Consider the following 71,701-nt stretch of genomic DNA (forward strand, 5'->3'; position numbering starts at 1 on the left):
CCCAGGTTACTGCTAGTCAGCATCATAATATCTGGACTGCCTTCCTTAAAAGCATGAATGTTCCTAGCTTTTTTTCCTTTCCTGTGGTCCAGTAATGATTCAGGATAAAGCACAAGGATTACATGAGCACATATAATGAGAATGTTCCTATTCTGAAATCTCTGGGAAGAGGAGGCAAAGCTGTCAGGATGCAGCTGCAGCTGAAGAGGATGTGAAAGCATGGCAACTGCATAGCAAGGAGATGTGGTTTTCATCTCAGTTGCACAGTGGGAAGCACTTCATTGAATAAGTTTTCTGTTCTCTTTAGAAACTTTCGAACCTACAGGCTTTTGGGGTAAAGGTGCTTGGAGAACACTCATTACTTACAAGTAAATAAAAAACAACTAAACACAACTAAAAGGACTAAGTTCTTTCTGAATAAAGTAAGATGCTGAAATGCATCTTACAGTTAGAGACCATCAAGAGACAAAATCAAGCAATCTGGCTGTAAAAGTCCTACTTGGCTGTTGTATTTTTCAGGTGTTTGTGAGAGGATTTCATGCTTTCCAGTTTGTTCCTACTAAGGGGCATTCAAAAGGAACAGTGTTTGGGAAGTGTATCTTTCTCTGATAGTGCAGACAGAGACTATTTGTAAGACATAAGACAAAAGTTTTTGAGAGGAGGGAAGTGCCTGAGTGGCAAGGAGTGATGTATTTGGTCTTTCAGTCTCCTGCATGGAGTTGTAAGAATACCAATGTCAAGAACCTTCGACATTTCCTGAGGAATAGTTTGTCCTTCCAAGCAGAACAAAAACAGTATTTTGTCTCTGTGTAAGACAGTAAAAAGATCAGAAGAAAAAGAGCTTTCACAAATATATGGTGGTGATTTATCTACTTCCTAACAGATAGGGTGAGGAAGAGACAGCACTGACATTTAACGTGGACTGTGGCACCTGCTACAACCGAGCACCGTAAAGCATTTTTTCCCTTGATCCTCAACACAACATGTTTCAGGAGACTTATTTGTTCTTTTCCTTTGTCATTTACTTAAACAAATTCTCATCAGCTTCTGTGACTCATTTTCCCCCAAGAGCCTGGCTATGCTGCCAACAAAAGAAGATTCAAAGATTAACAAACTAGCTGTCTCGCTTAGAGAAAATCCCACTGGTATTTTCCCTGCCATTGCTTTGTTTGAGGACACCTACTTAAATGTCTGATAGATACAGTAATTGAGTTTTATTTCTGGTTGTAGCCAGTTTCCACAAGCAGAGCATTTCTTTCCCCCTTGCACACCTGAGTGGTCTGTTGTGCATTCTGGGTGGTCCTGCAGGGATTTCAGAGGCGTATATGAGAAGATTAATCTAGTACTCCCACAAACCCCTTAGCGCTATGCCACAGCCCAGTAATGAGCTGCAAAGTTAGTCTGGTGCCGTGGAGTACTGATGGAGTACTAGTTGGGATGCCTTCGGTCTCTAATTTTAGTAGGTGAGCTTTTCTGGGAGGTCCACCTGCCTTCCTACTGTTGACCCTCTGCAAACAGCCTGCATCTCTGCTCAACTCTGTTTTCCACCCAGTCCCCTTCTGCTTTTGGGTGGCCTGGTTTTTGCTATGGAAAAAGGGGAGCCAGGGAAGTACGGAACCTTCTGCTCTGGAAATCTGTCAGTATTCTTTTAGAGCTATGCACCATTATTCTGGTGAGCAGTGACATGGGAGAAAAATGACAACAGTAATTTGGAAGCTGAGAGAGGCAACTGCATGCAGGCATTGGCAAGATGTAAGTATCTTTAACTCGGATAAGGCTACAGCAAAATGAGTTCAGTGAAGCTGAAGGAGATGTTGCCAGCAGGAGGAGGAATGGAATTGGGAAAATAGATGTTGTGCTGTGATTATTATTTACTCTGTGAGGAAGCATGAAAAATACTACATATAACAGATGCAAGAAGATGCCAAAAAGATAGTTATTTCCTGGTGGTTATGTTAAAAAAATTAAAGGTAGAAACAGATGAAGAGTGGAGAAACTTGACATCCTTACTTGGATGTAGGCCTTAGAAAATACTATTATAACAGAGCATCAGAGTGAAATTGAAGGAATTCCTTAGAACATTAAAGAATGAAATGCTATTTAGCTGAAGTACAGCAGCAAGCTATTTTGAATATGGTCCGTCATATGTTTGGAGGTGGACTTAAGTTTTAATTTATATGGACCTAAATGGACTTAAATTTTGATTTGTAATGTCAGTCCTAAGCCTGCTGGGGTAGTCCCTTGTCTTTCAAATATACTTAGAGAACACCCTGTGCTAGCACAGTGGGCAGCCCTTAACTTTTGAACTCAGTCTTCTCCTCAGCCTCTAATACCTTAAGTGTAGTATAGAAAAAACAAAGGTGAAAACATAATGGTAACTGCTACATATATAAAGAATGGTGTAATTTTATTATTTTTAGATAGCTATGTTTGAGTTATGGCCACCAGACCAATGGATAATGATCAGCTGATTTTCTGTCTGACAGATGTTCTAGATTTGTCTCTGCACACTTCTTTAATCAAGTGCATAAATCAAAATTCACATACATGAAAGCATGTCACACTGTGTCCTTCATCATCTTCCTGGGTTGTCTAGTATTATGCAATGAAGGGACATTACATCAGGGGAGAAAGAGGTAAGCTGGAGAGGAAGGGAGGGATTTGAAACAAGTGCACAAGGTGGGTAAGATGAAACTCTGCTACAGAAGAGAGTAGTTTCATATAACATGAGTTGTAGAGCAGATTTTCTCCATTTAAAAAGTAACCATTTAGGGACCAAAACATCCATGCAGGAGAGAAAAGAGAAAAAAACAAGTCCACAAGACAGGTTTGAGAAAGTCTTTGGTGTGTTTTGATGTTAATGACGTTCTGTAGATCCTTATGTGAACAGCAGTCAGCTCACAACAGTATTATTGTCTCACCAACTAAATGGCTCAAATGAAATGGGCAGGAACTACAGCAACACTAGTATTTTGGCATTGGGAACAAATTTTAACAGCTTTACTAAGCAAAAGGAGATCCTGAGTATTTTCTGTTCTGAAGTGTAATTTACAGTCTCTACTTGCTCTGGTGAGCATGTGGAGAAATGTATTTAGGACACCTACAGTTAAGTAAATACGAACACCCACAAATAGCCATGAGACTGTGTCTGTAAATATGGATTCATTCTCCTTATTTTGATATTTCTTGTCAAGTGCTGACCTCACCCATTTTAATGAATACCTAGTGTAATGCTATATCTAACTGAGATGTCGATACACATACTTTGTATATTTTCTCCAAGTTGCACTCTTGAATGTCCATGTATAGTTTTTATATTTTTGCTACTTATGGAAAAGATTCATTTTGACTTGACCTGACTGTTTTCATGCAAGACAGGAACTTTCTGCTAAATCTCCAGGACAGAACTTTCAGTTACTGACTTTGGTTAAAGAAAGTGGTTTATTTGCATGTTCAAGTTGTCTTTCAGACTTGCATATTTTACTCATGCCTTCGTTTCTTGCCAAGAAGGATTAATTTCTTTATTACAAAGTATAGAGATACAAAGAAGATTAAGAATATTTATTCTTGTTGTTGGAGTGACACGCTGAAAGGCACTTTGAGGGAGAAAAGGAAAATGTTCTTTGTGGTGGAAACGCCAGGTCAGCATCAGTAATCAAATTTCTGCCCCTCCGTTCCTGCACAACAGAGCAGGTCATGTTTGATCTCTATTTGCCTCGGTTTTTCTGTCCATGAAATGAGAGCACTGATATTTCCCAAGCTTAGCAGAATTTTAGAAAGGGGACTATGATCCTTTGCTTCTTATATGAACAACACTAAAATGATTGAGACTTTCCTTATCCAATTCTTATTCTAAATACAGCCAGTTGTCAACCGAAAGCTGACAGCCTTCCATCAGATTGGTCTCCAGCCCCATCTGTATTTCTTCCCACACAAAACACTGACCATATTTACACAAAGACACAACATTCCTGTTCCCACATTGCACACACAACTGCATTCATATAGAGCAAGTAAATATTGTTTTTAATTGAACAATTAATGTCTAATTATTAGAAATTACTCTGTTAATTATCAGAAATTATTGTGTACAATTCTGGTATGATAGTCTTTTGTGATTCTTAATAATACAGTTGCCAATGGCAGTTTTCACACACTATCCCTGTGTGCCACTTGCAGCTAAGTATCACCTCCTTCTGCTCCAGGTGTTCTCACTTAAGCTGGTGCCCTGGGGTGTGATCCTGCAAACACCTCTATGCCTGGTCCAAAGCCCATTTTGGTCAGCAAAGTTTTCCCATTCAATTCAACAGGCTTTGAGACAGGGATCAAGGGAGCAGACCACCGTTGGTTCTGTTATTTCCAGGATTCAATTATTTATTAGATAAAAGTCACATGCACAAGCTGAGGTTAAACCAAGCTAACAAGGAGCAGAGGAAAACAAATGGTTTGATATCTGCAGGATAAAGAAATTTTATGAAGAGTTTTAGTTTGGTTTTTGAGAGGTCTTTTTTATATAATTTGCTCCTCTGTGAAAGGAGTTTGTTCTAACAAGATTCTAAATAAGAATCTAAACAAGATTCATAATAAAGAAAACATGCTTTGCTTCATAGAGACAGTATGACAAAACAGAGTTTCAGTTCCCTTCCGAGTGGTTGCATGGTAAAACCACTTAAGAAGAGGGATCCGGTCATAAGAAGACATACAAGCAGCTGGCAGAAAGCGCTGTTGCTGACCCGCTCCACAGGTTTCTTGTAGGTACGGAGCTGTTCATTGTGCTAGTCTGATGTGCAAATGGCAACGTAAGGAAATGCAGGGAGATTCTTTTATCTTCTTCTGGGGCACAAATAAAGCTTAAGCACTCAGTATTGAAATATATGGCTTTTAATAACAAAAGACCCATTGGGCAAAGCCTACGGCTATTGTATTGTTGAGCAGGTGATTAACATCCATCTGGGCTACAGCTGTTTTCTTCTTGTGTTTGTTCCATATGCAGATGTTGCTATGAGGAAAGGAGTCAGCAATGACTGATGTGGAGCCTGTGGTCACAGATTTTGCAGCATCAGGACGGGCAGGCCGCCGGAATGCCTTACCAGATATTCTGGGCTCTCCTGCTGGTGCTGGGACTTCAGACCTGCCACACAAACTGGCTGAGCTCTCCGTTTCAGAAGGTAATGGCTGCACATTCAAGAAACGGACATTTTTATGCAGTTGTCCTTTGCTTTCTCCTTAAGACTTCTGCCACCATGGAGTTTTGATGTCAATACTAATATTTCTTTCCTCATTTGGGATTATATTCAACCTTCCAAAGCAGCTGCCACTTGTACCTCCTGATGAGACAAGTTAATTTTAACCCAGACTAAGTCTGCCATATCCACCCACAGATTCAGTGTTCAGCAGCCTGGGGAAAGGTGTGGGAACTGAATTCTGGTTCCCCTGAGGAAGAGCAAACACAGTTGCGCTGCTGGGCAGCTTGGAAAACCATCACTCCAGCTATAAACTAGGGTCTGCTCCTGCACTGAGATAACTTAGCACAAGACAACAAGCTTCGCTGTTAGTCCAATTACAGGTATCCTAACTCGGGCATATACATTAAGAGTAGGGTTTACAGTGATTTACTCCTGCTAGTAGGCTTTCAACTTTGCTGTCTGAGACCAGTGTCCTATTTGGCATGTCCTTTAATTTGGTAAGGTACTCTGTTGATTTAGCACAGGTCTAATCAACACCAGCTTTATATTTGAGTTCTTTTTACTTTGAGGGGGATTTCAGGGGCATTTTCAGGTTCAGAAAAATCTGGTTTCTAATGCCAATGAATTGAGAATTATAGGTTGGCCCTGAGCATGGGTTACCCCTACTTTTTTAGGTTCTGATTTGGAAGTAACTTTTTCTTCTCATGCCCATCACTGTTGCTGCTGTGACAAATGCCACCACAACTGCTGGTCCCACATCCAAGAGCAGCAGTGGTGTGGGTGGAGCACAGCGAAAGGCAGGCCTGTGCTGAAGAGTGGAGGGTCCATGAATCTGAACTGAAGTAGATTATAGGAGGGATCCCCAGGCTCTGAGGATGCATGTCCTGCTTGTACATTTCCCGAAGCAATTACAAGATGTTGAGTTTACAGACTTCTAAAGCACCATAAAGGCTGGGGGGGGAATTCCTTTGATTACAAGTTGTTCTTGCTTTGGTGATTTAATTTATATTCATGTATTTGGGGTTCTGTAATCGAAACCCAACATGGGCCCATTGAAGGACTGCTGGGCAGGTAGAAAGAACATTTCCAGGAAGAGTGAGAAGGGACCGAATGACCACATCCTGGCTTGAACCTGGGAAAGAGAAGAAAATAAGAATCTGAATTGGTGCTGGAAAGAGGCATTACTTTTGCAAAAAGAAAGTGCAAGGATTTATGAAGGAGACAGGGTGGACATAAAGAAAAAAAGGGAAAGACAACAAGGTCAGATACCCTCAGGCTGCAGGGCAGTAGTGAGGGGAACAGGGAGAATCTGGAAGAGGAGGTGGGAAGGACGGCAGGCCCTGTGTCAGAGTACATTCAAAGTAAAGCTGGGAGCCCTGTGAGTCCAGTTAAAACTCCTTTGTTTCTAGGAGAGATTTTTCCCTAGGAATATGAAAGTATGTCCCTACAGATTTTCTCCTTCTGCTGTGTGTGACTGGAGCACTGGAAATCCATTCCAAAGTACAGTCACTTAACATTTAATGCTTTGGTTTTCAAATATTATGGGGGGGGGGGTTATTCCAAATAGCTCTTCTGCCTGGCACAGTTCGTGTACCATGACCAGGGGTCAGGCTCCAGTGGGAGAGAACTGTTTCCCTTATCAAAGGAGAGGCAGATGGGAATTTATATTGTTATTAGTGTCAGGAGCTGTGGAAGTGAAGTGACCAGTCCAACCCACTGAAATATTCATTGCTACATTATGTGTAACTAACCGTTGTATTGTTTAGAGCAGTGAACCTTGAGAGAGATGCACCATGTAAAAAAAGTGCAAAAGAACACAACAGCTATAGATAAGTTCCTCGTTTGTTTCATTTTGGCCTCTGGAAAGTTTAGTAGTTGGAAAGAATATACTTTTTAAAGCATGCAAAATTTCTCTTTTTGATCTTTTTTTTCCCCTGGATAAAAATAAACATGAAAGAGTGAAAGTCTTGTTAAAAGAAATGTTACAGCACAGCATAAAATAAGTACTTAGCCCTCCAGACAGAATAATCCTCCTCTCCTGGTGCCCATTCAATGCATGAAGAAGAAGAAATGAAACACAGCTACATTAGTTTTAGCAAAATGTACTGATGCTTTCTTACAAATACAAGGACCAGCACTGCCAGGATTTGAAGAACAATTAAGAGCATGGAATTATCCTTTGCTTTTGTCATTGACATATAGCTGTGCCAGAGCGTGCCTGGAAGGAGCAGTTTCTGTTATCAGCAGTTTGCAGTAGTGATAATAGGAAATGAATACAGGATACAGTTAGGTCCACGCTGACTGCTTGGATGCTTTTTGGGGTTTGGAATTCCACAAGTATCAGATGGGAATTACAGCCTCATTGTGTTGTCAGTTAAACTTCTGATGAGACAGCAAGCAAAACGAGGAGAAGTCATCAAAATGGAAAGAAAGTTTGGAAGTTCAAATGCTGTGACAGGGAAACAGTTTGTGAAACATTTGGGGCTCTAACAGGCATCTCTTTTTACCTGTTTCTGGTTTTAACAATAAGTTGTTAAAAAAATGAAAGCCATTTCCAGCTCAGAACAAAGAAGTTGGATAAATGAGAAAAGTGGAGAAGATGGAGCACGTGGCTATATAAAGTGTGCCCTATTTTTTTTCTACTCTGAAAGATTCAGTGAAGATTATGGGAAATGGTGACTAGGACTCCCTCCATCTTGCTTCAAATTTAGCTAATGCTCATTGGATCATACATTTCCTCTCTTTCTAAAATGCTGTCGGCTGCTGTCATAGTGAAAGGATGTGCTAATACCTTTTGTCTAGCTTAGAAGATAAAAGAGACTTTGCTTTATTCTTTATGAATATACAAGGATCATAGCTGCGTGATATAAATTTCCATGTGCTCTGCAAGCCACACCAAATTAATGTTCTCATGAGATGGACAGGAGAGATTTTGGCACCAGCTGTTTATCTCAGAGCCTAACTCTGAAATGAAGACCATCTGTATCCTGTCTGATCATCCTCTGATGGTGTGTAAGTTTTGGAGGGCTGAGACTTTCAGGAGGCCATACTGGAACCATGTTAAACAGTTGATTGGTGTCACTGGTGATCCAAAGGTTGAAGAGGAGTCTGCGAGAAGTTTGAGAGCAAAGAGGCTATAATCGTCTCTCACATTTGGTAATCTGCGTTAGGGCACCATTCTGCCAATAACCTTTATTGTTTGCTGAATTTTTTCTAGGTGACTGTGTATAACTATCTTGATACACTCAGCAGCTTAGCGCCTGTTGCATACCTAAGTGCTACCAACTATAAGATTAGATTTCCTCTAACAAACTGTTTTCCTCTACCCTGTCTGCAAGACTCCACTAATATTAGACATCCAACCCCACACGGAAACAGACAATAGAGGAGATTGTTCTGTCTCCCTTTCCTCAACAGTGCTGTGCTACATAATGCTGAAGAGTGTCAGATAACTCAGTTCTTAATTTACCAGTATAAAACTCCAAAGCCTCCAAACCTCTGAGCAGACTTACAACATCAAGTGCTTTCTGCCAAGAGCTTTAGGTGATGAATTGTGTACAGCAGTATATATTTGCTGTGATATGTAGAGACCAAGATATGTAACTCTTTTGGCTGTTTGAGCTATTTTACGGCAAGTCTCCAGGGCAAATAGCTGAAAATGTACCCCTTAGATTACAGCTATTAAAGTGGAAGACGGTACAGCCAGATATGCTCATCAGACCTCTCCTTGCCCCCAAAAGCTATGGGCTGTCTTAGATTTGGGTATACAAACTGTTCTGTTAGCACTGGTAATGCCATGTGGGACTTGAAGGTATTGTGAAAATGATTACGCTTTGCAAGGAAATCGGGGCAAGAGGAGTTCCTGTTTCTCAGTGAGATAATTTGAGCATCAAAAGCGACAGTGTGGAACTCTCCATTTAATGACCACGCATGCTCAGGAGCTTTTACTTATATTAGTCATGTAAGTATCCAACTCTAACCTATGGAAGAGTGAACTTCTAAATCAGAATAACAATCCCCTCATCTTGTGAAGACAGGGTGAATTCTCCTAGGTATTTCTTGGCAAAAAAGATCAGCCAGATAACTGGAATGTTCATAAACTGTAATGTTATCTACCTGAAACCAAGCAATGCTCAGAGGAATGCAATATTTTAACTTGACTTTGGAAATGACCCAGAAAAAAAGAATACCAATAATAAAAAGTTATCTCCAATCTGTTTCGTACAACCAAATGCACATTGATCAGCATGTGCAAGGAGCAGGCAAATCAACACCAATAGGCAATCGGTTTTGGAAGATGCCTCTGCAAGTTCTTTATCTTTCGAGTTAATCTCTCTTTCTAAAGCACCCAGGAATGTGGTAATAAAGAGCCAATCCAAACAGAGATCATCAGTGAACCCAAATATTTGGCTGGATTAAAAAAGCTGTGAGAATGTGTGTGGTATAAATATTTAATTCTGTCTTTTTTTAGATGAAGGAGCAGAGGGTGGAGAAGTGCCATCATCCAAAGCCTTGCTGGAAAGTCAAGAGGCGGAAGGAAAAAGCAATGATTCCTAACACCTAAGGACTGCTGGATTAATGAAACCCACGACAGACTTTCCAGTTTCCCTGTGTCACCCCTTCTGAAGCGTGGTAGCAACTTTAGCAGCACAGACAAGATTTTGCAACACACTTGTACCTAGATGACATTAACGTGGAACTACTGTTTTTTCTACTGTCGTCCTTCAAAACCAATGTTCTAGACATCCAAATGGGAAGAGAACTAAAGAATGTATCTCGTTTTGGGTTTTCTCATGGTTATAATATTCATCCTAACTAATCTTCTTTGACAGTTTCAATTAATATACCTAGCAGATGTACCACCAATTAATGATTGCTTCAAAATAAAAATCCTGTTTCTTAATTTCCCAAAATAGTTTCTTTCTCTCTGACACAGAGGTGTATTCACTCTCCCCACCTTAAGATGATATTAAGTATATATTAGATTACAGACATTATCTGTAATTTATCTCCGGAGATTTTTGTTCTCATTAGGCATATGTAGATGGATATGAGAAATAAAAACGAAACAATTTTTTTCTGTCCTTCTCCTGTCTCCAAAAGGTTTTGTAAACTACTTAAACACCAGTGCTTGTTTTCAAACTCTCTTTAAGCTCTATTTGATTATGGCAGATCATCTCAGTTCTCCCACTCTTAGCAGTCTTGCCACTTCTGTCATTTCTGTTTTCAGGCTGAATATTGTAGCTGTTCATGTGTATCTAAAATAAAGTAGCCATGTTTGTAAGTGATTTAAAATTGTTTAATCTCACTGTGGAAATTAAATAGCTGTCATCTCTTCTGTCTTCTGTTGATTCCTTGATGTTTCTCCTGTATGACAAGACTTAAAACCCCATAATATATATTTCTTTTACTTCATCTGGTTTTTGCTTTATTGTTTGCTAACAATGAAGATGTTTCAATCATTGTGATTTTTACAAAGATTTTTAAGCAAAGGTTTTTCTCTGCTGAAAGGAATTGTTTTGTTATGGAGGTCATGCTCTTGAAAATACTTAGCATTCATTCCCTTATTGTAGGAGACCTAAGATTCAGGTACAGACATGCACCTTTACTGCATCCCAGGGCAGCAGCCATTTATGTACTTCTTGAAACCTAACCAACACTGACAATCGAATGCTTTTATTTGCCCACACAATTTCTCTGCTGGGCTGTAGCCAGATGGAGGAAGCATCTCTGATGGGTACATTCCACATTTGACCGGTATTCCATCTATAAAATATTTGTGTATTTTATAGCTGGCAGAGAGCTCGTAAGAGGACTCTCTGCACACCTACCATTCCTACTGTGCATTTACGCACGCACTCTTTTGGGGACCATTCAGTAAAGGATTCAGTTTCATCCAACTGAACTGACAGTTCCCTCCATTTACCTGTATTCATTTAACAAGTGCAACATCCCAGAATTACTTTCAGGTTTGGAAAGGTAAAGTAACTTACTCCACTGGAGCAAAACAGGTGGCTTAAGAAAGTCTGAGAGACTGAACTAGCTGACACTGGAGGACCAGAGTTGAAAACCACAGTGGAGAGGGACTCGGAGCTAACTACATTTGTGGTACACACTCTTGTTCTGGGTTGCAGTCCCATTTTCATATACCAGCCTCCTTTACAGCATCACAGTACATAAAATTGTTCAATTTTAAGAAGTTAATATGATCCCATGGAAATCAAGTAGCTAAGTATTACTGAAACAGAATTCCTTATATGCTTTAAGTGGAGCATATGCTAAAGTGCTCTTTTGGGTCATGGCCTATATTGAATTCTCTTCTTTCACAGTTGCAGCACTGGATATATTTAGATTCTTCTCTTACAGAATACAGACACTGAAATTTGGGTTACAGGAATAGATACTTTAAGTATTTTGCTAGCCTAAGATGCTTTGAAGTTTTTTACTATTAAAACACCAATTATGAACCAGCTGGATTTAGCAAATTATTCACATGCTAAACTCTGATAAAAACCATTCCACAGCTATACACATACATGGAGTTAACTGCTCACAGGCATACAGCTTAGAACTAGTCATAGTGCTCAACACTGGAAAATTGGTGCCTACTTTGTACTTGAGCTGTATGAACTTGTCATTGAGAAAATGCTGCATAGAAAGAAGAATTTTAACAGAAAATTAGAAAAACTGCATAAGAAGTAAAGACTCACTGGAAGATTTAAAATGCAACTCAATTAAAAGCAGGATGAACATATTTGATCTATAATATGTGGGTCACATATTATACAGTCCTTATTTGCCTGTGTATTACCTAGTTGCAGATTAACCAAGTTACAGATGCAGAGATACTTCTTTGCCACATGCATGTACAGTTTGTGTCTAAACAATTACTAGCCTAGGCTGCAATGAGAGAGCTCTCTTGTAGTCAGTTCGGATATAGAAGATGAGCATCTAGTTATGCCCTGGATTTTGTCAAATAAAACTTTCCCGTTCTGAGCCAGCTGCGTATTTCTGAGCAGTATACACGGAACCACAAACACCGGTTGGTGTAGGAGATATTGTGCCATATAAACTTTGGTTCAGAAGAATTTATTAGTTCTGTATTACACTTGACTGAGCCAGACAGGAGCTAGCCCCTTTAGAGCTGTCTGGGGGTCTCTATGCCATGCTGTCCAGTAGTCTGAGGTTTAGGCAGAGTTACTATCTTAAGCACAGCTAAACTTGGAAAGCTCTAGTTCATTTGCTTGTTAGTATCTTGAAGATAGGTAATAGTCCTACTAAACTTTGGCTGAGCCTGTAAAGAGCAAATTAAGTGCTTCTGAATACATTTCTCACTGAGCCAGTTTATCCAGTTTCAACCATTATCCAGGCTATACCACCCTCCCATTAGCTCAGCTAATGGGTAATTGATGACAGTGCATTCCCTTAATCCACAGGGTAACAAAGTTATGGCCCTGAATCAGCAGAGTATTTTAAATCATGCTTACCTTTAAATGCAGACTAGTCTCACAGAAGTCAATAGAACTACTTAGTGCCTAAAATTAGGTACATACTTAATTGCCTTGATAAATTACAGCAGCAAACTTCTATTAAGGCTAATCTGGTATTATAATGCATTAATCCCAATTTCCATTCCAGCAAGTGTGGCACAGGTAATAGCATCTTTTTCATCAGCTTACAGCACTATCCTGAGCTTTTATAGAGCAAAGAAATTCATTTTAGTACCAAGTAAAAAAGGTAACTTTGTTGTCTCCAAATTTTAGAACTTAATGAAACAATTATTCATTCTTAGCCACTGTGCATATTAAAATAAATAAAAAAAAAAAGCAGGAAATATCCTTGTAACTTCATTGTGTATATATAAAACAATTTAGGTACTTTGAATACACAGAAAATTGGCCTCAATCTTTTCCAGATGTCATTAAGAAGGTAATTTTCATTGGGTCAGCCCTTCATCAGAAGCTTCATGTAAGAGGTAGATGAACATGCTGAGGCGCATCTTTTGTTGCTATAAAACAGGAAAGTTCAATTTGTTATCTGGAAGGCAATAAAGGAGTAAATAGGTTTTGAGGTAGGGAACTGATTATTAGAATGTTCTCATTTAGAGAGATTAAGAGAAGTAATTAAGCATTTTTTAAAATTAAGCTTATTTGCTATGATTCCTCATACAGCTATCTCCACCTGTGCCGTATACCATCATTCTGGTATAATACTGCATAGGCTGAGCTTGGATGGATGAAATGAGTGGCAAAGCAGTTCACAAGGTGGTATATTTTAAAAGAAATTTCCAAATCATTGTACAGCAATGTACAGGCCAGATCTAGTTGTCACTGAAGACAAAGATCGGTTTTATACTAACTACAGTGTGAATTAGATCTAACTTTAGTTTTAAGTTATGACTTACTAATCATACAGAAAATTCCTCCCAACTCAGAAAGTCCATGAACACAAATGCTTGGAGGCAAAGAGGCTGATCAGTGGAAACGTCATATATGTTTGCACTATCCAAGACATCGTATTTAGTTATATGGACTTATGGTCTGACCCACAGCAGCCACTTCTCTTTTGTGCAGCTTTCATACAGTGGTGATCATACAAAATAACTGCATTAGTTAAAAATGGCAATAGAGCAGTGGCTAGAAGAGGTTTAAACTATGCTTTACTGTCAGTATTCTAAATATCCTTTATGTATCACACATACAAAGATAAATACTTCAAGATTTAGCAAATTACTTATGACTAGTTCATACTCCTCTCTTCTGTCTGCTGGTGCTCTATGTGTGATAAAGCCCATGAAAAGGAATTGAACAGAGATTTCTCCATGGATTTCGCCACCGGTTTGGCACAGGCTATATTTGCTGTGCTCAGCGAGCCTAAGCCCCAGACCCACCATGGTGTGTGTGGGTTCCCCAGGGTCCACACAGCACAGGTCAGTGGGGCTGAGCCCACCGAGGTCCCGGGGCACTTGCTCCGAAGTGGTTTGGGTAGAAATAGCAAGGGCTTAAACTGTCCTGCCATCTAGTGGGATCCTCAGCCTGCCAAGTAGTTTGTGCAAATAATGGGAGTGAGACAGTTTAAAAGACCTCAAAACGAGCTGGGAGGCAGCTGCTTGAGCGCAAAAGTGCAAAGAGGGTGCGAGCTGGCCTGGTGAGAGGTAGACTGTCTCCAGCTAATCTGAGACGTTCACTTCAAGGGTTTCACTAAGGGCCCAGTACCTTGATGTTTCTGTGTATTCAGAAAAGTTGGGTGATTGCAAACAGATGTCTCGCGTTGCTGAGAACACTGCTCCAATGGCTTACGTAAGCTTGGGAAAGTAATGCCAGCTGAAGCTTCCCCACTCCACAGGGCTGCCATTCGGAGATGTGCGGCACTCCTTCCCACTGCCTCTCGTACCTTACTTCCTCGCCCAGTCAGCAGCAGCGCGTTGCCTCCAGCTCGGAGGCCCAGACCTCTCAGTGGAAACTCACTCACACTGCCTGGGCAAAGGAGAGCTGCTGGGCTTGAGCACCGAGGGGTGAACTACCCAAAAGCATTTTCAACCTGTAAACTCTGTCGTAAAACAGGTGTCTAATTCTGGCTTGCAGCCTACCCAGCTTTAGATGCCTGCTCCATGATTTGGGCTAGGGTGCCAATACCGCCACAGGTGACTGGTTTTGACCTCTTCTAGGAAGAACTCAGTTTCATCTTCCCCACCTGAAGCTGTTCTACTTTGGATACTAATTCACAATAAATGCTGAGCGCTGTTATTTTATTTTATTTTCATTTATTTCCCTGTTCAGCCCGGTGAGGACCAGTTCATATCCTAAGATGGCTGGGAGCGACAGGAGGCCTGAAGGCTGTCACTCCACCCTGTCCTGTGCCACGACCTAGCGCCAGATCTCTGGGTTTTAATGCAAGACTTAACGTTTGATGGAAAATGGTTTTTTTGGCTGTTGATACAAAGCCTGGGTGCTGTGGGCTTTTCTGGATTGAACATATATTCAGCAATTGCCTGCAATGTAAAGGGCCCTGATGTGAGGGTTTAGACAATCCTTACAAGTGCTTTATTCCTGGGACTCTGCTGTGCAGTGACTGATGCTGTACATCCAGTGCTTATCATACAATGTACAGAAACGCTAATCTGTGAGACAGTGGTTTAACTTTCTTACATATTTTTTTTCCCAGATCCCTTAGGCATGTTTGTAAATGATACATCAGCAGGATAAACAAAAAGAAGGAGCAGGTAAACAGCTTTTAACCCCCAGCAGTATTCCAGAAGTAGTTTTCTAATAATGCACCTAGTTTCCTAAGGGGACAGGAGCACCTTTTGCCCGAAGGCTCCGCAGCCGTCAGGCTGACAAACAGCCGGCCCGTCCCCGGGGCGTGCCGGCGGCAGCCGCGCACTTCCCGCCCGCCCGGCACAAGATGGCGCCCGAGCCCGCGCCACGCGCACGGCCGAGTCTTCGCCTTCCTCGCAGCCTCGCCCCTCTCCGCCCGCCGGCTCGCAGCCCCTCGGAAATGGCAGCGTTTGGGCCTCCTTCGGTATGAACCGTAACGTGAGAAAGAGGGGGAGCTGTGGCAACGCCCCGGCCGCCCGGCGCCGGTGGGACGAAGGACGGGGCTCCCCGGGGCGCCGGGCGGTGCCGGGAGAGGGCGCCCCTGCCCTGGGCAGGCCTCGGCGGCTTCAGCGGCTGCATCCCACCGCTCCCGCCCCGACGCTGCCGATTGAACCGCCCCGGCGGGTCGTCCTCCAAACGGCTCGTCGACGCCCGAAGCCCCTCCGTCTTCAAAAGCATGGGGGAAACGGGTTTGAAATGTGCCATCCGTTCCGCCCCCCCAGACCCTCCCTCGAGCAGCTCCTGCTGAGCTGCGGCAGCCGGCGGAGGGCAGGTGAACTCCCCTCAGAGGCATCTGCCACACGGACCGCACCGGTATCCATCTGGCCAGCTAAATAAGTAGTTTATTCACAATAACGTTACTTGCTCTCCAGCATAGCAGCACCTCCATGGCCCAGCAGCCACCTGCACACAGCTGCCCAGTGTGCCAGGGAGCTTTACCGGCAGCCACCTTGGGCACCTCCAGCTTCCAGCAGGCAGCAGGGGCTGAGCAATGGTATCCTGTGCACCATGGAAGAAAAGCGCCCTTTAAGTGAAAAACAGGAAAACTGCCATACATGCATTCGCAGGAGAGCTACAGGTTTTGAACGTGCTTGTTCCACCAGTTTTGTAGACATCTACTGTAATTGCTCAACAATCCCATCCCATTCCTTCCATCCCTCTGAATTTCTTGCCTAACTCCGTTCAAAGCTCACATCCATCTAGTCACTTCCTTTCTTCAGTGCTCACCCCTTGCTTCGCTCACTTACACCTCCTTATGCCCAACATCAACTGTTAGTACTTTAAACACCCAATATAAGAAACTGATCTCTTTAATTGCCTCCATATTCAGTAAAATGAGATGGTAGAATGACAACTCATTGCTATTCCTCCCAGCAAGTACTGGGTAGAGATCTTATATATCAGACAGACTCATTAAAGAGCCTTGAGCCAGTCCCTGAATAGTCTTTGTATTGAGCACTGAGAGAGGGAAAGCTTCTCTAGAAAAAAAATAGCATGTGATTATGCAAATAGACATGGTGTTGCAATATAAGAAAGTGCTGAAATAAGTTTCTTTAAGACATGTTCTTTCAGACAGCCTTTGAACTCTTGACTTTGCATCGTGGTTTGTTTTTTTTTTAACATGGGCTGTTATGAGTGGAAATTTCTAGGTAAATTTATAAAGGATAAAATGAAATGCTGACATGTAAGAAGGAGTATATTTAAGGGTGGGGGAGACAAATGGCAATGAGATGGAGTTACAGGCGTGAAAGTTGTGCCATGTTTCCTCTCTGTAGTCCTTCTTTTAGCAGAACAGCTGGGCCAGTCGTGTGAGCAAGTCAGCCTGCTCCTGCACCCTCCGCTGGCTCTGGACTCTGGATGTTCTGAGCTCTGGCTGCAGCGCTGATCAGCTGCTCAAGAAAGTTTCAAAGGTCTGGAGGAAGATGCTATCAGAAGCCTTTTTTAACTATTACAAGATTAGTTAAGGATTTTGTGATACATAGAGGGTCTGGGTTATGTTTACCACTGCCATACTGATGGGGAAATCTTTTGAAACATGTACACATGGATGTGTAGAATTAAAGGAACAGTGGATTCCTTCCCGACTGTCACTTGCTGCAGTACAGTCCAGAAAGTGAGTCCCATGATTATCCAGGCAGGGGCTACATGCCTATTTTCCTTTCTGTGCATATCAGCATCTTTTCCCATAGTAGACTCTGGATTTGGCAAAGTACGAACCCACACGCAGCAAGTGAGATGTGTTTTCAAGTTTCCTGGTTTAGACTTGCCCATTGTGACCATCTTGTGATTTCTTGCATAATCCAGGATATGGAACTTCTCTGAATTACTTCCTGCATCGTGTCTAATAGCTGTGGTTATTAGCATAGTTTACAACTTGCAGGGATGAAAAGTCTAGTAAGGCAGTTTGAAAGTTGGTCAAGGGGTTAAGTCTCCTCACAGCTAATATGCACTTCATTTTTAATATAAATTTCTCTAGGCTTAACTCCCAGTGACTGGAGTTTTGTATACCAGACTGAAGAGACCACTGTTATTTCTGTTTCTCTGGGATTGTCTCCAAACAACTAGGATGACCAGTTTTGCCCAAGTTTGTCTTGGTACTAGTGCCTACTTAAAGCTAGTAATAAGCTATCTTAACCCTGCAATGCTTCAAGTTGCTCTAGAATTTTGTGTTCCAGGAAGTTTACGTATTTAGGCTCATGAAAACTCAGAAATTACTCAACACTTGGTCACAAACCGATATGTAAAGCAGGGATATAGTTGCACTCTTGAATGAATCAAGTTGGGTGCGTAATTCTATCCAGGTCACCCAGCATGAGGTTTCATTTCAAAAGCACTTCTGCCTGATCTGTGTCAGGCATTTTTTTCATCAACAACAGGCCCATAAATTGATAACCTAATTAAATTATTTATCAGGACTGTGGAATTCAGACATTTCTCGGGGGTGCATTAACACTCCCTGTAACCCACTGCTAGTTTAGAACTTTGGAGGAAATGGCTTGCTCCAGGTGAGAGATTCCGATTTAGGGGGGACAAACTCAGAAGAGTGTGGCTCCAGCAGGCTGTGACTCTATCCTGTCAGTCCATAGCTGAGTGGAACAGAGGAGGACCCTGGGAATATCCAAATGCAGGTAGTTAATGAGCTGAGTTACTACTTTGCATCTGTTTTCCAAATGCAGTAGTTATTTTCTTAAATTTGTAATTCAGTCAAATAAAACTGATTTTACTTTTTGTCTAAATCTCATCTGGTATTGAGAGTGATTTCAGAGTACTGCAGCAAATGGAGTGCTTCAGTATGGACAAAGAGAAAGAAGGTACATTGAGCTATTCCGAAAGTTTCTTAAATCCAGCCCTGCAGACTGCAAAGTTGTCTTTTGTTATGCTGCAAGGATTTAGCTTAAGATGATTATACTGAATTCCAAATAGTCGCACTTATTAAGTGTTAGACAGCCTCCATGGCATATACTACGGCTACAGAAAGAGAATACAACATTTAGTACCTTTAATACTGTAAAATTTGTATTGATGATGATAAAAATAATTCCCTACCTTTGTTATAATACAGAATCCTTGGACCTTAATACAGAGTGTGTTTCTGCTCCACTAGTATTCTCACTGGGCTGCTCTGAACACCAAAGCTACACAAGTGTTCCAGAATCAGTTGCAACAAGTCAAATGCAAGTCATCTAATCTCCTTAAACCTATGTGCTATTTTTCCATTTGTGTACATAAGGATTATTTTAACTTAGTGTGTTCAGCTTATTCCTATGCCTTCTAAATTTCTCTGAATCATTATTACCCTTGAAATAGTCAGTTGCTTATTTGAAATACAGAAAGACTGTATTTCTTTCTTCCTCAGTGTATGAGGAAGAAAGAAAACATTTGGCCATGCTGAAATTCTAAGTCTGGAAAGCTGATTTCTTGTATTGATTTTACAATAACTAGACAACTATTGTAAGTGACACCCAGTATCAGACATTTCTGTTACATTTTAGAGGCTTTTAAATAGCTTTTCTACTCTTAAACACAAAAGAAAGCAAAGACAAATATTAAAATAACCAAAGGCCTAATGGTACAAAGTTAAAATAACTGCATCTTCAATAAATAGAACTGAGAGCCAGGAAGGTGTCTGGCTTTAGCACAGGCTAATTCTTTGAGGAGAGCCTCTGACTCGAGATGGTAGATATAGTAATATTAGACAACGGATAACAACCCTCCAAATTTAAGAAGCAGAGAAGACCCTGGAGATGTTTAGCAGTATTTGCTTCTGTCTTTAAACCATTGCAGACCAGCTGCCCTCTCAGCTTAAACCAATCCGAATAAATGTCTAATAGTTCATAACGAGGTATTAGTGGGTATTTACTTTCCAGGACTCTCCTAATCTCATGTCACACCAATTTGTAACCTAAGAGAGAGTCTACAAGAATGAAATGCATGATCACAGACCACTTCATTTTCACCAATTAGCAAGAGACACCAGAATTAGACCTTAACATGACTTGTGCTCTCATGTTAGCCTGTCCTGGCATTATTTTGGCTGAGCTTTTACAGTGGCAGGAAGCCTGCTGAACATGCTCCTAAGCTTTTCCTAAGGTATGCCATGCTCTTAGAAGGGATACGGTATAAACACGTCTTCCCTGCTCCTTATGCTGCTAACGCCTGCGTTACCTTGCACCTTGCCTATCATCTGGTCTGCAGTTCCAGCAAAGCCCTTCCCCTGGCATTTACGCAGCACAAGACTATTCATACAGCTGCTTTGTACCTGGGGCCATTCTGTGACCACTCACTTGTGCAGCTTCGTAATTGGGCGTCTTCTCCATAAGGCATTTATCTCTTTTGTTTAAACTGGCATTTCTAAAGAGCTGCCCATCAACCGAGTAAACCTAGTGATTTTCTGTGACTCACCAACAGCACTGAGATAGTTTATTTTTATTAGGGGGATCAGCAGATCTCTTAGCTAGAGGACATATGAGATAATTTTAGTCAAGGACATTCTACTGCCCTGCTTGACATTAGGTTTTTCTGCAGCACCAAAAATCAAATCACGCTCAGCCCTGAAGCAACATCATCCCATCTGACACAATAGCTACTAAAATGTGGTCATTTCTCTATTACACTGAGATCAAAGCTGCAGAGAGATTCACAGCAGGGCTTCAAACGAGGTTAAAATGTGCTGAGAATACCCTAGTCCTCTGTCCATAAATGGAGGAAATATCTTCTACTTGCAGCTACACATTATTTTGAATTTCCTTAATTCACAAGTAGCTCCCTATATGTTTCAGAATGCTAAGAGATTACAAAAATGCCTAAGTGAGTTAGGACCCTGAAGCATGTTGGCTTTCAATGGGATTCAATACCTAAAAGGCCTTTGAGTGCCTATATGTGCTTTCGTACCAGGGGAGTTAGGCCCTGGTGTTGCTACCCTTTCTTGCACAAATGGGTACAAGATGCTCTGCAGTTCCAGGGTCTTCATTGCCCTGAACACAGAAATGTTTGAATAATGCAGTCATCACTAAATTATCTGAAGGTCTTGTAACATAGTATCCCCTTAACTACTGATCAAACTCTACAGAGTAATGCGTTATTCCTGGCTATTGTGCTGCAAGGATGGTAAAAGGATAGGTTTAATGGAATTGGTGTAGCAAGAATGCCCCTCCTGTGTTAGATCCACAGAGGGACACAGCAGAAGAATAGATAAACCTGACTCCAAACATTAGCTGCACCAATTTCACTACATTTCCATAACCAGAGTAGTAAGCCCTTAGTGACTGGCTACAGTGATTAGATGCTCAGCAGTTCCTGACATGAATTATGAGGAATCCACACATGAGAGAACCTCTCGGTCAGACTTTTCTACCACAGGAGCCTGGTGGCCATCCTGTGGTGCCCTTTTTTTTTTTTTCTGAACAAGTGAATTTTTTTTTCAAGGACTGAATGAAGGCTGAATGAGGCTGAGCGCCTCATTCTCTGAATGCCTAAGGGCATGCGAAGCGGGGATGTAACAGGGGAGAAAGGTAGCCAAAAGCAATTTTTGTGTCCTGTATTCAAAGGCTGAAGGCTAGACCAGTCCCACATTCACCCTGAATGGCCTTTGGAAGCAAGGATTACTTATTACACAGGGATGTCTTGCCACAGCATTTTCATCTTTCAAGCGTGCCTTGTACAGAGAATGCAAATGTGCCTACTTACGCTGCTCAGGTGGTGTAAAGAGTTTAGTGTAAACGAGAATGAGTCCCTGGGTGTTGAGAGGAATCTCCAGAGACATCTTTCATCACAGGCCTTTTACAGGGGACTATGCAGTGTGCTAAAACCTTAAAACTCTGCTGACAGTGTAAAAGAAACTCCAAGCTGGTCTCTTGTGCAGCAACCTAAAATGCACACCCAGTCAGTGTATTTCACCTGCTATCTCTGTTCCAGCCGTAGCAAAGCATTTATATAGATCAGGATGACTTGTACTAGCTGTTGACATTAACACAACTCTCACATAAGGATCCACAAGCAAATATAGGGCATAAGATGCCATGGAAAACATTTTTGGCTGTGGCTTGTCACCCCACAAGGTGTCAATAATGTAACATTTCCTACTGTTGATTTATCCTGCTCCCAAATCATCACTAACACAGACAGGTGGGATCTCACCATCATAAAACCTAGTGTGATGACTTTGGCAATCTATCTAACCAGCAGAAGGAATGTGAACATTTTAGCAGACCCTGTTTTACATCTGAAGCACGGTGCAAAGTGTTAAGGAATATATTTTTAAGACTAGGTACTTGTCTTAGCTAAGTATGTTGAGAAATCCTGGTAGAACACAGCCATCAGTGTAGGTATGATTGCTTAAATTATGAAGGATCCGGAAGTAGCTACCTCCCAAGGGCCAGGTTGCAGTGCCGTCTGGAAGAAAGTGCAAGGCAGAAGTGTCCTTGAGGAGTCCAGCTATCGGCAGTGGTACTGAATCACTTTCAGGAGTTTTATATCACACAAAGTCCATGAGGCTGGTTCTACACAACAAACCCTGGTGAGCATAGAGAGCAAGGAGCTCTCCCAGGGCTCTGTTCACACACCTGCACCAGAAGGATCAGCAGGGGCTCCAGGGCTTCTGCAAACAGAATCTATATGAGCAGATAACTGTCTTGTCAGCACTGGGAGAGGAAGCACTGTCAGTTCATGAAGATATTGGTAAAAATCATTTAGGATTTGATATGATGCATCTCAGAGAGGTGAAGTAGGGGAGTGGCAAGGTCAGTGTGCATGTACTTGCATGTCAGCTGCCTGGGTGCCAGTGATGAAGCTTTGTGTGACCATGGCTGCAGAGTTTAGCTATGGGTGGTGAACACTACTAAATAGTTGATAATGTTACTGTATTGAGGAAACACAATTCCCAAACTGAACTGGAGCCACGGATGATACCCATGCACAATACAAACCCCATGTGCCCCATGCCATGACAGTGCCAATGACAAACCATATTCCTCATTCATTATAGAGGGTTTGACTGACTACAGACATTAGGTTAGTGGACATCCATATGCAATGCACCAGTAAGGCTGGTATTCTGTGCAAATGCTGGAGACACAGCATTATTCAACTTCGACAAAAAAAAAGGGACTTGATTCCTTTCAGTCTTGTGAACAACAATTGGTGGTCTGTTATTTCAAGTGATGCTCTTACTCTCCCTGGCTTTCTGAGCACTAGCTGAAAAGTCTCAGAAGTGCGGGTCAGAAGAGGAAGTCAGACGTAAACTGAGCAGCTGCAGGAGGGCACTTTGTGTCTCTCTCTCTACTTCAAAGTAAGTGGACAGAAGGTTAAAGAGAAATAGATGCACTAGTTCATACCCTTAGGTTATCAAGACTGATGAAAATTGTGTTGTGTGGGAAAAGGAATTAGGATTATATGCCTGGGGTTAATTCAGAGAGGGGTTAATTCTTTCTGAGGGCAAGTGAAAAAGTGGCAAATTAAATTAAAATACCATCAGAAGCATCACTTGCCCTACACCCAAAGAATGTGCTGCACTACAAGAGCCTGAAAGAAATGCAAATGACAGTCAAAAACTAGTTTAAAAATATTAGGAAAATATTCATAATTAATTATATTTCATAGGGCTGGACCAGGTAGAAAATTGTTGAGATTTTGTTCCTAAATCACAGAAAGTCTCTTTCACTTAGTCTCTGAGCTTTGTTACAAGAGTTGAAGAGCTAGATTCACGACTCTGGAATCCACCCAAGCCATAGGTCTGGAAAAGCCGACACGGTGGCTTGTCCCATGCAGACAGGCTGCTTTCTGAAAAATACTCAAGAGACAAGATGACTACCCTACTGCCTTCAATGAATTTCAAAGAGGAACTAGAAGGAAAACATTCCCTCTCTAGCAGAAAAAAATCATATTAGGCGAAACAGTTTTAAGCTCTTTTCCTTCTTTCTTCATTCTTAGTTTCCAGTCGTGGAGGCGAGATGCTGTTCCCAGCCAGCAAACGCCAGTTTCAGACAGCATCCGTACAGACGCCATGTGATGGTGGGGGAAAGGGACCTGTACTCGGCCAATACCAAACCGGGCTAGAAAATCTTCACGGGAAAGCTTTTAGAGAAAGCGTTCCGCGGTAGCGTTGCGATCCTCTATTTTTATTCGGTAGAGTACTTCACGCTTCCCTTTTCCCCCGTGTTACTTTCACAGGGACAACAACGCGGGCGGAGGGTGGGAGCCCCCGGGGCGGCTCAGCTGAGGAGAGGTGCCGCACACGCTGCCGTGCCGTAGGCGGCGCCTGCCCCCTCCCTTCCGCCCTCAATGTCCCGCTGTGTGCCCGGGCCGGGGGGGCGGCCCTGGCCGGGGGCCCCCCCGCGCCCCTTCCTTCCCCGCCGGCGGCGGCCGGGAGCGCCCTCCCCCGGCGGGGCGGGGAGGCTCCATCCCGCCGCTGCCGTCCCGGCCGGCGGGGGCGGACCGCGGCTGCCCCCCGCCTCCCGGCCCCCCGCCGGGCGCCGGCTTTAAATGCGGGGCGGCGCGGCGGCAGCGGCGCTCCCCGCCACCGCCCGGCACCGCTCTCGGCACCCGCAGGCGGCCGCCATGGTCGAGGCTTTCTGCGCCACCTGGAAGCTGGTGGACAGCCACAACTTCGACGAGTACATGAAGGCGCTGGGTAGGTACGGCCGGCCGGCAGCGGCACGTTTAGGAGACCTGGAGTTTTGCACCATCCTAAAAAAAAAAGCATTTAAAAAGCCCCCCCCGCCCCGCCCCGGGCAGAGGTGTAGGTAAGGCGTTCGCAGAGGCGGGGGAGGTTTGGGCGGCTGTGCCTCTATCAACAGAGTTAATTTGATGCGGGTCATTCAGCCGGGGGGGCCGGGGCGTGTTTGCGTGAGAGCCGTCCTGCTGCGGAGAGTCTCCGGGGGGTGCCCCCCGGGTTAGGGAACGCGTATGAAAGAAGGGCAAAGGCTGCCTGCAGATAAGCTGGAAGCAAACAAACAAAAAATAAATCCTTATGCTGGAACGATAAGGAACTGAAATCCACAGCGGCAGAAGCGGTTGTCGCCCGTTCGGCGGCGCTGCTCGGGCACGCCGCCCTGCTGGCTTAGGCTCCTTGTCACCGTGCTCGGAGGTAAGGCAGGATGCAGAGCTACATCTGGGGGGGGAGAGTACCTATGGATACTTCAGGTATAAGGGCACAAGCGAAGCAGAAAGTAGCATTTCACTGTGATAGCTTAAAGCTGTAGAGCGGGGGAAGAGATTTCTCTACCTCGATGTGTGGCAAAAAAGATGTAAAAAACCGAATGTCTGATGGATTCCTCTTTTCCCCTGATGGTCTAGGAGTGGGGTTTGCAACACGGCAGGTGGGGAATGTGACTAAACCCACTGTGATTATCAGCAGCGAGGGGGACAAAGTAGTCATCAGGACTCAGAGCACTTTCAAAAACACAGAAATCAGCTTTAAACTTGGAGAGGAATTTGATGAAACTACCCCTGATGACAGAAACTGCAAAGTAAGTAAACTCTCGGGCTGCAGCGGCTTCTTTTTTCTCTTCCTCCCCACCCCCGAGGCTGTATCTCTGGTAGGGTCAAAGGAAAAAAATGTAACTTCTGCTACTGCCAGTTGTAGCACTGTGAAGGACAGGGGAAAAAGACAAGATGGCATGTTACTTGCCCACTTATGCCACATCTTGTGTGAAGCAGTGTGTTGTCGCCAGCCCCCTGTCTACCTTCCAGTGTCGAAGAATTGTGCCAGCTGCCTGCTTTTCTTTCAGTCCAAGTATCATTTGGCATAACTTTTTCCAGTGGAAATGGGGAAATGCCTTCTTCCCTGCATCTTTGGGGGCTTAACATAAATGTTATCCCAAAGCACATCTGAAACTGGTTCTTGTGAGACTGGAACTCAAAGGAAACAATGTTTTTCATCCTTTGACACAAACAAGAATTGTATGGAGTTCATGCTTAAAACGAGGATGATTCATGGGCTTGGCTTTAAAATGGCTGGCACTACTTTATCATTCTAGATCCACATCCATCTATTGAAGAGAATTCAATAGAATAGCGCATGCTGAATGTGTGAGCAGAATCCCAAATACCCCAAATAAATGAATGTCTTTGTGTTTCTTGGTATCTCACAGTCAGTTGTGACCCTGGATGGAGACAAGCTAGTGCATGTACAGAAGTGGGACGGCAAGGAGACAAATTTTGTAAGAGAAATAAAGGATGGCAAAATGGTAATGGTAAGTATAAAGCTCACTGAGCATTTACATACACCACTAACACTCTTCACTTACATTTATCTCAAGCTTTATGAACAGATAGTGTTACTTATACACAAACCCTTAAATTGGTGGGGAAAGCTAGCAGAGATTTTCCAAATATTTATTTTGTTTTGTTTTGCATCTTGTTTTATGGACAACTGAAAAATTGCTAATGGTTTTAGGCAGGCCAGCCAGTGGATTTCCAGTGTACCTTCTCTCTAGAACTTGTGTAAATGCCCAAGCAAAAAAAAAGTCCTAGTGAGCTGGAAAAGACAGAAAGTTCTTGATTATATATGCAATGATCTGTTGCCAGTGCTAATTTAGATTTCTTTAAAAATTTGTTTTATATATGCGTGCATAAATAATAATTACACAGAACAAGTATTTCTGTAGGAAAATAAAATTACAATATTGCAGGAGGTAATTGCATTTTCATATTTAATAATAAAGGATTTATTCTTCCTGTCTTGTTAAAAGCTATGATAAACAGCAATTGTGTGAAGAAAAGTCTTGTTTTAAATTCACATTCTTTTCCTGACTTTTCAAGAACAGGAGTATGGGGTGAATAAATGGTGTTAAGTTACTATATCTCATGTCCAGGGTGGCACTTCTCATGCATATTTCTGGCACAGAGATGTAACTTTTAAAAATAAAACCTCTTCAGCTATACTAATCTGTGTGACTTGGCTGTTGGAGAAAACCAGTTAGCTTGTTTTCTAAATACTTCAGTGAGTATCTGTATGGATGGAGACTTCCAAATAATTAAACCCTTAAAGCATACGGTCAGTGTAACACAAAGTGACAAGTGATTCAAGGGAAAATACATGCTTTGTTTTTGGAAACAGCTACATGCATATACAGAAAACCTTTTCCTTTGGAATTTGAACATGGTGAGATGCCCTGTTCCACTTCAGGAAACACCTCCAAAGCTCACACACTGTAGTTAGTGTTCTGTGCAACTGCAGTAACTAAAATGTTTGGTAGTTCCAGCTACGTAACTGCACAGAATGCATTTATTTTAATACAAGGTTCTCATTAAGTATATGCTTATGCATAATAGTATAGAATATGGGTATAGAGGATTTGGATTTTAGATTGCACATTTTGCAATGTGATCAGCTTTGGGAAAATAAGTGTTTAAAAATCTGTATTAAAACAATGCTATATTTAAGAGATTACATTCACAAAATTAGAAAAATTAAACGGTCATTTCTAGTCTCACTTTAGTTGCCTTGTACATGTGCATTATGTGCTTCTTGGGTTTGAAAGTAGCAAGGAGAAAGTTATGTTTATTATGGGATCCATAACTTTGAGGTTTTGACTCTTGTTCATTTAAAATATCAGTAACCTAGACCAACTAGATATAAATTACATAATGTAAAACAGCCTTGCTCTAGCATGGACTTCTTAATATGTTAAGTCATTACAGAAAAAGGTCCGGCATCTAATGTGTCTGTCTTTTCCTTGGACTTGCAGACTCTCACCTTTGGTGATGTGGTTGCTGTTCGCCACTATGAGAAAGCGTAGACTTTACCTGACCTCTGTCCAGATGTTACTTCTGCTGGATGGATTAACGTACAGTCCATAATCGAACGTAGCTAAAATGCACATTTCTGGGATGAAAGGTTAATAAAGAGTTTTGGGGGGGTGTTTTTTAAAAAAACTTTATGCCATCAAATTGGCAAGCTTGTGCTGTATAGTGAAACAGGTTAAACTTGGCATTAAATTTCTGAAACACTTGCCTCTCTTTTTCTACAGTAAATGGAACATATTTGAATTGTTTTGGAATGCAGATCAAACAGAAATTAAAAAGTTTTTTAAACCTGTGCTCCTTTTGCATTTAATTGGCTAATATTCCAGCGTTCTGGAGGGAGTTGTTGAAAGTTCCTTTTTCTGAGTCAAACAGCAGAAAAGCATGTGGTACACAATGCTGCAGCAGCTTCTCTGTGGTGAGAGTGTATGGGAAATGAAAAGTTTCCCTCACTCTACTTCAGTGGCTTCTTTTTGCTGGAGAAATCTAAACCCCCTGTCTTTATATATGTAGGCAGAGAAGTGAGAGGCTCAAGCCAGTTTCAGCTCCTCTCTTCACTGGGAACTTGTTATCCAGTGCATGCTCAGGCCAATAGATAGCCTTCAATGTCAGGGGGGATCCTGTAGTTTTGGTTTTAATAGTTAAGAGTTTTTCACTTGTTTTGGTGATTTTTTTTTTTTTTTTTTTGTTAATATACAGAAGATTGAAGTAAAGTGCAAAGACTGAAGTGTTTCACAGAATGGGAGGAAAGGACCAACAAGGGCAGGACTGGGGGAATCTGAAGTACAAAGCTTATCTTTCATCAGTCTCTGCAGGGGTGGCAGGAAAACAAAGGGAAAACAGTAGAAGACAAACCTTCTGAGATTCCCCCTCCCTGAGCTGTAGTTTCATAGTGAATATGTACAGGAGATAACAACTGGCACTGTGAGAAATTTAAAATAAAATGCTGCTTAAAAGAGATAAATTAATCTTATTCCTGAAGAGTATTCCCTAAAAGACCAGGGTGGGAAAAACTGCCTTACACATTGAAACAGGTTGCTGGCAGCATGGAAGAGATTGTTTGGTGAGTCCATGTTTTCTGACACTGACTCAGTGGACCACATGGAGGTGTAGCTACCTACAACCTTTCAAATAAAGGCAGAGCTGAGCTGTGGCTTTAGCTGGTCAGTGCTTAGGGGCTGTGTGGCTGCAGAGGGCCTGCCCAACCTCCTGGGCCTTACACTGCACTGTGCCACCCTTCAGATCTGCTATGTGGTATCATGGAAGTGGCTTCTTGCTTCCCTGGATAGCTCGGATAACATGGGTAGCTCATCTCACCCATCTGATAAAAGTTCAGACACAACTATGGCACCTAACGAAGATAAATACAAAATTTAATCTTGTTAGCTTTACTTTTTCATAAATAAGCTGCCTGAAAGGAACATCCAAGTCTGTTTTCTCTTGTGGGGATCACTAAGAATCCTTCATTATGAACCATTATAAGTAGGTTTTATTTGGTTGATATTGATCATTTTTAAAATCGAGGAGCTAACTTTTTTCATCAGAGAAGTGAAAAGTAGAACTTGTTCCAGGGGTATGGGGAGCTGCAGTCTCTGTTTTGGTCCGCTTCAGCTGCTGAAGTGCAAGTTATGTTTAAACAGCATCTTCTGCCCTTCAGTTTTATTAGCTCATTTAATCCTCAGCTTCAGTGCCTGATAGAGCTTTCATCTGTCTCCCTTCCGTTACTGCCTGTTTGCCCGTGGGTGCATTCGCCACATGACTGTCCTTCCCAGAAAGGTGGGAGCAGCTGCTTTGCCTTCATCACTGGGGAAAACAGACTTGGGTCCCCAGTACTGGCATTCATCTTCACGACAAGTGATTCGTGGGGTGATGAACTAAAAAAATAAGGTTTTTATTAAATATGAGGAAAAGAATGCAGAGGCAGAATGTTAAGGCTTGGTTTACAAATAAACCCTGAACAGTAAATATTTCACATTACAGTCACTTTTAAATAAAGGCTACTTTTCCCTACATACATATGTTCTGTAAGTCACATGAAACCATCGTGAAGCTTATTGGTGAAATCTTTTGCTATTCTAAAGATGAACAATATTAATGTCAAATTAAATAAGGGAGAGAAAAACGGAGAAGTGGTACCTGCGAAGTGCCTGGGGCACTGCTCAGAGGAGTGGAAAAGTGAGGAAAATACCGACACATGGGACTTCGAGCTGCTGGTAAAACAGCTTTGCAAAGCCCTGGAAAGCAGATCTGAACAGAACAGCACAGTGAGCAGCGGGCCGTCTGGGGGCAGCTAGGGACCCATAACATTGTTATTCTGGTCTGCTGCTAAAACTGACACCAAGTACTCTTCCTCATGGGAAACTACTCTGACTTCAGCAATAAACAGCAGCTCCGCTACCATAAAGCCTTAGCAATGGAGACTCCTATTTACAATACACCTCAGCATTTTCCTTAAGCTGTATTAAAGGTGTACTTGATGGCATATTTCATCAGCTTTTTTTTAATTTTAAAGCGTGTTAAGTAACCAGGATCCATTTTTACATGTATACTGTGAGAAACCTTCCTTCCAAAAGATGCTTGAGACTCCTGGACGGCGTCGGAGCGCAGCCTGCTCGGGGCAGGGTCAGGCTGTGCCCCAGGGCTGCCGGCAGGGCACGGCAGGGCACGGCCCAGCAGGCAGCAGCGCTGGCCCTCAGAGGCGTTTCACGCCCCAGCTCTGCCGGTCGGTAGCACCGGCGGGGCCACGGCTGGCTCTGGGGGGTAGGGTTTTCCGTCACAGGTCCCAGCCGCTTCGGGGAACCGCAACCCCTTGCTGGGAGCCCAGGGCTCGAAGGGACAGGCCCGCCAGGCGCCACAGGCCACCGGCCGAGCGGGGAAGGGACTCCCACCTTCCCGCTGCCCACCTCACCTGACTTCGAGGCCGCCTCAAACCTGCCGGTGCCGTGAATTTAGCCCAGCCCGCGGCCAGGCTGGCTCCTCGGAGGTGCTCAGCATCTCAGTGCTGACCCGGGGGTGGCACCTCCTGAAGGTCACCCCGACCCCGGCACGGCCGGCTGAAGTGACAGCAGCCGCCCCCGCCGCCCCCCTCAGCCGCCGCCGCCTGGCAGCGAGCGGGGGGCCCCAGCCAGGAGCGGCTTTTGGTCCCCGGTCGTGCGGGCGGGGCGCGGTGGCGGCTTCCGGCAGCCCCGGGGAGGCAGCGAAAGGCCGGGGCTTGCACAAGCTGACCCGGGCTCGCCCCTTTCCTCCGCGCCGGGGCGGTCACATGAGCAGCCGTCGGCGAGCAGGGCGCTCCCCGCACGGCCAACATGGAGCTGCGGGGGGGACGCGCCGCCCGCTTGGCCCTCGGCCTGGCGCTGCTCTGCTCCGCGCTGGAGGCGGCGCCGGCCGGGCCGCAGCCCCGCTCCGCTGTGGGTGAGTTCGCCGGGGGGCAGCGGCTGAGCGGGGCCGCCCCCGCGCAGGGTGACAGCGTGGAGGGGCCCGGCTGGGGCCGCCCGTGGAGGACGGGGGAGGCGGGTGAGGGGCAGCCCGACCCCGGGTGGCAGCCGCGGCCCGCGGTGCCTCCCCGGCTGAGGGAGGCCCGGCCTGGGGGTGCCGTCCGCCCCTCCGTGCGGGCAGCGCGGGGGCCCGGGGTGGGTGCTCCCCTCTTGCGCTTCCTTTCCCTCCCCTTCTCACTGTTGCCCGCACATAGACTGTTGCAGTGGTATTCCCTGTCCCAACTGGCTTCAACTGCACGTGACTTTTAGATAAGTAAACACATCGCTATTCAGGTGTGTGGGGGTTAAATGAGGTTTATGTTTAGTTAGGGTAGGCTGGCGCTCTGGACGGTGGCAGGTGAGGTGAGCCCTGCCCTGCCTTTGGCACGGTGTCCCGAGGCATGCACTGCAAACATTAAATTTGGTTTCTGTGCTGTCAGCAAACACACACATGCTCTGCCTGGCATGATCTGCAGTATCGTAGTGTACGCAGGTGCGTGCTCCAAAATGTTTTCCACAGGATTTTTATTCCTTGTGACTACTATGTGCCGCGGACCAAACACGCAGCAGTGTCCAGGCGTTTCTCTGTCTCCTGTTGGTAGGAGTTGCAGTGTTGCAGATTTTGAAGATTGCTGCTGGTCTTTGCTTCCTGAAATAAAACTCCACGGGGTCCAGTTGCGTAGTGCCTGCTCTGCCACAGAGTGAGCATGTGACCTTGGGAAAACTCAATTTATATCTGTCCTGGTTTTGCAACCACTGCCCCAGACACACATGTGCCTTTCCCAAGTGCTTTGAAACTGACAGAAAGAAATTACTCTTGTTTTACATGAAACTTGAAGGCTGGTAGTCTAATACAAGCTTAATTCATCTTGGTCACCATATTCCTATACTTCTCAGCTCCTTTTTCCATGCAGTGCTAAGTAGCAGTGGCTGAGAATGTGTCAGCCTGGAAAGTAGGTGAGTAGGTAAGGCTGACACACCTTTTTCTGGTGAGAAGCCCAGTGTCTCTGCTACTGCAGCTGCTGGGGAGAGGAAGAGCTTTGACATTTTTTCACACATGCTGTTTCTTGCCTTTCTTTCTAGACCATGATCTTTTATAGTAGCTTCCAGTCAGGGAAGGTCTGGAAAAATAATTAAAATGCAACTCCCTCTCTTTTCAGGTGGTGGAATGGAGAAGTCCTATCACCTCCTCTACTCTCCAGTTTCCAGATTGCTATTAATGAAAAGGAGCTGATTTTCCGGTCCCTACCAACCTCAATTTTTTTTTCTGCTGAATAGCTTAAAGCTATGCCTCTGCTTCTGTTTTCAGTTTTTCTAAGCAGACTAGGTGAAGGACTCTTGTCAGGAATGCAGAACTCACCCACGCTTATCAGACAGGCTAATCAACAATTTCCTAAATGTATTCTCCTTTTCAAAACTTGAAAGAGGAATAGCAGTAGACAAACTAGAGCAAACTTGGCATTACCTATGTGTATCCAGTTCAACTGCAAATAATGCATTTTCTTTAATCTTTGTTTTCTGAAAACAGGGCAGTTCTGGCATGTATCTGACCTACATTTAGATCCAAGTTACCACATTACCACTGATCGCAGCAAAGTTTGTTCTTCTTCCAAAGGAGCCAATGCCTCCGACCCAGGCCCTTTTGGAGACTTTTTGTGTGATTCTCCATATCAACTTATTTTGTCAGCATTTGCATTCATGAAGGATTCGAAACAGCAGGTTTCATTCATGATTTGGACAGGGTAAGTGTTCAAGTCACTCTGCAGTTAAAGCTTTTAACAGCTGGATAACTATGTAGTGCAGTAATTCACAAGTTTATATTTGCACCAACAGATCTGAGTTTAGTATCTCAGAAATGCTGCTTTTAAATAGACCCCTTAGTTGTCCGAATGGCTAATAAGTGGGAGACTGAGTGAGAATATAAGGGCTCAGGAACAGATTTTGATCTCTGTAATAATTTCTGGATATTGTTAGACTGTTCATTGGGACATTTACCACATGACTGTATTAGTGTAAGTTCATAGAAATGGTTCAGGGAGGGTGGGAAGTGGAAATATAACAAAGAAAGATCAGAGGAATAACTGACTGGAATGAATTATTATGGGAGGTATTGGATTTTTTAGGTCTTAAGGTCATTAAATCTAAAGTTCATCCCTTTTTAGAAGATAGCTTTTACCTGTATTTAATTTGGTTCTGTAAGAGGTAACTAGAATCAAACAATATTATAACTTACTTTTTTTTTTTTTAAAGTGCATAAAATTACCATTCAGGTTTGGTGCCTGTATGAATTCTAGATGAGGGACTAGAGGAGGCAGGATAACAGTGTTGTAGATGCTGTCTCCCTCTTCTTTACTATCACTCATAGCTGCATGTGCTTCTAAAGGAAGTGTGGTTTCACAGTCCCTCGTTGCAGTATTTTGGATGTGTGCAGTCCCCTGTTGAGTAGAACGTTTACCTTTTCTGTGCCGATCTTCGTTATTAGAAAATGGGCATAATAATTCTCTCTCACACAGGTGTTATCTGTGAGGCTTTGTGTGCCTTAGCAGTGGCACTGGAGAAAGAAGTGTGAAAGGGAGGCATATGAGTAGCTCTATAGTACCACGCCCTGTTACTTTCTAAGTATTCGTAAAAGATAGCATTAATTTACCCTTCTGCCATAGCAAAATTCTCCATTCTACCATCACATAATTTTTATGGTATACATCAATGGATAATTTATCAAAGGGATTAGTATATTTGAGTGTTTGTGAGAACTAGTTCATTTATCAATGACAGGGTCTTTTTTGCTGGGAATGTTATATATGTTATGTCACTTAGTTTTGCTGGGGGAAGGGTGTTAAGAAATACAAATATGTAAAGACAAGTGATTAATTTATTTCACTTACCTTACTTCATTTTCATCAGGATGTTGTTAAAAGGGGAAAAATAAACATATAAGGTTGTGCAGATGACAGAAGATACATAACCCAAACTGCACAGTAGCTCAAAATGATGGAGTTGAATTAATTTAATTTCAAAGAAATCTTAGTTATGATAAATGTGAATCATAGGATAAACATTAGTCTACTTGTTTGGTTTTTTTTAAAAAAAAGCCTTTGCAGAGAGCCTTTCAGGCAATTCTATGATTTTAATTAAGGAGTCTATAGTAGTATTACATGCTAGAATGTAGATGTGTTTGCAGAATTTTTTGCCTTTCCTTATGTTGCTAATAAACCTTTGTTAATAAAGCCTTTTGCTTTTTCAGAGATAGCCCTCCTCATGTTCCTGTAAAAGAACTCTCCACAAAGTTGGTCATTAGCATCATTGGCAATATGAGTTCTACAATTCATCATTTCTTTCCAGATCTTCAGGTTTTCCCGGCCTTGGGCAATCACGACTACTGGCCACAGGTAAAACAAGTTTGAAATTTGTTTATGAATCATATTGAGTGTGTTCCTAACCCTCAGAAAGCAGGTGTGAAAAATAAGAGTTAAATTTGTGTAACTGTTGTTCTGGAAACAGTATTCTACAATTCTCCAATTAGCATTTAAAATTATAAATAGTTCCAACCAAGAACAGAAAGTACATCTCTCTCTCTGTGTTAAGTTACCCAAGCAAACGTTGATGCCAGGTAAAATCTGTACATTGCCTGAGGTCATGCAAATTTACTGCTAATCATTCCTCATGGCTTAGAACCACCAGGTCTCATCATAGTTAATACACACTTATTTTTTTCTTGCTGTGTAAGTCATGTGTGTGTGTACAATAACTTAATCTAACAGAAATGATATCCTTAGTGGATCTGTGAGCCCGTGGTAAGATTCAAGACCTACTGAAAGGCCTACTGGAAATCTGTCTGCTGACATCACTGGATTTTTTAAATCAGACTAATGGCGGAATTTTTATAATGTTCCCGTGGTTTTGCCACTATTATTAAATTTACATCTTTTTTTCTTTCCTTATTGGACACTTAGAAATATTCGCATTGATGGTTTACTGGATATGTGTGCCATTGCAGCTAAGGACAGTGCTTTTTTACTTTCAGTGTTCTGCGAATATTGTTCTTGGCATAGCTCAAAAGTAAACAGTTGCTTCACATGTCCTTTAAAGCATATTGCAGGTTGATCTGGCAGCACACAGGACTGAGAAGCAAATTCTATCATTGGATCTTAGGGCATTGGAAGGGACGTGGAGCAGGTCAACTAAAATATTTTGTTTGAAATACCTAGTGGGAATTCAGTAACACCCCTTCACACCCCCAAAGACTTTTATTCCACCTTTCTGTGTTATTCATTAGGCCTATCAGGGTATATCTTGGTGTAGTAGGTGATTGCATCATTGCATCATGGAGTTAGTGATTCCCAAATCAGGGAGTAACAGAGGTGCTCAGAGAGGAGAAAGGGAAATGTGAGAGACAAAATAAGAGCTAAACATACCTTGGAAATGTGCGTGCGCAAACCAAGCTGGGACTTCAGTCTCTTGTGTTCTTACTCTGGTAGTATAGCTTCAGCTTGATGCATGCACTGACAGGGAGACAGGTTCTTTCACCAGAAACCACTGGTAAAGTATTTTGATAAGTAACACCTTAACTGAAGTCTTACTCAGTGTTTTGTTTTCATTTTGTTTTGTTTTTTAAAAAGTCTTAACAGAGAATAGTTGTCATTCAGCAGTCTCCTTTGATATAGAAGAAAAAAACTGTATACAATAACCTCGTAGACAAAGAATGTAGTGACTTTTCCAACAAATACAAGTTTTGTTTGTGAAATTAAATCTGAAGATAGAAAAAAGATGGTCAGGAGGGGCAGATGGGCAGCAAATAGTATTTTGAAGCAGGCTGCTGATTGAAATAACTGTTGTAGTTCTCTCTGCACAAAACCACAGAGGTTTGTTTCTGTGGTACTTCGCTTTGAAATGGCAGGCTTCATGAATGCGCAGAACTGTCATACTTTTCTGTTACTGTTTGAAAAAGACCACTGGATCAGAAGTTCGCCACTATGGGGTCATTTCTGGTTGTTGGATTTTTATTTTTTTTTCTGTTGATGACATTTCTGTTTTTCATATGGACGTGCTTGGCAAATGTCCTGTAGACTGGAAGTGATGTGCCGCAAGCCACACACTGTAGGCTGTTCCAGAGCAAGTGTGAAAGCTGTGCGCTCACCATGCACCAAATAATTTTATTGCTCTCTACTGTGTTCTGACCTGTCCGTCTTAACAATTTAACAGTCTTGGGTGATTTTTCTTGCAGAACCTATTAAAAATACTACTCAGGTTAATCAAGCATTGGGGTACCTTTCAGATCGTATATTGTGACCTCGGTCTTTCTGCGTAGTCTTATTTGTTTCACATCCTTGCCCCTGCTTAAATCAAATTTCCAAACTGCTGTCTAATCCACAAGTTCACAGAGCACTGACTTGCCTGGGTCAAAACCACCTTCAGTCCATAACATGGCCTCTTATCTGAGGTCAGGTTTTTCTATGTCTGTTAGCGACTGTTAGCTCTGGCTGAACTGGTGTGGCTCAAAGCTTTCTTAATAACTGGTATCTGTGCACTGCAAGCAAGAAATGTCTGAACCGATTTCTGATTGCACTACTCCTAGACAGAGGCTTAGGGCCTAAGCCTCTAATAACGTAGGTTTAGTTTCAAAGATCTTAGGTCAAATTTTATGTTTAAGAAAACATGCACTGTAATACTGTTCCTATTTTTCAACCTCTGTTGTTTTCTTCTAGCACCAAGAATCCAAGCAGATATTTTAGGAAAGGCAAGGACAGGCTGGGATCTTCCTGTCAGGGTTAGATGAGAGCATGGCTCTCACCAGGCTGTGGTGCTTGGGCATTGCTTGGCTTAGACTGAAGAGTGCTACAGTCCTAATTAGAGCCAGTGGGAGAAAACATTGACAAAACTTCTCTTTTACGTTTTAAATGCTTTGTTACTAGAACTACAGGATATCATGGAAATATTTGTGAATTTCACCAGAATGTTTCTGAGGGCCATAGTGGAGTTTTGGGGAGCTGCTATGAATCCCAAGTTGCTTGAAAAATTAACCTTCTATAAAAGAAGCTTATCTTCGGGCTTTTCCTCCAAGAGACTTTATCTTTAGACTTTGAATCTTCAGTTTATATATTTATTAATTTTGCAGAATGTATGGTTTTCTACTCTGCTGTGCTCCTAAGGCTTGAAATATTTCTGGCATTAGTTTTATCAATGCATTAACAAGGCCATGCAGTCAGTTCTGACTAAGTTCAGGCATTGTTCCTGATCAGCAATACTGGATGTTCAGAAGGTTTTTTTTTCCTTTCTTGAGTTCTTCCTGGTGATGACTGGATACACTTAACGTGCTATGCAGGAGGTCAGGTGGGATAATTTAATGATTTTTTTTGTCTGTGTGTCTGAATGCGAAGACTTAGGCAGGTTCTGTTCTCTCACAGGATCAGCTTCCCGTAACTACCAGTGAAGTTTACAATGCTGTAGCAGATTTCTGGAAGCCTTGGCTAACTGATGAAGCTATCAATACCTTTAGAAAAGGTAAAATATGCCAGTAATGCATCGTAAAGCTAGGGCTTAGAGAACTAATGTTTCTATAGATTTGTCCTGTTTGTTTAGCTAAGTCTCGTAGGATGAATCGGCACAATGGATTATCTTTAATGCTTCTCCTGGAAGAAGTTACTTGTGTTTTTGTATAGCAATGCTTATCTTCAGGGTACATTTATTCTCTTCTGATGCAATAATTATTGCTTCTTTTAACATGTATAGTATTACTGGCTTTGTACCAATGCATGTGAAATATCTTATTGCTTTCAAGACCTCATAATACTTTTTAGATAAAGGCGTATGATGCACAAGAAGACTTAAATTTGCTTGTAAAAAAAATTGATGGAATGTTGTTTCTGTTTTGATATTATATGTATTTCAGAGCATATTGAATAGGCACATACTTGTTCAGGTTATTATAGCACATAGTCTTGGTGATTATACTGTTAACTGCATTATATTTGTGTCCAACTTACTAAACTGGGAGAATGTTGATATCCTAATTATGATTTTTCTTTTTAGCAAAAGACTGAAAAGTTCAACCAAATTTCCAACCCACTCAAACATTAGGGATTTGGAAGTTTAATTCATGTTTTTGTGTCCTGAATGAGAAGGAACTCTGAGTAAGAGTGGAAGTAGAAACTCTAATAGGAAGAATAAGACTCAAAGGGGCAGACCTTAAATTAAGGTATATTGTTATAGCTCTGTTGCCATGGCTCCACTGAAGTCCATGAATTATGAAATTGCACCCATTGAAGAAGCTGTGTATGCCATGGAGAGTTTTAGGAGCTTGGATTGAAGAACGTGATCTTTACTTTTCATCATATTCCAGTCTGAAGTTAAATTACTTTCAAAGTACAAGGCTACTAAACTCAAACAGTTCTTCCTGGAGGAACCTCTATGTTTGCACTATTTCAAGAAATGTGGACTTTTTAACAATTACTGCATCTCTCAATTACAATTACTGGAAGAAATGTTACAGGGCACTTCTTGTGTGTCAGCTGGGTAATTGCATTTGAAGACTGTCAAACACAAAGGCAATTACAGGCAAGAATTCATAAAAAAATCACTGTCAACTTGTCCTACAAAAATGTTGCTAAAACCAGATTCTTAAGAGGTTCTGTTGTGGTAAGCTGATGCATAGCTTGAATAAACATTCTATTAGAAGGAGTAAGGTGGGGTATTTTGTCAGTGCTGTACTTTCATTCTAAAGTTGTGCTTTGAAGCCTTCCATTTTTCAGATGATGTTGGTCTTATTTTCACAGGTGGCTTCTACACACAGCTGTTCGAATCCAGTGATAGCTCTCAACCACTCAGGATAATCAGTCTGAACACAAATTTATATTACAGCCCCAACAGTGTAACTGTGAATATCACTGACCCAGCCAACCAGTTTGCTTGGCTGGAGGGAATACTAGAAACCTCTTCACAAAAAAAGGAAAAGGTAGGGGCTGTGAACAGAACTCATCAGCGTTATTTGTTTAAACTTTGAAAAAAAAAAAAAAAGTAGTAAGAAGTAGAGACAATGAAAATATAAATATGATTCTAGAAGAATATTAATGCTGCCAAAGATACTGCAAAATCAAAATTTCATTTTTTTAATAATTCTTGCTTGAATATGCATATTATACTACAACAATTAATAAAATAGTTGAATGCAGTTTCTCAAATTATACAGTAAAATACCTTTTCTTTCCTATTATGTAAAATACTGTAGAAGCCAGGATGAGAATACTTAATAGCATTTCCACTTTTGTTTCTCTTTTTACTCATAGCCTTTAATTTTAAAATGTGCATCCTTGGCCTGAGACAAAAGCTGGCATATTTCATTTACATTTTTATGTAATTACAAGTATCAAAAATAGAAATTAGAAAGGAGGTTGTCAATCACAAAACTTAGCCAAGCTGCAGCAATTGCTCTGATTTGAGTGTTATAATAAATTGTCTTACAATACTCAGGTTTTGAAGTGAGGTTATAAATTGTTGGCTCATGTTTGATTGATTGGTGTGGGGATTGGATCATCATCTGACCACAAAAAATGTTTAATTTGAAACATGTTTATATTTTGCTATGGTGTTGTAATTTTAAAAATATGATATTGCAATCAGCAGAAAGGAGAGATTTCCCTTCCTCATAAAACCTTGCAGCATATTAATTGGTGTGTGCAGTTGGGACCAAGTCTCGACCTCAGACAGAGGGGTTTGAACCAGTTCTTGCATGTTTCTGGTGACTCTCTGACCATGCAGCCGCTCTAATATTCTAACATAAGTTTTTCTTACTATCCCCTTGAGATGCCAAATCGTAAGTCTTGCCCTAGGTAACTTATTTTCTCATTAGAAAGAATTGATCAAATTTTCCTGTAGCCTAAAATCATGCATAGATTTATTGGAACTTTTTTCCCAAGAACATAGTGACTTCACTAAAAAAAATATATTTATTTTTTCTCATTATGAATTTAAACATTCTTACTGTTTGTATTTTGTATAACAAAACTGTTGTGATTTATAGCTTTCAGAATGCCATTTCTAAGATAGAAATGGTTACCACAATTTCATAATAATGCTAAGTTACAGCTAAAAGTATAAGTTTCAAATGAAGGTGCTAATTGTGCTTCCTGTATCTAATTCCTTAGGTCTATATAATAGGACATGTACCAATAGGATACTTGCCCTATGCAAGGAATACTACAGCTATCAGGGAGTATTACAATGAGAGACTGGTAAAGATTTTTCGCAAATACAGTAGTGTTATTGCGGGGCAGTTTTTTGGACATACACATAGAGATAGTATCATGGTCCTCCTGGATGAAGAAGGTAATGATGCTTGTTGAATCCTTCATATTTTTCTTCTTGATTAAAAGCAAATTAATACTTTCTTGCATGTTCTTACTAGTCAGCCTCTGTCATAAATAATTGAAAAAGGAAATTGGGAAATACTGCGATTTATATACAGGAGTTCAAGCCTCACGCACTCCCAGTTTTTTTCCAAAGAGAACCTTGCAAGGCAGACTGTCTTTTCCTGTTGAAGTCAGAAGAGACTCCCCAAGCTTCCTATTTTTTTTAATGAATGCTTATGGCTAGGCAAGAATTTCTAGTCTTTCCTCTCCGCTCTCTCCGTGACACAGGCGAATTATACTAGCCAGTTGCTATTGTGTAATGTGTCAAAGGGAATGTTCTCAGGCCAACTAGACATGCTCTATGTTCTTGTGTTTCCTGCATCATTACTGTGCCTCTCTGCTGAGTTCCCTGCTGCTTCAAAGTTAATTAAGATAAGGCTAAGCAGGAGGCAGGGGAAAGAAAGTCTCTGCCTGTTGCATCTCTTAGATCAGCTAATTTCCCTTCAAGAAAAGCACCCAGGTTTGAAATTTTTGTTTATTGCTTTGAAATCCCATAAGCATGGGCATGGCCGTATGGAGCACTCTGCCATCTGTAACAGAAGATCTTTAACAAGTAACTCATTAAATACTTGTGTCTGTACCGTAGAACAGTGAGAAGTCCCTTGCTTTGGTTGTATGTAAAATACCCAGATATTAAAACTGCTTCCAAATTGTTTTAATAATTTTGCATATTTTGACAAAATTTAAACAATGAAATTGCATGTAGCTAAATACAGTTCATGTTTATCTGTACAGTTTTGGTTGTCTTCTATTCATGCCATTTTCCTCTTGCCAAAATTCCAGAGAATTCAAGATAAATGTAATATTGTAGTCAACATCAGTGTACTCAGATACAGAGCTCAGTTTTATTTTCTTCAGAAGAATCTACTGATTTCCAAGCTTTCAAAGCTTCTGCTCATATGTGGAGACTGACCATGTGATTTCATTGCTGTGATGTTGTCAGGAAAAGGAATAGTTAGGGCTTCTTTTTTCTTCCACAGAGAACCTCTCAATATACTTAAGCTGCATATTCTGTCTAATTAAAACCCACGTACATCCTCATGTTTCACTTGCTGTAAAGATTGGTGTTCACATATCTGGCACTGGGCTAGTCTAGATGAGTGAAGTCAGGGTCAGGTGATGATACCCTGGTATTTCTAATAACATCATAAATACATAAAGCAAAAAATACATCAAGCAACATCTAAAATATAGCATGGAGACAGCAACTGAAAGTTTTTAATATTTTTTTCAGTAGAAATATGCAAAATACAGAGACCTTAGATATAGGCAAGACCATTTTGCACAGGTAGTTGAACTGGTGGGAAGCCTCTAGTATAGACAAACTTAACTGGTACACACTGGTGTGTAGTGTGGTATTTTACACAGATTTTGGTCTATCCAGTGGAAGTGTAGGAGTTCACAGTGATATAGCTAATTCAGGGAAAAAAATGCTGATATACCTAAGCCAGTCACTCTGGTTCTTGCTGTGTTGGTTCTCTACAAAAACATTTGTTTGAGAAAGAAATGATTGAAAGGAAACTGTTTCCTCACCTTTCCTCTTCCTGCAGAAAAGCCAGTAAATTCCTTGTTTGTGGCACCTGCTGTAACCCCAGTGAAGAATGTATGGCAAATGGAGTCCAATAACCCTGGTGTCAGATTGTATCAATATGATCTTCTTGATTATAGCTTGCTGGTAAGTAAAGATTTTAAAGCATTGTTTAAGACTTTAAATATAGTGTCATTGAAAATTACAGCGAGATCTCAGCCTTTGTAGTATTATGGCTATTGGTGGAACTTTGGTGCTTACTCTTATTTCTTCCTGCGCAAAGGAAAGGAAAGGTGAAAGGGAACTTGGTCAGTCTTTCTGTGCCTACAGGACTACCCAGTACTTCCTGTTCTCTATGGAATATTCTTAGAATGTAGAATCAAAGACAGTCAGAAATTTTCTGGGCAGAATCCTAAAACTATTTGCAGGGAGCTCTGCAATGGTGAAAAAGGTTCACCTAAATCCTGGGCTTGTTTACATACCAGTGTTGTTCCCTGGTAATTGCCTGAGCTTTGGGACGCAGTCCATGAAATGCTTCTAAAGGGTGTAGAAGAGCAGAGGAAGAAAAGCACTTTTAACCATGTGATGTCTTTCATAATCATGTACCTTCCTACATAGTTTATAGGTTTTATAGGAAATTATAGATAAAGTTAGAAGGAATAAAGCAGAATCCTATTCTGTAGTCTCATGTGATTTTTGGAGATAAAGTGAATCCTGTATGATTATTTTGTCTCTGAATGACTCAGATATTCTCTCTGTAATTCAGGGTAAAATCTTGACCTCACTGAGTTCAGTGACAATGCATCCTGCAGCTTGACTGGGACTGCGGTTTCTCTCTGGAGACCTAGGCTAATACAGGCTGCGCCTTTCTTGTGCAGATTTCATTCCTGCATCTCAATCTCTCCCTTAAATTCTCTCTGGGCCATTCATTTTCTGTCCATTCTGCCCCTCAAGCAGTGCCTGCAGAAAAGAAACTTCTGGTTCTCACCCTTTTGCCCCATTCTTAAAGCAGACATGAGGATAGTGGAGTTTGGTTAACAGTTCGGACAGGAAAGACCTCTAACAGTGCCACTGCTGCCTTTTGTGGCTCCTTTTTCTTCTTCTCCCCATCCCCCCACCATTACCGCACTGCAAGTACTAGCGTTGGGTGTAAGCCCAGCTCTTGGGGTGGGACGTGACCTTCTATTCAGTTGTGAAAAATGAGGAGTGACAGCTTCCTAATCAATATATCACTCTAGAGACTTAATGAAGCAGGGAAGAAAGCAATACAGGCATGTCTATTTTTTCTTTCTTTTTTTTTTTAACTGTAGGATCTTTGGCAGTTTTATTTGGACCTCAGAGATGCCAACAAGAAAAACGAATCGAACTGGAAATTAGAATACATCCTGACTAAAGCTTACGGCATTGAAGACTTGAAGCCAGAAAGCCTATATGAAATGGCCAAGCAGTTGTCTGTGCCACACAGCACACTGTTTGAGCAGTATTACAATAACTTCATTGTGAGTTATGACAAAACCATTGTCTGTGAAGAGGGGTGCAAGACGTGCCAAATATGTGCAATCCAATATTTGGATTACTCCTCATACACAGATTGTGTCAATCGGGAAGCAACGTGGAGATGAAGTCTCCGTGCAATTTATGCTGATATTGACTTTAGCCTGTGATTTAAAGAACCTGCTCATCTTTTTGCTCAAGCACTGACACGCTGACAGGGAGCCTGTGGGACTTCTCTGAATTTCAAGGGAGCAATAAGTCTCCCTAGATCTTTCTTCTTGTAAACATATTTTCCTTCCACATCTAAATAAAAGTTTATTGGCTATGTAATAGTGGCCAGATACTTTGCTGTTGTTTCAAGTGTCCTGTGCCCTCAGTAACAGGCATCCCAGTATGCGGGAATAGAAGTTACTCAGTTCTTTGGATATCCAAGTCTTTTCTCAGGGTATGTAAACGTAGGCAATGCCATTTCAGGCATGGGATTTGTATGGGGGCAGGTTTCAACCATCTGCTGTCACAATTTGCAAACTGAAATCTGCAAAACCCACATTTGCTGAGCCTGGAGTGCAGTTATGTTGTTGATGCGATGCCAGTATTGGGTATCTCCCTGTGCCAAGTTTCCTTTTCTTTCTTAACTCCTTAAACCCACCTCTGTTTAGGGACATATTCTAATGACAGCGTGAAAGTGACTTAATGGATCACAAACCTCCATCCTTGTAAATACATAATGTATTTTTTCAGAATGTGTGTGTTTGCCCAGCACAAAGTGCTTTTTTCTTATGATAGAGCTATGAACGTTGGTACTGCTATCAAGGAGTGTCCTGGTATGAGATTTTGCAGCAGACCATAAATCAGGTTTAAATTGATCAACGTCACTAATTAGACATAGCATATACATTCTCTGTGCAGCACAGGTAAGCATGCACTTATGGTGTTTCTCAGATTTCTTTTTTCACAGAGCAGTCTAATACTTAATGTGAAGATTATCACATGTATGAATTTACAATTGCACAGACCACTTCTTCCTCTTCTTGTGATTAAATGTGTGCACAAGATGATAATATCAAGAAGGCTGTTTATCTAGTGTGTATAATCAAGAAGGACCTTTACCCATTTTTCTGTCACATCAAGAGCTATACTTTTGGAACCTTTGGTCAATGTAGCACCATACAGACCCTTCTTTAGATAATATTATTCCAGAGTAACTGGAGCTTTAGAAGTGGTTATGAGAAAATCCAATTGCTAACTGTTTATTTTCGTGAGACTAAAGCTTTTACTGCAGCTGTTGAGGAATTTTCTGGTTTTGTTTCCACCCAAGCTTGAAATACTTAGCAGAATATTTCTGGACAAATTTTCTAAGTATGTAGTATTCACAACTGTAGATGTAGATACCTCAGATTTGTCATGCATCAGTCATCCATAGAGGAAATGTTTGGTTTGCTAAATTTGCATTCAGAAACAAATCCTCCAGTGGCACTGATGTTTAGAAATGCCATTAATAATGCATAGTAGACAGTCCTCTATTTTAGATTATATGCTTGGAGAGGGTATGGTGGGCATGTAAACTCTTTAGAGCTATCTGCTTTGGCTAATCTTGAATGTGTCTGGATATGTAAATAACCTGAGTTAACGTGGGTTCTGTGCAGACTGTGACTGTGAGGAAGTACCAGAAAGTTTCAGTGCTGAAAGCTGATGATTCCCTCTGTGTTGGATATGTTTCTTGATTCAGTTTCTCATGAGTTTGTTCATTAAAAAATGCCTATGTTACCGGTATCTGTTCTCCAAGGGCAAGCAAAGTTGTGGGCGGATAGCAGAAGGGCAGTTGCAGCTGATAGGATAGCTGAGCTTCCTCCAGTTTGCCAGATGGGTTTTGTTCAGTTCAGTCTTGTGCTTTGAACAACTGTCTCTTTTCTCATACTGGTTTGCTTCCATAACTTCTGTGACTTCTGTTTAAGCTTAATACCTACAAGACATCCTAGAAACACTATAAAAATAATCTAGTTGTTTTCTTCCATTAAGGACTTCTTTATCGCTGAACTTTAGGGAGAGCTGAACCACATAGCAGATTAATAGCTACAGAACCCTCGGAAGAGTGGTATGCTGCTGATGGGTTGTTGGGCTTCTTGCTTCCTAGATTTCTTTTTTTTTTTTTAATATGTGTCAGTAGATGTTATTTAGTGAGCATGAACAAATAAATGCCTACCAATGTCTAAATAGCAAGCTATGATCCAGACATACTTTTTTTTAAATCTGGACTTCAGTTGAAGCCAAGAATTAGATGGCATCAGCCAAGGAGGTTGATTTTGTTTCAGCCAGAGGGATATATCCTCAAGAGTTACATTTATCCAGGGTATATCCTCCAAGATACACCGTGTTACGCAGGCTAGCATTCTCTGCTTCTCCTGTATGTAACTGTACTCATGCAAGTGCAAGCATAACTGGCCAAGAAAGATCCAGGAGTATGTTTGACTGCATCATCTTGTAACTCTGACGTAAACCAAGGAGAGATCTTCTAAGAATGTTACACTGTAAAAAAATTGAGATGAAACACATGAACAGCTTAGATGGCACCTGAGTCTAAGGGGAAATAGGGGGCAACCATTATATTTTTGTTTCAGGTTCCTCCTTTATTCCTTCATGGATCTAGGAATGTTCTAAAGGTAAGTTATCCTTTCCTGACAGAAGCTTTTTTAAGGAATCATAAAAAACGCCAAAGAGGGATGACCTGATGAAGTTGCTGACTCCTGTAGACCAGATTCCCATTTCACTTTTTGTATGGTATTTTGTGGCCCCAACTTGAATGAAGGATTAGGGGGAATATTTCTAAGGCCACATTTGACAGAAAGACAAATTACACCACCTAGTGGAGTAAAAAGCTTTTCATTTACCTACAGTTGAACTTGAGACATATAAACAAGGAGAGTCATTTCTCAAATATTCTAGGATTTACCTTCTAGTTTTTGAAGGTAACTAGTTTTTGAAGGAAGTACTGCTACTTCTTTGTGGTAGTACTGCCACGTAGCACACTTCCTCTGGGTATTAAATGGTCGCTGGGTCCTAGAGGCCATGTCACTTGACGGATCCTGAACTCTGTGGTAGATGTAGGTCTCGGCCCACATTCAGGGAGGAACTGGAGCCTACGGAAGGGATCCTCAGTCCAGTTCAGCTAGCCAGCAGAAAAGGGATGTGATGGAAACCAAAGATGTATCCCTAAGCAGGCTGGTGTCTCCTTGCAATTAGTTTCTGTGCTTTAATTCTCTCCTGGGGTTAACTTGTCTACATTAACAGGTACTTCAGCTTAATAGAGTGCCTTCTTTAACAGGAGAGTTGGTGCTGAGGGGCTGATGTGACTGCTGCACGTTTCATTATCAGTTGGAGGACATTAAATATACCCTTGAAGTGCAGCTGCCAACTGCATTGCATCTGAAAGAGCACTCTCCAAGAGCACTCTGCAACGTGAATAAAAGTACAGTATGGTGATGATCAGTAAACTGTGTTCAAAGGTGTGCTCCTGTTCCAAACTAAAGTGAAGGTGCACCCAAAGGCCAACATTAACGGCTTTAGACTGAGGCACTCAGTAGTGTCTGGATGTGATCTCATAATTTCTATTGTTTTTCACTTGCCAGCCTGAAGAAATTGAAATGATTGGAGGCGATGGGCAGTGAGTGAAGTGAACATATTGTTAGTAAAATTGAAGCAGTGAACTTAAGATGTCTAAAGACAGAAATAGGTAACTAAGTACATGTAGTCCCTTGTGGTCCATTTCCTGTGTGAACAAATGATGACCACATAGCATCTTCAAGGATAAGTATCTAGTTTAACACTGTGATGTAAGTTCCCTCTCTGGACACAGCAACCTCAAGAAGGTGAGTTGTCACATTGGTCTAAGAATAAAACCTCTTGGAAGTCCCTCTCATGCCCAGTCAAGAGGAACTATGGCAATGTCAGTGAAGAAAGGGACTGTAACTGTCTAAACAAGATTAGTTCCTTTCCTTCCTTATTTTCCAAAAGCTAAAGACTAGCTTTTATCTGCTTACCACTACAGCTTTCAACAAGAAAATATTGCTTTAGATAATTCACTTGTCATCTGTCAGCCCGAGCTTTCTTGTTCTGCTGGAGGAACATCCTACCTAGCAATTCTACCAGTTTTGTTATTTGCTGGTCTGCAGAGAAGCCTAGTGTAAAATGAATGTTGTTTTCATACTGTGTGTGAAATATCACAACTGTAGAAATTCAAAGAAAACACATAGAGGAAAAAATAACAAAAAATGTTAACCATAATATGTATGCTTAATTAGTTTCTGATGGTTGTGGGAATGGCAAAGGCACTGTACTGAATGAGCATTGCCAGTGTGCTACTGAACACTGTACATCAATTCCTGTGAAAGTAGGTATCAGGAGAGTGGTCACAAGTAGGATGGAACATGCAGTAGGTGGATGATTGAAATCAGAACAAGGGAATCACTTAAACCCAAAAATGTTGAAAGGAAAACCACTGGAAATGTGACAAACCCCAGCCCCAAGCACTTAGTGAAGCAGTGGAAAGAGCACTGATGTGCTTACAGATGTGGCCAAATTATAGCTTTTCAAGTGCAACTTACGTTGTCTTCGGTGGTAGAGCTATATTGAAAGACCGTCTGGAAAATTCCTTCTATTATCTGCATTTCTATTGAGTTGTGATCTGAATCTACCTTTCAAATGTGTTACAGCTAACTACTGGAATATTCCTCCATCATGTCTTCCAGCTTGCATTGGGTAAGAAAATTGGACACTCTGTTCTCGTACCCTATAAACTCTTTGTTGGATTTTTAAAGCAAACACTCAGACATCAGGAATAATTAAGCTAGAGAAGTTTCAAATGTGGAGCTGGGCAAAAAAAGTTTTTCCCATCCTGAAAAGCATCCTGAGATTTCAATATTTCCCACTGGAATAAAACCAAGACCTTGTTGAGGTTTTAGGCAGGGAGATGTACAAAGTGGGGATTTGCACCTAAGCCTGCTACCTTCCCCCTCAAGCACTTGCTGTGCATCTGTCATGGTGTTGACTATGCTTTCTCCTTCTACCCTGGAACTGAACAACTTTATAAATTAAAATTTTCATTGGAACTGTTACATTTATATAAAAAATTCTGATATTGACACAGCATTTTCCACTGAAAACTGTTAAGCAAGTCTCAAGAACTTCTCCTACATGCTATAAAGTTTGACACCTTGCCTGTCCAACACAGGACATGCCAATGGATACATTGAAGCAGCTTTTTTTGTCCTATATAATCTATGATTTTTGATAGTTCGTGTGGGCCAGATGATCAGCTGGTAAAAACTGACTTTGGACTACTGAAATTATTGAAGCAATGAATTAATTAATAATGAAAAATCCTACTTGAGATTAAGGAATGGGTTTTCAAAAATACCTAAAAAATATGTCTGTGTGACATACTGCAGTCCCACCTGGAACTGAACAAGCAGACTCAGGTAGCAGTAGTAGAGTAGCTGTATCAGTGGAGTGCTTTTCCTGGAATAATTCCCCCTGTAGCCCAGAGTGACGTGATAACACAACTATCCTGCTTCTCCTTCCAAGCTACCCTGGATGTTTGCCTGTATAGCACTGATTTATGGCACGTAAATACATACCGACAGACTTAAGTGTACAAACCCAAATGAATTGTGCTCCCAGGTCTTCTGGTTTGATGTTTGCTGACTACAGATGGACAACCCTTATACAGTGTTTCTAGGGAGGCACTCTGCATCTTGTGGATTTTGGAGTTTACAAGACAATTTAGAAATGCCTGAGGCTGCTAAAGGATGGCAATTTCTCTAGGCTCTTGTATAAGCATTGAACTTCCCAAAATCTCCAGTGTTCAGTCTAGCAGGATCTTCCTTCAAGTGGGGGTGGTGATAAAAGCCTGTAGTTGTGTCACTCAAAATACATGCAGAAAGACTCTTCTTCCAGATGGGTGGGGTACCTTAAAACTCTTGCATGCTGCTCTGGCTTTTTTATGTCTTATAAAATGGGAAGCATCCATTTTTAGACACTTTGAAAAGCCTTCCCTGGCCAACTTCTCATTCCTATTTTGTTGGATGTTTCAGGCAGAACTTGTCCCATATATTAGAATATTTTACACCTATGAAAACTGCCATCTGCCACAAAGCATTTTTAAACCAGTTGAAACTTGAGACTTTGGTAAAATATCCCACTAAAAGATTCTGATGTTGCAGCTGATTGCAATGAAGCGTGCATTTTACCTAGCCTTAATTGAGTCACTGCAAAGAACATTTAACTTAGTCTCACAGGAGGGGATATTTGATGTTGTTTTTACATCAACCTAGCTGAAACCTTCCAACATTTCTAACAGACTTTGTTGATAGCTAACAAGACATGTTTCAAGCTGTCTGTTCTTAACAAAGTCTCTTCATTTTTTTTTTTTTTAATCTAATTGAAAGTATTTATACAGAGCTTGAAATTCTAGACAGGCGCAGGATTTTGCTCAGAATAATTGCCAGTGTACAATGGAGGACTTTTCTATAGTATTTTTTGTGTTTCTCCCCTCCTCCAATCCCCCGGCCAAAGCAAATTTCTGCTAAGCGGTGTCAAAAAACCATAGCAACTATCTTGTGACAGAGCTGAGGAGGTTTTGTTCTGCGGAGGACCCATTAATCACTTATATTGCCCCCAGCCCACAGTCCCATCCAATGTGATTCTGGGAATTTTCTGCTGAAAATTGTTGCTAAATATTTATATGGGTGAAGCGCTCCCCTCAGAGCGACCCACGGGGGAAGCGGAGCGTGTTATTCGTGGCGTGTGAGGCTGTAGGGATGGAGGGGTTCTTACGACCAGGAGTCGGGAGTTTTCTCTTCCGTCCCGTCAGGGGAAGGAGGAGCAGGAGCAGGGAGTTTGCCTGGGGAGGGGGCTGGAGGCCGGCTGGCGGAGGACCAGGGGAGAGCAGAACGTGTTCAGCGGCTCGTTAGGGCGCGCATCCGGGCGGCTTTCCATCGGGCGTGGGCGCTGGTGCTGGAGACCTGCTGGCTGCTCAGTCGGTGCCTCTGCTCATCGCAGTAACGCAAGCTCCCTGCTCTCAGCAGCTGCCTGGGCAGCCACCACCCCTCTCCTCGGCCTGTCGCTCTGCTCAGCTCCTTCGAGTTACCCCTCTAGGGTCCAGTGTTTTTCCCTGTCACCGAATTATATTTCCTCTTTTATTTACTTGCTAGATGTCAGCTATGACTTGTTGTTTTTTGCATAGTATCAGTTCAGACCAAGTTTTCAGTGGAGTCCGTTGTTCAGAATATGCCGGCAGTTAAGCTTTGACCCATCAAAACAGTCAGGAAGTTCCCACTCACTCACTGCATTTACTTACTGAGTCTGTAAGACCTCCCAGCTGCAGCAGAAATCCAGCCCACTGGAGTTTGTATTCTTGAGTATATCAGCCGCCTGTGACACAAAGAGCTGCCTCAAATAATTTTGGGAACTTAGAGTCCAGAAAAATGAATAATTAGGAAACCTAAACGTGGCTCTTCCTGTATCCTGATTGTATCCTGTATCCTGTATCCTGATCCACAAACAATAAAAGCCTTAGAACAGAAAGTATTTCTATACCCTCATCATATTTGCTACTTTCATATAATTATACAGAAAAGCAATTGCTGTGTGAGCAGCTGGGTGGGGGCAAAAGTAGTTGTTTGTGCATGGAAGAGGGGTGGCCCTCAGCTCCCCACGTCTTCTGGAGTGCCTTTTGAGTGGAAAATAGGATCCTGTCTTACCTAATGATTTATGTGAAAACATGTCAGTCCTCAATGCCTCGGAGGGGATGTTTTCCCACAGAAATTTGCATATCTACCCTAGTGCTGTCTTCATGTCTTTATACCAGGCCACGTTTTGCTGCCACTTCTCTTCATGGGACAAAGATGACATTAGCAGCCAGGGCCTCACACTGCGCCATTTCCTTTGCAGATACATTGACTCCCTTTTGAGGCCCCCGGCTGCATTCAGGGTCTCTTTGCTTTGCTTTCCCTCCCGAAGGAGAGCTAAGGCTATTTGAGAGAGACCCTGCCCCTTCGCCTCTAAGCTGGGGTAAGTCATATCATGACCAGGGGAGGTGGAAATCTCTTGCTTCAGCTGCAGTTGGATGACTGTTATATACTGCTGCTAAACAAAACCTCGTGATAGTTTTTTTTGGACTGTGTCTCTGAACCCCCTCTTCTTAGGTTTGTTTGCAGGTGGTACATTTTTCTAACACTTTGTATGTGTGTAGGCGGGGTGGCGGACCAGTGTCCTGTCCTTAAATTGCAAAGTGTTTAGTTCTGTGTAGTGTATTGCATGTTCAGCTTGCAGAATAATCTCCACGCATTTCCTTTGTTTAGGCATAAAAACCACCTCTCAGTTTATGCCAGCATAAGGAGTGTTTAGTGTCTTTTTAGAAATCCAACTTCAGGAATTTTGTTCACATATATGAGCAATGAGAGTGTACCCATGAAGACAGAGTTCCTGGAAAAGAAAGCAAGGTGTGGTGAAAAATGTGAATTAACCGGTGCTAATTGGCTAGGTTGACACCCAGGTTAGCATGTTTAGAATTTGGTGCAGCTCCAGTGAGGTCAGGATGAATTCTGCATCTACATAATTTAACCCAGGCTATGAGAAAGCAAATAATACATAGACTGCAAACTATGTTTTCTGTTCATTTCATAGAACTAGAAATAGCAATTTTGTTTTAAAATTTTTCATTGTGTAACTAGACAGGTCCTATACTTGTTAAATTCATTGCTTCATTCAGTGCCTGCTGTTGTGGTTTTCAGCGTCTGGCCAACTTTTATTTCAACAATATCCTCTTGTTTTTGTCTATCCAAACTTAGTGAGACTTTGTCACCCACTGGTATGCAAAATTATAAACCACTTGAATTTAGTGGTTAGGGAATACATTCTAAACTTTCCATGTACTATATGCAATGCATGTAAAATCATGAAAAAAATTCCTTCTCTTTTCTGTTGCAGATCTCCAGGTGCTCAGAATCAGGAATAATTTCAGTTTCCCTGTACAGCTGTGACTAATTACCTGATCTCACTTTTTTACTCTCGCTCTCTCTATTCTGCCTTCATTCCTCTCCCAGTTATGAATTACTAGCGTTATGAAGAAGGCACACTCTTCATTTTGTTGACTGTTGTAAAACATTCACTAGAATCATATAAGAATTTGTCCTGCTGCTGGCAGAGAGCAGCTCTATAAACAATGTGCTCCTTTGTTTGCCTGAAGCATAGTAACAAATGGATTATGTGTAACAGCCATCTATAGGGCTTTTATTTTGTCTCCATTCAGGCTCTGCGTGTTTTGCACTGCTTTTAATGAGGCTGCCTGAACTGTGGTAACCCCACGGTACATTTGTAAGGAAGAGATATTAGATGAATCAGCCCCTTCCAGGACTGCATTATGAGGTGATCTGCTTTCATTACAGGATTTATTTTATAGGTGGTAGACCTCAGCGAGAGGACACTGCAGGCACAAGCAGCACTTATCTGCTCTGCAAGACCAAGTTCAGGGTCTGCTTGAATGTGAATCTCCTTTCCCACAGTCAAATCTCCATTTGTTGTGTGGCTTGAAACACAACTTTTTTGTGCATGACTTCGCCTTTGCTTCCCTTCTGCTTCACACTCATACTGGAATGATTGATAGTCCTTTATAAAATACTCCATAAAGAACTATTTTACTTCCCCATCAGCATGAAAGCTTGGGTCCCCCCACACAAAACAAGTACAAAACCCAGCATCTCGCAGCAGAATGAAAAGCCTCTTCTTCCTTCTGCCTTTCTGAAGTGTGAAGGTTTCCTCTCTGGAACTGGAAATGTTTATTCCCCAGTAATAGAAACCACTGTTGTCAAAAACAACAAAACACATAGTCATGTAAGTACAGATAGATGCCTTCTTTTTTCTCTGGAGGCCTATGAAGGTTTTACTTTTTTCTCTTTTTTTTAACATCGTTTTTTTTACCAGAAATTTTACCGGAGCAAATTTTACCGGAGCAAACCAGGATTCACGAGTGGCATAGTGCCCTATTTAAGTCTTTTGTGGTTTCTTTGCATGTAATCTGTTCTCAAGATCTTCTGTTTGTTCTGCTGCTCTTCCATCACTATCAGAATCAAAACTGGGTAGTTTTTGCATAGGAAATGTTGTTACAATACAGAAGACAATTGTAAGCACGATAACAAAGTAGATAAAAGCAAAGCTGCGTGGCAGTTCATAGGCCTCATCTTCCTCCTCCCTGGACGCATTTTCTGTATGTTGCTTGAAGTGTTTAGTTGTTAAAAATTATAGCTCAAGCAATTCTTGACTTTGTAAATAGGGGACCCAGTGAAAAACTGGAGGTGGTGGAAGAATTACAAGAGATGCCATTGCTTTGGATAACCCCCAGAACAGGACTAGACATTCAAGCCTTGAAGAAGTTGCTGTTGTTAAGTTTTCAGATTTCATCTCTGGAAGGTTGCTTTGGCAAGGAATTACTGGCAGTAAGGTCAAATCAGGTTGAACTGTGAATTTCTGTCTTAACGAGAATCCTAACAGCACAGGGCTGCAGGTAACACCTTGTGCTAATTGTAGTCTTTGCTAGCTAGCAGTAGTGAAGAGCAAAGCCCTGAGACTAAAAGTACCATGAACAAAAAGGGAGAGGTCTTATAACTTAGCTTGTTACTATAGGAGAAGAAAAAATTCTGATGGTGAAGACAAATTAATCAGCAAAGAAAACTGTTTGGGGGAAGACTTTCCAATTTTCTGGGTTGGTTTTTTTTCTACTTTCCTTTCAATAACAAATCAACCCCAAATATTCCTCTCCCTAGCTCCGTTTTGTGTAAAAACATACAGTGGCAGGTTCACGGAGCTTTCCAGCTATTTTATTTTTAGTTTTACTTTTTAATAGAGAAATCCTTTCCGTTTTCCAAACACTTCTAATTTCTGATTTTACTAGTGCCAATTGTAGTCCCTCTACCGCATACATTTCCTGCTGTCATAAACACGTGTCTGTGTGCGTGAATGAGATATACCAAGGTAAAGAGAGACAGACCCTGAATGTACTAGTGGATGCATGGGTTTGCTGTAATATCTCAGTTTTGGCTTCATCATTTTTTATGTGCCAATCTCCAAATGCCAATAGCTGGAAATGAGAGACTGAATTGCCCAGAAGGCAACTTGTGATCTCCTGAATGAAAATGTTCATTACACTTTATGTGCATGCACTTTGTGTCATTGAGCTGCAGAAATAGGCAGCACCTGCACACTCTTGGGAAATGGCCTGTAACAGAAAGAAGATTACAAATGTTTTTGGAAGCACTTAAAAAGGCTGATGAAAAACTTGAGGGGAAGGCTTTTTTTAATGAATATTTGTGTTGCTGGGTGATAAGTGTGGGTTTACTTAGTACGGCTTTACTGTTTATTTGTACTTTGACTCTATGTTTTAATGAGTGTAAAGGCATGCAGATCAAGTATCTGGGCACTTATTTCCATTATAATTAACAATTAATGAATTAATTTCCAACCTTTAATTAGACTGAATTTAAATACAGCACGTTTCAAACTCAAGACTCTGGAAGGCATTTAAAAGGATGAAACTGCATGCTGTCAGACACCTATTATGCAAGTTTAAATGATACCATGTCTTGGGAAGTTGCATCTGAAAGGTAAGTTGACTGGTACATCAGAAGTTGATCCAGTTTTAAGATGAGAGATGTGTCAGATAACGTGGAGTGCTTAATCCTTTCCATTCATCCTCCTCCCCTTTCACCTAAGGTCTAATATTTTATTGGAAAAATCTGGTTATATGCTTTCAGTGTTTTGCCCCTCTGAAAACAAGCTGCGAGCTTCCATTGCTTTTCATTCCCCCTGGCTCTGTCAAGAGGCTGTAACTATTGTAAGCAACAAAGTGTTCAGATGTGTCACCCCAGGAGTCAGTCTTTGATGGGCTGAGTGAAGGCAGAATGAAGACTGAAAATGTAAAGCTAGTTAACAAGTTAGTTAACAAACACAAATCCTATATTTACTACCTTCTGCTGTGAAGGAACCTCAAATATTTAATAAGACCTTTCTATGTCAGGTGTCTGGTGAGATCACACAAGCAGCATGAGAACTATTAAGTGTCTTTCTGTGGTAACCTATCTCTGGTTATAAGAATGTAACTCATTTCAAAATGAACACTGAAAGGTCGATCATAAGCAATCACCAAATTTTGACTGAGGATTTTTTTTTTTGCATTTGAGAATAATGAATATTTTTTAGGCAAAATGAAATGTCACAAGATGACAAAAACCTGCAAACTAGTTTTAAGCCCACTGCCTAAATGTTTCTGTTTAAATAGATGTTAGTAGACATTTAGCTTACTAACTGTCTAACAAGGAACTGTGCAACAGCTGTAGAATTAAACTGCCTTCAGCTTTCCGACATCATGGACCACCTTGTGTGCTGACATATATTTGAATATATCTGCCACCGAAGGCAACGAGACTGTGCTGATTTACATCAGCTGAGATCTGGCCTTGTATCCTGTGAAACAAAACGGATTTAGTTTTCTTCCTTCTGCACTGACTTCCCCCGCCAGCCCCAGTTTCACAAAATCCTGCTCCACCAGCTAATCATCATCACCACCATCATCCTCTCCGCAGCCCCAGGCGGGTGCCCCTGCGTGAGCCAGGAAGCGCGCGAGCTCCAGGCAGGCGTTGGAGCGAGGGCTGGGAGCCATCTCCGTGCTGAGGGGGAGATCCCTTTCAGCTTCATGCTTGGCTGGCGCTTTGTTCGCGTTGAATGCTCCCCCCTCGGAGCCTTTGTGCGGCGGCGGGGGCCGAGGTGTGAGGCGGCCGCCAGCCGATGGCCGTGCCATGTGTGGACAGAGCATGACCAGTTTGGCTGCAGCCAGTCACCGCCGGCCTCGGCGTTACATCACCGTCAGCCCACGGCTCGGCCAGACGGAGCCAAACAGGCTCCTCGTTGTTTTTCCTCTTTTCATGGACAAGAAGAAAGCCTGGGAAAAGAGCAGGGATCCCAGACCTTCCTTGAGAACAGCCGAATATTGTCTGCATGGTAATGAAGGGAACAAAACCACAAAACACACACGGCGCTCTCCCTCCCGCAAGCCGGGACGCACAAAAGGGGGGTGTGTAATCGGAAGGAGTGGGCGAGGGCAGCACGGCGCGGTGAGGAAATAACCCGGGGTCCCCCCGCAGCACCGGGGGGCAGCTCATCCACAGAACCCGCTGCGGCTCCCGGGAAGGCCAAGCAGCCGCAGGGCTTCCCTCGTTCCTGTTTTTCATGGCGATGTCCTTACAATTGATTTGGGGAGTCTCTGTCGATACAGTAACACAGCAGCCGGATCTCTTTCAAAAAAATTATTGTAACACACGGTGTGCGTTTGTGATTCCAGTTTTCTGTTCCACCCACAAATTCAAGATGTGCACATATGCACAGCTTGTCCTTGTTTTTGCAAGCTCCTGGTATCTTAAGAGAAAGTGATAGCTTGTTTGTTCTGTTTTGAAATTAAAAAGAAGTTTAATTTTTCTGTTTGCAGTGAGTCTTGGTTGTTATTTCTTTCAAAAATGGAAAAATGGAAAAATGGACAGAGAAAGTGAAGGCTTTGTATGTACTTTGGACACCATGAGCACCCGAACCATTCCCATCTGCTGGGGGCAGGTCCAGCTCCTGTGAAATTTCTGCGCTCACAAACATCCATCTCTTGGCAGCCGGGCGTAGTGTCCCTGTGGAGAAACACGGTTGTCATGGGAAACTGCGATCATGGAGAGAAACAAGTTTCGCGAGCGATTAGGGGACTTGTCTGTCTGTACCATGGAGGCAGGCAGCAACCTTGTACTCCTCTGGAAACCAGAGCAGAGCTTGGCCATGGGGCAGCAAGCTCTTGGAAGGCTTGTGCTGCTGGACTATGTTCCACCACACCTTTGGATGGGCTGGGGTCTTCTAGGACTCTCCAGGCAGGCATGCTCCTCCATGCCTCACTTTGTTCCCTAGCTCCATTTCTGCTGCATGTGATATTCTAAAACATCAATAAGGAGGATGTCATCTGGGTGGCTAGGAGGAACCCCATCTACCCTAGAGTTATCTGTTGTTGCTGTCATGCAGTTGTGCTAGTGACAGTGACAATATAAACATTTATTTGGGAATTGAGATCTCATGCTGCACACCTCTGAGAATTATTAGAAACTGTCTTCTAATTTGCAGCCACATTTTCTTTATCATCTGTCTTCTACCATATGTTTTTTGTGACAACATTGTCGCAGAAGTTAAATTAGTCTTTCCCTTTTCCAGTATTTAGCCTTCTGTGGTATTTCTAGGAGGCAATCATTCCTTCCCAGAATTCTGTTGGAGACAGCCAAAAAGCTAGCCTCTTCCTGAAGCACCATTTAATGTGGTTTTTGTCTCTAGCCTATGGGTTTCCTAGCACATGGGTTTCCTTTTAGAGAAAACTATGATGTGGAGAAGAACTGGATGCACATCAAGATCAGGTCCAAGGATGGAGTATATATGTGTTCATTGCATACAAGACATCCAGCAGCTCAAGTGTTTCAGGGCACCTTGATAGCCTTCCTCTGATCTGCTCCACTTTTATCTCATCTTTTTGATCAGGGCTGATGAGAACGGTGGACCAGAACTGTGTCAGTGGCCTCTAAAGCGGCATTCAGACCTCTCCATCTCTGTTAGAACTGTGTTTCCTCAGGTGCCCTAAAACTAACAGGCACTGCATACCATTGCCTCATAACTATCCTGTGATTGACCAACACACCCAGGTTTACTCCATCTTTATTACATGTTGTGTAGTATGAAAGATAGTGTAAAAGGTCTCCAGAGAAATACAGAACTTTGTACATCCATTGAATATCTATTCATAAAGCCTTCCTGATCTCTGCAGTGATAAATTTTTCTACTAATGCATGAGATCTGATTATAGCCTACATCATTACAAATGTTACCACTGGTTACAGAATTATCCACTACTTTAAAAAAAAAGTTGCTATAATTAAAACAGAGTCTTCATTCAGACATGCTTTTACAAAGAAGGACTTCAGTGCACGTTCTCAGTTGTGATAGTACACTCTGACAGGCAGAAAATGGGAAGAATTGTTTCAGCTTCTTAGCTACTGTGAGCTTGATGGTAATTAATTATGTAAATAGATGTGTGTTGTTCATTTCTGTTGACAAAACACACTCCCTTTGCACATGAAGATGAATAGTTGCTTCCCATAAGGAGCCAAGTCCTAAGCAAGTACAGGAAATTGCAAATAACCTTGCAGTAGATTTCTCAGAAGTGCAAAGAAGGTTGCAGTCCATCATCTAAATGTGTCAGTTCTTTGGTGGTATTAGCCCAGTTGGAGCAAGGACCTTAGAAACATTTTTTTTTACCCTAAAACTTAATTTGACTGAACTAGAGACAAATAAAACTAATGCCTAAACATACTATGGTCTGGTTCACACCATGTCTCTACTTCTCTCAGAGACCAACATGCTCTTAGAAAACTATTGACAAGGATGTATTTTTCCTTACTTGCCCAAAAGATGATAAAACACCAAAGCAAGGCTTGGCTTCAGCAGCTTTTCCCAAAGATTAAGGAAGTGGTTCAATCAACTAAAATAGGCTGTATCAAAGCTTCTTTTTTCATTCAAGAAGGATACATGATCAGCCTGAAATAATTTTAGAGCCAAATTACGTGTTGGACAAAGCATTTCTTCAGCTTTCAGATCCATGTGTAACTCTTTAGTGCCCTCCCCTGTCCCAGTTTGGAAATGCCTACGTCTGGTAGGGAAACTATTCATCTGTGGTTAAGAAAACAAAATTGTGACTTTATTCCTAAAATGAAATATTATTGTTGGCTGTTTTCTCTCCAAATTCAATATATTTGTTTCAGAAGTGGGGAACGGGGCATTTAAATCATTTGGAGGAAGAGAACTCTAAGAGCACTAAAGTGTGTGTGTGTGTGCTGTCTTTCTATTTTGCACATTTTTTTCCAGTGCTCATAATGATAGTGACTTCTCAGTGAAATATGTCAGAGAATGGCAAGTGGAAAAAAGTTCAAGTTAACAGTTAATCTCACCACTTTCTAGGCCAGTCAGAAATTCTTCCATCTGGGTCATTTAGCATTGAACATGCTGTGCATTTCATGTGGATGAGAGCGGATGGGTGTGCTATCTAAATCAACGCATTAATTAAAGAAAGAAGGAACGTAAGGGTGGTGGAGGCAAGATACAGGAGAATGAAGAAAAAGATCTATTGTGTTTGCAGAGGAGACTCACCTCATCGGTACTTTAAGATGGCTTTACTGGCACTGTGGACACCCAAGGCACCATCTCTACTGCCTGTCTGCCCTGGGACCATATCCCTGCAGCCTCATCTCATGCCACTGCATGCCAGTCCCACGCAAGGGCAAGAAGGTCTGATGCACAGTCAAGAGACGCAGATTTCTTTAGACTTTTGGGAGAGGTTATCTGAGCTAGCTGTGGTCCTTGGTTGCAAAAGGTTTACTGCTTCACATGCTTGGACCAGCGCTTCAATAATATTTACTTAACATCCATCTCATTTCCTTCCTAGTAAAGAACAATTTCCCCATGTGTTACGCTCTCGTCTGCCTGTCACATCCTCCCTACAGGAAATGGAATTCACTGATAAATTAAGCTGCCATGTTCTGGTCTGTTCTTTCTCCTTGATAATATATTAAGTTCATAGCTTTGATGAGCATTGTAACCAACACTGATATGAGAGGTATCAGTATAAGCAGCGTGAAGGGTTGTGGGTTTTTTTGTTTTGTTTTGTTTTGTCTCTTTCTTATTTAATTATAATTTTCTGGGATAATTCCATGATTGTAATTTTCTGAGGCAGAGAGAAATTTAAGTCCTGCTTTCCACTGGTTTCCTTCTGCCATGCAATGTGTGCTAAAATAAGAATCTGTCCATCTGTCTTCCTTTGGTACACAGGTACTTTTTGCATAACTAAAATTGGATCTTATATCCCGCAAGACATTTATATGGGTTAGCTTGTCTTAATATGCTTTAAAGACAAGTAAATGGAAGAAAGAAAGAAAGACAGTATCTAGAATATATAGGTCAAATATTTCTTCATCCTTCAGATAATCCAGTTATTTTAAAAAGAAGCAGAAAGTAATCCTAAAAGCTGAGCTTATCCAAATCAATTACAAACATTGCTTCAAAATCCCTCATGGATTTTATTTTATATTTCAAAATATTTTTGTAAATATTACATATCTCAGTAAAAAAAAACCCCAAACCCAACAAAAATACATAGCTTGTTTGTTGGCTACTGGAAGTGAATGTTTTCAAATGGTGATTTGAAAATGTTCTCTTTCCAAGTATGTGGACTGACTGTGCCAAGCCTGAAGATTTGCAGCATTTGTCAAAACATCCAAAACAACCAGGAGCTAGATTATGTTTTGGCATTGAGTATATCATGACCATCTCTACAGGTGAATCTGTGCAGAGTTCACTTTAAAATCAAAGCTTCAAGATATTCACATGCACTGCAGACATACTCACAGACATCTAGGTAGATGTCTGCCCATAGTAGTTCAAAACCAGAAGGAACAGTGGGTTCCCTGCTCAGATAAGGCTGATTAGGAAAAGCTTTTTTTTTTTTTTTAAATTACAGAACAAAGAAAACAGTATTCCAGCAATGTACCATGAAAGACAAGTAATATCATGTTTCAAGGCTTTGCTAAGCATGAATCAATACTATTATTTGTTGTATGTTTTATGACATTCACCCATTCACTGGATTTCCAAAGACAGCACTACTAGTGAGCTCATCCTCCTTCAGCACCCGAATTGTCTGGTTGTGCTGTCTGCCCGTGGCCACTCTGAGTCAATTCCTTTTTTATCACCACGCCACTGTGAAGCTGAAGCAGTAAAACGTATGAGAACTATTATGCTGCTGTTTCTTTATCTCCAAAGACCAGGACAATTTATCTTTATCTGCCTTTTGCTGAAGATAAATGTTGGGACGCAGGGCCGTATATGGCTGCGGTTCGCAGCAATGAGAAATTTTGTAGCTGTTGCTAAGTGTTCAAAACCAAGATGTTGTTATAGTTGGCTAAAGGTCATTAAAAGCTTCTGGGTTTAACAATAGGTCTTTGTGAGGGATAAAGGTAAGAAATGATTATGCTTCTGTAGGTTTTCAGAGAGCTGAAACGAAAACAGCTTCCATCTAAAATAAAGACACAGCACGAATGGGTTTTGCTATATGATGGTTTTCAGATCTGTGGGATGCAGCGTGACTGAAACAGCTGAGAGAAAAGTCTACAAGAGGCAATTAGAAACAGGCATGGGTGAAAACGGAGAGAGAATTTTTGGTCTAAGTGTTGTTCAGAAAGGGATGTTGACCCGTGTGCTGAGAAACCTGCCCTTGTTGTTTAATTTCTCTTGCATTCAGGAAAGGTGACTTTGAATACTTTTTGTAATAAACTAATTTGTATCTAAGATATGCTGGACTCTGCCAGTTTACCTCCATCTGAAATAACTTACAAGACCCCAGACTTTTGGCTACCTGCTCAGGTCAGAAAGAGGTAACATCATCTTTTCTTTGAAAGAGAGAGATCAGTTATAATGTTGCATTTACCATGAAATACTATGAATTGCGTAGTATTAGAGTGTTCCTTACTGAGCTGGAGTGAGTTTCTGTACTGCATGCTAAGTGGGTGGCAAGCAGCAAACAAGTCCATTGCCTGTGCCTCACTAAAGACTCAGCACACAGAAATCAAAATCACCGCTATTATCCTTTCTGATTCCAACTGAAAGTAGGAAAGATTAACCAAAATCTCCCAGCAGATGACTGCAATGTATCCTAAAGAAATGTAGAAAATACTGTAGATTTCTAAGTGTGCAAATATCTTGCTGTTATGATTTACAAATTAGATTCCTCAATTCTACTGGGAGCAGGCATATTTCCAGCTGTAGGGTTCTTAGACAGGTTATCTCACTTCTACAATCTCTTTGAATTTTTAGCAGGAACAAGTTTTCAAATCGTAGTTGATTTATATTGGCAAAATACAGCTTTACTTTCTTTTCTGGCAAGAAGTGCTTTTGAATTGTTGGGCTGCAGCCTGAAGCTAGGAAATTTCACACAGGCTCTTAAACAAATCTGATTTAATGATGTCCCAGCAGTGGCTGTGAAAGGGCAAGGCTCTATCAGTTGCTAAATTTTTCTGCTTTGCTCAGATTTTTTCTTTTTTAGAAAAGAGACATTATTTTTGAACCATGTGCTTGGGAAAACTCAATCTTGGTTTCACGAGGCAGAAACCCCCAAAGATCTCTCATGACATTCAGATCAAGGCTTGCCCTCAAATTTGGTCTATTTCCCATTCATCACTTGTTACATGTGTAGCTGACATCAGCTGAAACTGCCAGCGCTTTGGGATCTTCAGCTGCTCTTCCTCACAAAGGCGTAGAGCCTAATGTCACTAACTTTGTTTCAGCCTTCCTTTCCCAGGAAAGCAAGCTCTTTATTTTTTTCAGATGACACTGCTGCTTGTCCTAGGTTATTGACTAATGGTATATTCAACCACATAAATATAGGTTAAAAAAAGAGTTCAAGAACATAGGTCTGCACTGGAGCCTTTGAATTGGAGTATATTTTACTCAGTGAAATGCATAGAATTTCCCCCCCTCCAAAGTATTTATTCTTAATTATTTAAAGTCCCATACCACAGGGACTGATTTTTCCTCAGAAACTAAAAGCTGTATTTTATATCTAGCATGCTGTTCAGTAATTCAACTTTTCAAAATGAAAATTAAACATACTGCAAAAAATAATTTACTGAAACTCAATATAAATCATATAATAAGAAAATACCGTTGCAACGAGTCATCTAATTCATTGACTCAACAGTTTACTGAGAAACTCTTTTGTTTTGAAAACTAAATTTCACTTCAGATTGTGTATTAGGTAGCTACATGTTAGATTAAATATAATTGTGTTTTCGTTTTAGGACCACTAATTCTTCTAGTCTGAGAAAGAACCTGAACATATTTCTCTATTATGTTAATGCTGCATTAGTTGTACATGTTGCATTACTGAGGCAAAACCAGCCCACCTACATGACAGATATAAGCGATTCATTCTCCTCAAAGCTGCAAAAGTTAATAAGGGGTAAGAATTACTTGTGAAAAGATATCTATTTATTACATACGTAAACTAGGTTATCTAGTACGATTCACTACATATATTTGAAATGTATTTTCATTACATATATATAACATATTTAATTATAAATGATTTGTAAATTAAATTATATTTCATGGGAACGTCATACAAAATACACCTGTCTAAAAAGGAGATATTAGCAGCATATGAGGGGGTTTGAGCAACTTTGGAAATAGATGGTACAGAAGCACAATTCCTCTTGGCATCATGATTGCCTTGTGCTGCACTGGATGTTCCAAGGGAGGGTCCCTCTACCCATCAAGCAACTGAAGCTATATGGAGTAAGTGGGTAGTGTTGATCATGCAATAGGCACAAATGGGGAACCCCAACTACCCAGGAGTCCTGGACTGGCCAGAAAGCAGAGATTTTGGAGCACTGCCCAAGGAAGTAGCTTGTGCTGAGGCCCCATGACATGAGAAGCAATATGCTGTGTTTACCGATGGATCCTGTTGTGTTTTGGGAAACCATCAGAAGTGGAAAGAAGCTGCTGTGTGGAGTCTCACACAATGGGTCACAGAAGCCACTTGAAGGAAAGGGTGGATCAAGTGAGTCTGCAGACGTGAAAGCCATCCATCTGGCCCTAGGGACTGCTGAATGAGAAAAGTGGCCAGTACTCTCTCTCTCTCTCCTGACTCCTGGATGGTGGTAAATGCCCTGTGGAGGAGGCTACAGCAATGGAAATGGACCAACTGGCAGTGTAGAAGTAAACTCACCTGGGCTGCTGTATTGTGGCAAGACATTGTTACCTGGGTAGAGAACATTGCTGTAAAGGTATGTCATATAGATGCTCACATGCCCAAGCGTCGTGCCACCGAAGAACATCAGAACAAGTAGATAGACCAGGCTGCCAGAACTGAAGTGGCTCAGGTGGTGACTGGCATATTCATTGGATACAGCAAGGTTAAAATGAAACCATTTTAGTGTGATACAACCCAGAGCTCTTGCCAAATCACAAAAAGAATAAATTGCATGCTATCTTTTGGGCACAAAATTGTCTGAAATCTTTTTTTAAGTCTGAGGAATATCTGCACTGTATGAGGTATCTGAAGCCATCTAGTCATTTGCTTAGCTGTTCATCAGTTCTCTCACTTTTTGTCTCAGGCCATAAGATGCACTGGGTATTTTTTCTAGCTTTTTCTGCAACAGATTCCTTATCTCTTAACACTAACACAGCTTCTCTGATTTCTTCTTCTGATTGCTTCTTCTGTTTCCTGTAGTTGACCTTTTTAATCAAGATTTGTCTTTGAGAGCGGTGGTTTCTTTCTTTCAAACAGTTAATTTCCTTGATGTGTTTTACTTTCTGTTGAAATGTTGGCCAGCATTTCTGGGGTTTGCTGAATTTTCCTCTCAGCTATATTTAGCAACATACTTTTATGTCTTCTTTTCTCTTTCTCTTTCTCTTTTGCTCTAAATTTGGCCATAAAACTTCATTCTTCTCTTAGAGCTTTTTCTTTTGATTCCCTAATCGTTTCCTCCATCAGCTGATCAAGGATTTCTTGAGATCTTTGAAGCTTTTGTTCCACAGCAAGTCTCTTGCTAATGCTCATCAACTTTGACCTGCTGATTAACTCACTTCAGGTGTCTGTGTCTTGTCTTTTTGTAGTGGATCAACTCTTTCCTCTTCTTCCCTTCAATTTCTTTCAAACACCTTTTCTCAAAAGCTTGTGCAACCTTGCCTCTGAGAAGATTATGGTTCAAGTCTGTAGTATCCTTCTCCACGATCTGCTTCTCTCTCAGCTGTTTTTCATGAAAACCTTTCCTGTACTCACCTTAGAGCTTTGATCTTTCAAGTTTTGCCTTGCACTTGGTTTCTTCCTTCTGCGCCAGTCTCTGCCATCTCTTCTCTCACAACACCATTTCTTTTGGCCTGGCCTCCAGAAGTTGCTCCCCATCCAGCCTGCGTTTGGCCTTCCCTTCGTGCCACCTCTCCAGGCTTTCTGCCAGCAGCTGCCACCTTTCTTTCTCCACTTGGGATTTGAATTTCTTATCCTGCCTTCTCCCCGCATACCAAACCCTGGAGGCCTGCAGGTGCAACCTCCATGGGAAGGACCATGAGTGCTTCACCCAAAGCTGAGGCTCTAGTTGAGTGGATGGGAAGATCCCCATCGCAGAGGAGCACTGCAGCCCCTCCAGTGGTAGGCATGAGGGAGCACCCCGCTCTGCCCTCCACCCCATCTTGTAAGGAGGCCGATGCTGTCTGAGCTGGTCGCCAGACCCGTGGGGTGTACCCCACTGTGGGGATGGGACAGCTGGGCTGGGACTCCTGTACAGCTTAGGGGTGTGTGTCACAGGCAGTACTGCGCTGTTGGCATTTAACAAGCCCATCGCCGTAAGGTCTACAGGATTTTACTCGTGCTACAACCCAACCCATGCCCCTCCCTGTTTAAAAAGGAAAGAATAGGGTTAAGGAAAAGAAATTATTTAAGATAGTAAGGACCATCCTATAGTAAGCATAGTTGGGACTAAGGACAATCTTAATATGGCACATTTCTTTTAGAGATACCAGTTGAGGTGAGGTTTGTTTTACAGAGTCCACCCACGGTGTTACAGGAAAAATCTGTTTGTGAGGAGCTTGGACCTAGTGTTAGTCACAGATGTGAATGCTGGTGGTGCTTAAGTCCAATGACTTAAGGACCTGAAGAGGAATTTCTGATCTTAAATCCCTTTGTGAATATAGCCTCTAGTTCTGCCAATGTGATGAACATGTCTTCCAACAAGGAGCTCTTGGACCATCTGCTGAGAAAGCTCACCAGATAGCTCAGCCCTGTACCACAGAAGGCCAGTTGGCTTCTTTGTTCCCTTTGGAGTCATGCTACAAAGCAGAGTGCTAGGGGGTCATGTTCTTGGTGGCTAGTACCATTAAAAGAGATTGCTGGGATTTACATCAGCTGAAGCTCTTTTTAATCTCAGCATGTGCATTAGGCAGTACAATGAGGACTATTAATCCACCCTGGATGTTAAGAAGGTGTAGACTGCTGTGACTATGTCTTTAATAAAAAATTAAGATGCACAGCCTTCTCAGAGACAGTTTTCTCTTAAAACCCCACTGAAAGAAACTGTGGTTTTGTCAGTCCCATAGATGACTTTTAACTGATTTTAGAAACAGTAAGTGCTTTATATTTATTTTCAATATTGTTGTAATGTGGAGTTTTTAGTCAGTTTGTTGTCGTCTGACAATTAATGTATTGTATAAATTTTCTTCAATTTATTCACTTTATTTCCTACCCTTTTCAACATAAGTTCCATTTGTTGGCTGAGAAGTCTCCACTGGACATTTTTTTAAACCTGTCTTCAACATTGAGTAAATACTGCTTACTCTCTTTGAAGCTTTGGTCTGAATTTTCTCAGGTAATACTCCATTCTTTAAAATTTGACTCAGAAATCTTGCTTATTTCAGCCCTCTGATACAGTTACTTTGCACATGCAGTTTCTTTACATATGAAAATAACTCCCTAAACCTTTGAGTGAACAATAATGCAAGCTCATCACCTGCCTTGTGTATATCTGCCACTCTCCTGTATTTCAATTGAATGTTTCATAATAAAAAGAGTTCTTATCTTCCTTTAAAGTGACAGAGATAATTCAGTCTTCGGATTAGTATTTAAGCAGCTGTTGAACATGACATACCTCAGAGCAGAGAGCACATGGAGAATGATGCAAATGAAAGCAGACGGCCTTCTCAAACTGTTTGTCTCTGAATTCATAAAATTATTTATGAAAATGCAATGTATGGAGAGAATTACAAAGGGACCAGTTGCACCTCATGTAAAAATCATGCTGATGGAAACAAGGGCAAGAAAATACAATTCTACTAGTCAAAATATTGTAAGCATGTTGAAAATTGGAGCATCGTTATACTGAAATAACAGCATTCCTTGTGGAAAAACAATCTCAATTAAACCCCCCCAAAAATCAGTCTGTCAAAGATATTTATACCAATATCATTAATATTGTTTCTAAGGACCTCACACAACTCTGTGATGTGTAAAAAAATACAGTCATCCCAATTTTGGAGACGAGGAACTGAAGAGGACAAACGGGAACACACAAAACCTCTGCTGAGCAAACAATTGAACCTGTCTTTTCTGACAGGTTACTACTGATCTGCTCTTCCTCTCTGATACACCATCTACATATGCATGTATTTGTAGCATAGTTTTGACATATATTGATGTAACTGCACTTGGAGATACTTACCATGCAAATGGATTACATTATCAGCGATGGCGCGTACTCAGAATTGTATTGTACTTAGCCTCCATTTCTTCATGCTGTGACAGGTGGTGGGGAGATCGGGCTTAAGAATGACTTAAGCTGTACATAGATTCTTTGCACAATAGTTTTGTCTGAAATATTGAAGGATCAGCATTTTGCTGAGGAAGTACCTTTAAAAAAAGGGTGAACATCAGCTCCTTGGCCCCCCACATAATTTAGAGGAGACAGCTTCGGAAAGAATGCTGGACTGACACACAGCGACTTCTGGCCATTTGTGAGAGAGCACAAAAGGTCCTCTGCATCTCTTTCTTTAGCCGGGACATATGCTCCACTGATGTTGCCAGATATTTAGGCCAGAGTTTGTGTGCTGTATCCTTTCAGTAAACTTAGAGCCCTACATAAAACAGGCAAGAACATGTTATTTGAAGGTGGTATTATTAATAGGAATAATATAATTTACTTAATAGTAACATTTATTAGGGCATGTAAAATGCCACCGTGTTGCTTATTTAGTCTCTTAGAATATAAAAGGGAAATGTCCTTATGCTAGTGATCAAAACACACTCTTACAAGTTCATTAAACTGCTTTGTAGTCTTTTTTTTTGTGAGCATGGTGCCAGATTTGAGATGCAGAATAATTGGTGTAGTCAGCCATACAATCAGTCTTTAGGTACTTGAATACTAAAATAACTGTATGAATAAAGTAGCAGTATAAATAACAGCCAAAGCCAAATATTTATGGTATTTCACTCCTTGTACCCAGGATGGCTATGTGACCAGCGAGATCTAGCTTTCCTCTCACCTGCCCATGAGTTGCAGCCGTTCAAATAAATTTATCACTAAACAGCATTAGCAAGATATACCTATGAGAGCTAGAAGAGAAGTGGTTTATTGTTTCCCACTGTCATTGTTTCCTACTCTTGCAGTTTTGCTACAGCCTCTGGCTGATGATGTTACGTATTTTTCTGCAGGATCTGAAACAGAGATGTAGGGTTCATGCTTTGGGTTAAATTTAACTGGCCATAAAAGTTCATTACAAAATCAGGCCACAGTAAGAATACATCTTTCATGATGTAGTCAGATATAGACATGGGGCTAAAGGAGATAAATGAATTAAGGACACTGAAATACTTTTTTTCTTTTCTTGAGGATATAAATTAAGTATATGAAACAATTACTATCTGTTATGAGAAATGCTGGAGGTGAAAGGTTTCCAACCTTCTGACCAAGACAGAAGTTCAGGGTGGATTGATTGTGTCACATGTAGTATACAGCAGATAACTGCAAGCATAAGGGAAGAAAACACTTACTGACAACCTTATATTAAAACTAAATAGACCAGTTCTTCAGCTGGTATAGAAAGGTGTTTATCTATTGATTCTGATAAGGATTTACTGGTTTACATGTGGCTTGTCCTGAGAAAATGTTTATTTGATTATCACTGAGTGGTAGGAGATATTACACACAGAGATGGAGCTTATCAATAGAATAAATATTTAACCTTCCTCAGAATATCTGCACTCTGGATGTTGGTTCAACTTAAGCCAGAGAAGAAGCTAGCTTTAACTTTCAGATCCTGGTGTCTGAGAAGGTTGAGTCTGCTATTATAATGGAAGACACTTGAAAGCTGACCTGTGTTAGCCTGTCTGCTGAAAGAGAAGCTGCCTACCAGAGCAAAACGAAACTTTTGCCCCTTGATGGTAAACGCTTATGAACTGTGATAGCAAATGCTCTTATTGCCGATGCTTACATTTGTTTCGATTAACTCGAGGTGCCAGAAATGATCAAAATGTTGCAAGAAAAGGTTGAAGAGTTTATGGCGCAGGAATTCCTGTTTTCTAGTCTGAGCAGCTCAGCCCATGTGGACTTTGCCTCCGCACCCACCTTTTCCCCGTTAAAGCTGCTCCCTGGAAGCAGGAGGCATTCTTTAGGGAGTCCAGCAGGGTGCACTAAGAGGCTATTAAGATGCGGCCGCTGGGAAATTGCACTGAGATCAAACGGCGTAAGGATTAATTTGTTTCTGCTGGTTTTTCTTTTAAAGGTGACTATATTAATTTGGGAAACAACAGTATCTTTTATGAATGATCAAAGCTGTCATATAAGAAATTGCAGGGAACTTAACATATTCAAGCTCTCACTGTGCTGGATTGGACCGCTTTCCTAAGAGAGGTGCTTTAAATACAATTTCATTTTGCAAACACCCTATGATTGCAGCAGAATCATTCATAACGTGATTGAGGTCAGTGATTTTAGCTCAAAGTAGGTCCTGCTAATCACTGGGTTTCATGTGTTATTGGTTGTGAGGAAGACTAATTACATTTCCACCCCGTGAAGGGACTGGTTAACACAAAGAAATCTCATCTCCTTTTGTGATGTGCTCAGCACAGCAGTTACTTTTGTTCTAAATTGGGCCTGGCAGCCTCTAGGGTGAATGATTGACATGTCAATGTGCTAACAGAAGCCAGAACCAATTCTCTTGTCTGACACCTCCTTTCCTCCTCCGAATATTAATGATGAGTGACCCAGCTGACTGAACGAAAAGTGCACACATCCCTCGTGGCTCCGTGCAGATGCTCAGAGATGACAGCAGGACTTGCCCAGGAGAGGACACAAAACCATAAAGCCATCTGGTATTATGTAGTGAGCTTAATCTGTTCATTGACTTGGCCAAATGCTTGGTAAATCAAAAGTTGACAGGAAAGGTTTCATAATATTTACGCTTAAAATACAGTCAAAACATCACAGAGAAAAATAGGAATCCTAGATGAATTCCTAGAGAAACACAAGAAGTACAGCTCAGATTTTGAGCTGGGAGGATGGGCAAGAAAAACATAAAAATGTTTAGTTACATAAGAGTCACAAACCAGTAATTTGCTTTAATAGTGCCTTCAATTACCCTGCGATTGGTTTCAAATAACATAGTACTTTTATAGTACTATGTTTTTAGTACATAGGCTTTTATAGTACTTTAGCACGATTTCCCAAAACATCCAGATGAGCCAGCCTTGGAAGCTATTGCAGTCACTCGATATTTATCAGTTCATAATTAAGATTTAGTTGAATCAAATCTTCTGCTCTTTCTTAGTCTGGTTTATGTAATATTTATTGTTATATTACAGATTGATAGTATTAAATGTGTAGTCAGACTGTTAAGACTAGGTGATATAATGCATAATCAGGGAGCAGATTTCTTTATTTGATCATATCAATTTTATTTATTTCTTCAGTAAAATAGATTCCCTTTGATACTGTACTATTAAAGATTTCTGGCTTAAATGTTTCTGGTATCTCAGTCAGCAATTCTGCCACAATAGGCAACCAGAAAAAATCCATACCAACATGCCACAGACTATTTCTCATTGTGAGGTCTAGATCCAGTTCAAAGAGAAAAAAATATTTTCTCACTACATTTTGCATATCGTATCTTTTATTTCCACTACAGTAAAAATGCAACCTATTTTCACTTTCAGTGCCTTTCTCATCTTTTGAAGATACTGTGGTTGAATACCCTTTGTATTTGCACAGTATCCCAAAGATCGGCAATTCTTTTGCATTCCTGCAGGAGACTCTTGTATTTATGCATTGAGAGACTTTTGCACTGATTATTGCAAACCTTTCCCCTAGCCACTTTTTCTATTTTCTTCTATACCATATGACAGCCCAGTCAGATTTACCTGGTTGCTGCAAAATCATTTCGTCCTGCTCTTCAAATCCTTTTGTGTGGCCCCACTTGATTACCTAATTATGTTATTTCCCATCTTCCATATTCCTTCCTGTTGCCCCAAAGGCCCTTTGCAGTTCATCTCCCTTTTATTTCTCAGCTGTTGATGCTACGTTGCTCCTGTTTTCACTTTGCATGCCATACATCTCACCTAACTTTG

At 41.4% G+C, this 71,701-nt stretch overlaps 3 protein-coding genes across 3 annotated transcripts in view; all 3 read left to right on the forward strand.

The window, feature by feature from the left end:
* PKIB (cAMP-dependent protein kinase inhibitor beta) overlaps positions 1–10,344 on the forward strand; it is a 24,436-nt gene extending 14,092 nt beyond the window's left edge. The window contains exons 2-3 of the mRNA XM_072857895.1: positions 4,994–5,168; positions 9,658–10,344. Coding sequence (XP_072713996.1) covers positions 5,021–5,168; positions 9,658–9,743 — 234 coding nt within the window. The 5' untranslated portion in view covers positions 4,994–5,020 and the 3' untranslated portion in view covers positions 9,744–10,344. The remainder of the gene's footprint in view (positions 1–4,993; positions 5,169–9,657) is intronic.
* A 13,867-nt stretch (positions 10,345–24,211) lies between these two features.
* On the forward strand, positions 24,212–27,845 carry FABP7 (fatty acid binding protein 7). The gene is made up of 4 exons (XM_072857896.1): positions 24,212–24,410; positions 25,076–25,248; positions 25,873–25,974; positions 27,472–27,845. The coding sequence occupies exons 1-4, from the start codon at positions 24,263–24,265 to the stop codon at positions 27,520–27,522; spliced, it is 474 nt and encodes a 157-aa protein (XP_072713997.1). The 5' UTR covers positions 24,212–24,262; the 3' UTR covers positions 27,523–27,845.
* Positions 27,846–30,667: 2,822 nt separating this feature from the next.
* SMPDL3A (sphingomyelin phosphodiesterase acid like 3A) lies at positions 30,668–43,768 on the forward strand. Its single transcript, XM_072855776.1, has 8 exons — positions 30,668–30,937; positions 32,528–32,741; positions 34,244–34,388; positions 37,404–37,500; positions 38,772–38,950; positions 40,140–40,320; positions 41,954–42,078; positions 43,242–43,768. The coding sequence occupies exons 1-8, from the start codon at positions 30,832–30,834 to the stop codon at positions 43,551–43,553; spliced, it is 1,359 nt and encodes a 452-aa protein (XP_072711877.1). The 5' UTR covers positions 30,668–30,831; the 3' UTR covers positions 43,554–43,768.
* Positions 43,769–71,701: the final 27,933 nt, after the last annotated feature.

This window comes from Ciconia boyciana, chromosome 3, assembly GCF_034638445.1.
Source record: "Ciconia boyciana chromosome 3, ASM3463844v1, whole genome shotgun sequence".
Classification (NCBI taxonomy): domain Eukaryota; kingdom Metazoa; phylum Chordata; class Aves; order Ciconiiformes; family Ciconiidae; genus Ciconia; species Ciconia boyciana.

Excerpts from the sequence above, each read along its gene's own strand:
- SMPDL3A (XM_072855776.1), top strand. The coding sequence starts at position 30,832 with ATGGAGCTGCGGGGGGGACGCGCCGCCCGCTTGGCCCTCGGCCTGGCG. Across the intron at positions 34,389-37,403 it reads ATCACGACTACTGGCCACAG|GATCAGCTTCCCGTAACTAC; the intron begins GTAAAACAAGTT and ends GTTCTCTCACAG. Across the intron at positions 38,951-40,139 it reads CTTCACAAAAAAAGGAAAAG|GTCTATATAATAGGACATGT; the intron begins GTAGGGGCTGTG and ends CTAATTCCTTAG.
- FABP7 (XM_072857896.1), top strand. The coding sequence starts at position 24,263 with ATGCGGGGCGGCGCGGCGGCAGCGGCGCTCCCCGCCACCGCCCGGCAC. Across the intron at positions 24,411-25,075 it reads CGAGTACATGAAGGCGCTGG|GAGTGGGGTTTGCAACACGG; the intron begins GTAGGTACGGCC and ends CTGATGGTCTAG. Across the intron at positions 25,249-25,872 it reads CTGATGACAGAAACTGCAAA|TCAGTTGTGACCCTGGATGG; the intron begins GTAAGTAAACTC and ends GGTATCTCACAG.